Consider the following 72,089-nt stretch of genomic DNA (forward strand, 5'->3'; position numbering starts at 1 on the left):
CCTGTTGGCGTGACGGTGTAGGTTTTGGTATCGCCAGTTTACCACTGACCTTTGGTGTGGTGGACTTGTGCAGGTGTCTGTATTGTGGCAGATTACGAGATGTGGGTCGTAATACCTGTAACGGATTTCCGCCATGGCCACGGTATCTTGACGGCCGTCAGCACAATGGTAAGCGGGATTTACCGCCAGGGTTGTAATGAGGGCCTCAGTGTTTGCCTTACAGAGGTGCGCCAGCACCTGATTGAGAGTAAGCTGACTGATCATAGGAAGCTTGCTGTGGAGGTGGACCTCTGGGCTAGCACCACATTGTCCAAAAAGGTATCTAGAGGGAACACCCACAAATATGGTCAGTGTTCCCACAAGAATAAAAAGGGGGGAGAAAAACTTAAAAATAAGGAGTTCTCAAAAGGCCCCCAAAACAATTCCCAAGGGGATAGTGGTACCCAGTCCCAACCTGAATCTGCAAAGAAACCAGGATTCTTTGACCATAAGAAAGGGAGGTTTGTACCCTAGTGTACAGAGTGCGCTAGGTACGGGCACTCTAAGCGTGACTCCAAGTGTCCCAAGAGGGCACAGACCCCCACTGGAGGGCAGAATCCTGAGTTGGCTAGCTTAGAGCTCAGAGAGGAGGTAGTCCCAGTTAGCTTTGGGAAAAAGATAGAGGTGACCCTAGTGTCCATGGGAGAGGAGCAAATGGTGCCAAAAACCCACATGCCTGCAAGTATAGACAATGGGTCACCATTAATGGGCAAAGGGTGGAGGCTCTGCGTGACACAGGAGCCAGCATGGCTACTGTCATGGGGCTTCTGGTGTCAGCAGAGAAGGTCATCCTCAATACCTTCAACCAGGTTATAGTTGTTGACAATCGCGAGAGCCACCTACCGGTAGCTCTGGTTCCCTTTGAGTGTGGGGGGTCTTTGCTCTGGTACTCTGAAAGTAGCTGTGAGTCCTGCCATACCTGCAGATTGTCTGTTAGACAACGACCTTGAGCATACTACCTGTGAGAAGCTGGCCTGGTTTGTAGTGGGTACCAGAGGTACTTACACCTAATACCAGGTCCAGTGATCCACCTTAGTGAAATGTAGGCAGTGTCTAGCAGTTCAGGCTGTCTAGGGGCAGCAGTAGCAGAGCAGCCAAGGCTGAACTAGGAGACATGCAAAGCTCTTGCAATACCACTATAGTCACACAATACTTATACACAAGAAAGACAATACTCAGTGTTACCAAAAATAAAGTTACTTTATTTTAGTGACACAAGACCGAAAATATCTTAGAGGGAATACTCTGTCTAGAGGTAAGTATTATGCACAATATGTACACTAGTAACCAAAATCAGGTAAGTACACAGTCAGAAAATAGTGAAAAACACAATAGGTTGCAATGGGACTAGGGGCAACACAAACCATATACTAAAATAGTGGAATACAAATGTCAGTTTCCCCCCTAGGCAAGTGTAGTGCATAGAGGGGTGCTGGGAGTGTAGGAAAACACCAAAGGCAAGTAAATTACCCCACCCCAGAACCCAGGAAAACAAGAGTAAAGTATAGCAAGTTTCCTCAGAACACACTAGGAGTTGTGGTAAAGGGTTATGCAAAATCCAAGCAAGACTGCAAGAAACCAACAATGGATTCCTGGACCTGAAGCCCTGTAGAGAGAGGAGACCAAGTCCAGAAGTCAATGAAAAGTCCAGGAAGAACAGGAGCCCCTGCTAACCCGGATGAAGATACAAAAGTGGATTCTTCGGTTGGATGAAGAAGCCAGAAATACACCAAAGAAGACACCTGCGGGTTCCTGCTTGGTGCAAGAGATGTCCCACGTCGAGTCGCTGGATGCAGGCTGGTTTTCGTTGTTGAATTCTGCCAATAAGCCTTGGCTCATGCAAATGTCACGTTTGGCGGGAAAAGGTGCTACCTGGGCCCAGGTGGGACCTGGGTGCCTCAACTCAGACTGAGGAGGCAGAGGGGGCTCTCAGCACCTTAGAGAGCCCTCAGACGACCAGGCACCACCCACAGGAGTCCCTGAACATGGGTACAAAGGAGTTGCAGAATGCGGTTATCGCAGCACTACATTGAAGGATCCCACGCTGCTGGAAAACAACTCAGAGAGCTGAGCATCGCACAATAGAGTGCTGGGGACCTGGGCTACGCTGTGCACAAAGGACATTTGGAAGAAGTGCACAGAAGCCCAAGGAGCTGCAGAACACGCAGTGCACAGGGGTACTGTCTGGCTCAGAGAGGCAAGCCCTTACCTCCACCAAACTATGAGCAGTGGGGTTCTGGCTAGCAGGATCACAATGAGACAGTAAAAACACACTGACAAACACTGACAAACATGGGGGTACCCATACTAGAAGAAAGCCACCTTTCTACACTGACCTGGAGATGTTAGGTTTGCCTGAATGTGTCTGAATGACAACAAGGTCCATGGCTGCCCAGGAAGGGAGTCAGGGGCATCCGGACCCTGGAACAATGGCCCATACAGCTGCCAAGGAGAAGTGCAAAGGGTGAGGGAAACTGGTCCCATAAGTTCTCACAGTGGTTAACAGGGTCCCTGAGGAGGAAGCCTCTGAGCCACCTGGGGAGGACATTGCTGCCCTGCATAACCTACCTGAGCTTAATGGCTAGCAAGTTGAGGGTGGGCCAACCAGGGAGAAATTCTGCAAGGCCCAGAAGGAATGCCCTACTCTTGAGGGTCTGAGGCAACAGGCCTCAGCCCAAGCAGCCGGTGAAGCCTCCAGCGATCATCATATATATTGTGAGAATGATCTCCTCTACAGTGAGCCGAAGGTACCGGAGGTTGGGGCAGCACTGGTGCTGGTGGTCCCCCAGTGCTACTGGGCCTTCCTACTGGGTCTGGCTCACAACATCCCCTTGGCAGGACATTTAGGGCAAGACAAGACCTCCGCTAGGCTTGTCACCCTCTTTTATTGGCCCCGAATGCGGGTAGCCTCAGATGCATTCTGTAGGTCCTGCCCAACCTGCCAGGCTAGTGGGAAGACAGGTAAAAGGCTCAATGCTCCGCTGATCCCGCTCCCTGTCATTGGCACCCCCTTTGAAAGGTCGGGCATCAACGTCATTGGTCCCGTGGACCCCAAGACTGCCTTAGGCAAGAGGTTTATCCTGGTTTTGGTAAATCATGCCACCCGCTACCCAGAGGCAATCCCTCTGAGGACAGTGACTAGACCGGTGGTGACCAGGGATCTGATGGGGATATTTACCTCTGTGGGGTTCCCAAAGGAGATTGTGTCTAACAGAGGCACAAACTTCATGTCTGCATACATGAAGTCCATGTGGGTGAGTGTGGGGTGACCTACCAGTTTACCAGCCCTTATCATCCTCAATCCAATGGTCTTGTGGAGAGATTCAACAAAACCTTGAAAGGTTTAATCACAGGCCTCCCTGACGCCATGAGGCGTAAGTGTGATGTCTTCTTGCCATGCCTTCTCTTTGCTTATAGAGAGGGGACCAGAAGAGGGTGGAGTTCAGTCTCTTTGAACTTCTCTATGGGTACTTTGTCAGGGGCCCCCTAAGCATAGTAAAAGTGGGATGGGAGAAAGCTCCCAGGAAATACCCCTAGGATGTGGTCAGTTAAATGCTGGCCCTTCGCAACCAGATGCAGTGTTTCTGGAAAAAGGCCAAGAGCAACCTCAAGGCCAGTCAAGAGGTTATTTAACAATGGTATGACCAGAAGGCCACCCTGGTGGAGTTTCAACCTGGCAACAAAGTTTGGGTGATGGAGCCAGTAGAGCCTATGGTTGTCCAGGTCTGCTGGACTGGCCCATTTGAAATCAAGGAGTGCAAAGGAGAGGCCTCTTACTTAGTTGACCTCAAGTCCCCTAGAAAACCCATAAGGGTGCTCCATCAGCACCGACTGAAGCCTTATTTTGAGAAGTCTGAAGTCAGCATGCTTCTGGTGACAGATGAGGGTATCGAAGAGGAGAGTGAACCTCTCCCTGACCTCTTCTCTGCCAAGGAAGGTGATGGGTCAGTGGAGGGTGTCAATATCTCTGACTCCCTGATTCTAGATCACAGAGGAGACTGCTGCCATTATTAAAACGGTTCTCTTCCCTGTGTTCCCTCACCCTTGGAATTACACACTTTTGTGTCCATAATATTGACACAGGAGACAGTCTCCCGGTAAAGAACAAAATGTACAGGTTGTCAGACAATGTGAGGGCTAGCATCAAGGAAGAAGTTACTGAGATGCTGACTCTTGGAATGATTGAGAAGTCCAGCGGTCCCTGGTCCAGCCCCATGGTTCTGGTTACTGAGGCTGCCGCTCCTGGTGCCAAGACTGAACTTAGGTTCTGCATGGACTACCAGGGTCTGAGCTCTGTCACGAAGAGAGACAGTCACCCCATCCCCAAGCTTATGAGTTCATAGACAGGCTAGGTGCTGCCAAATTTCTCTACGTTTGATCTCACATCAGGTACTGGCAGATCACCTTGACTGAGGGGGCTGAAGAGAGATCTGAATTGTCCACCCCTGAGGGACACTACCAGTTCAGAGTGATGCGCTTGGGGTTAAAGAATGCCCGCGCTACCTTCCAGCAGTTGGTTAACGGGGTCCTCGCTGGAAGGATGCATTCTGTGCAGCCTACCTAGACGACATCGCCCTCTACAGTTCCAGCTGGGAGGAACACCTGCTCTAGGAGGTGTTTTAGGCTCTGCAACAGGCAGACCGGAACATCAAGACCAGTAAGTGGCAGATTGGGAAGGGTTCCGTGGTGTACTTGGGACACCTAGTAGGTGGTGGCAAGGTGCAGCCCCTCCAGGCCAAGATTGAGACAATCAGGGCCTGGCAATCACCTAGAACCCAAATTAAGGTGAGGGATTTCCTGGGTCGCACTGTGTACTACCGTAGATTTGTTAAGGGCTATAGCACTATAGTGGCCCCCTTAACAGAACTCACATCTAAGAAACAACGTAGGTTGGTGAATTGAACAGGGGCTTGTCAGAAAGCCTTTGACTATCTAAAGGAAGCCATGTGCACAGCACCTGTGCTCAAGGCCCCTGACTACTCCAAGGAATTCATTGTGCAGACAGACACATCAGAGCATGGCATACGGGTGGTTCTAGAACAGCTGAATGAGGAGGGCCTAGACCAACCAGTAGTCTTTATTAGCAGAAGACTATTACCACTGGAACAGAAGTAGAGTGCCATTGAAGGAGAAGCATTTTCTGTGGTCTGGGCACTGAAGACACTGAGACTCTACCTGTTTGGGGATCACTTCCAGGTTCAGACAGACCACAGGCCCCTGAGATGGCTCATGCAGATGAGGGATAAACATCCTAAACTCTTGAGGTGGCCCATTTCCTTACAGGGCTTGGACTTTACAGAGCATTGTCCAGGGACTGACCACTCCAATGCTGATGGTCTCTCCAGATACTTCCAACTTAGCAATGAGAGCTCCCAAGGAGTTGGGCAGCTCTCCCCACTTTCAGCAGGGGGAATATATGTTAGACCTGATCATCCCCCAACTTTCTGCCTCCCTCCACTTTTCTGACACTGTTTTTGCTGGTTTGCGGACACTGTGTACTTTACCACCCTGGAATAGATCCACTTCTTCCTCTTTGAAATGAGGCAGAGGGTCAGACTCCCACTCTACACTTCCAGACCCACAGGAGTCAACTGCGGAGTCCCCCAAGGATCCTCACTGAGCCCCACACTGTTCAACGTACACATGGCCCCTCTCGCTGCCATCATCAGAAGACACAGTATGAACATTGTGTCATATGCTGATGATACACAACTCATCATTTCCCTCACTGAAGACCCGGACACGGCCAAAACAAACTTCTACTCAGGAATGGAAACCATTGCCACCTGGATGAGAGAAAGCTGCCTCAAGCTCAACTGCGAGAAGACTGAGCTCATCATCTTCGGAAATGCCAGCTCAGCTTGGGACGACTCCTGGTGGCCCACATCCCTCAGCGCCCCCCGCTGCACTGACTTAGCATGCCCACAATCTAAGAATCATCGTCTTCCCTATATATGACCTGCCATTTAAACTCAATTGCCTCCTGCTGCTGGCACACACTCCACAAACTTCAACAAGTCTTCAGATGGATCCCAGCAGACTGTCGCAGGACAGTCACCCACGCCTTAGTCACTAGCAAGCCCTCTACGCTGGCACCTCAACTAGAAACATAAAAAAAACTACAACTGATCAAGAACGCAGCTGCCAGACTCATTCTGGACCTCCCTCGCCGAGAACACATCTCCCAACACCTGAGGACCCTCCACTGGCTACCGGTCGAGAAGCGAATCACCTTCAAGCTACTCACCCACACTTACAAGGCCATACACTATGTAGGACCAGTCTACTTGAACCACCGCATCTCCTTCCACACCCCCACCAAATCCCTCCGCTTCACCCAGATGGCCTTGGCCACCATCCCTCACATCTTCAAAACCACTGCCGGAGGATGATCCTTCACCTACATTGTAGCAAGGAGCAGGAACAACTTCCCCCTCACCTCAGACAAAGCCAGTTACTCACCATCTTCAGGAAGAACCTCAAGACGTCGCTCTTGAGGCCCCTCCCTTCCCCCCAGCACCTTGAGATCCTCACGGGTGAGTAGCCGTGCTCTACAAAAATTGATTGATTGATTGATACCACTGCTAAACAGTGCTAAAGTGCATATGCTCTCTCCCTACAAACATGGTAACATTGGTTCATATCCAGTTGGCACATTTGATTTACTTGTAAGTCCTTAGTAAAGTGCACTACATGTGCCCAGGGCCTGTAAATTGAATGCTATTAGTGGGTCTGCAGCACCGGTTGTGACACCCACGTAAGTAACCCCTTAACCATGTCTCAGGACTACCATTGCAAGGCCTGTGTGTGCAGTTTCACTGCATCTTCAACTTGGCACTTAAAATTCCCTGCCAAGCCCTAAACTGCCATTTTAGTCACCCCTAAGGTAGGCCCTAGGTAACCCATAGGGCAGGGTGCCATGTAGTTAAAGGGCAGGACATGTACATGTGTGATTTATATGTCCTGGTAGTGGAGAACTCCTAAATAGTTTTTCCACTACTGTGAGATCTGCTCCTTTCATAGGATAGCATTAGGGCTACCCTCATATACTGTTTAAGTGACAGATCCTGATCACAAAGGGATAACCAGGTCACATGTAGTATGGCCAGAATGGTAATACAAATCCTGCTTATTGGTGAGGTTGGAGTTTATATTACTATTTTAGAAATGCCACTTTTAGAAAGTGAGCATTTCTCTACACTCAAAATCAATCTGTGCCTTACAGCTTGTCTCCAATCCACATCTTGGCTGTGCTGTTTGACAGCTCCCTTGTACATTTCACCCAGACAACCACAAACACAGGATACTCAGTCACACCTGCACTCTTCTGCATACTGAATGGGTCTTCCTGGGCTGGGAGGGTGGAGGGCCTAACACTTACATTTCAAAGGCTAGTGACCTGCCCTCAATTAATGGACTGCCAAACTCCCTGCTGGGGCCCTAGCAGGAAGACCAGTACTGAAAGGGGACGTTGTACACTTCAAAACCACTCTTTGAAGTCTCCCCCACTTCAAAGGCATATTGGGTGTATAAACTGGATCCCGACCCCACCAAATCAGACTTCCAACCTGAACCTGCAACCTCTCAAGAGGAACTACCTGGCTGCCCAAAGGACTCATCTGTACTGCTTTGCTGAGAAGGACTGGTGCCCTGCTCTTGCCCTGCTGCCCTCTGACTTTGCAGAGAAGTACTCTTTAACGGCTTGGATTGAGCTTGCCTCCTGTTTTCTGAAGTCTCAGGGCCAAAAAGACTTAGGTCCTCATCATGACATTGGCAGTAAATGGACACCCATCACCAAACCATGCACAACATGGAGAACTAACAATCACACAATACATCACCATGCACAAACAAAGGTGGCAGAGCAACAGCAACAATAGAGGAGAAGGTAGAGACGTACAATATGTCACAGACATGAAGCTTAATACATCACTTAAGTTCCCACAGGTGCCCCAGCCAATCTCATCGGAGAGGAGGTGCCATGACTAACCCCCAACAGAAGATGTCCTCAGTGATGACAGTAACTCTGGACTTATGGATCTGGATGAACTATCTGGCCCATCAGGGACCACTGGTCAGTCAGTCACCCCAGTCCACTCACAGTCAACCACAGAGCCTTCCCAACCAGTATCCAACACCACAGTACCCACCTGTGTCCCCACACCTCTGTCCCCAGGACATGTCAATCAGCAGTGTGTCCACCTGTATAGGGATCACACTCCATACCTCACACTCAAGACAATCAGGGACCTGGGATCAGTGGCAGTGGGCACACCGTTCAGGGGACACAGGCACAGGGCAACAGGGACACTGGGAGGATCGCTGTGCACCAGGGGGAGGACAGGCCCAGGGAACCAACTCTCCAGGAATCACTCACAAATGTCCTCAGGGACTACCAACAATCCCAGGACATGATGGGCCAGATCCTCAACAACATGCAGGAGAATAAGTGGCTGCAGGAGGAACACCATCAGGAGATCAGGGAGGACTTGCAGGCTCTCAACACCACCATGATCTCCATAGCAGGGGTGCTGGCAGACATGGCAAACATCATGAGGGAATGGACAGCACATCAGCGGGCCCCTACTACTAGCCAGTCTTTTGACCAGTCTCCACTTCCAGTGCAGCTAGTGGGCAGGAGGCCCCGCCACAGGACCAACAGGCCACCAGCACCCCCCCTGCATATGGTGAACCATCCCGCAAATGTTATTTGCGACCCTGACAGAAGCCAGAGACACTTGCCAAGATTAAGACCACCACCAGGAAATGACTCTCCTGATTGTCCCCCCTTGTATCCTACTCAGTGACCTTGTCTACTTCGAACTGCCTTTGTTCCCCTTCCTATGGCCCCTTGGACACTGGAACTGTGCTACAAACAGACAGGAACAATACCCTGAACTTTCCCTATACCATCACCCCATTGCATTGCACTTTCCAGACAATTATTTGCACTGCAATAAGCACCCTTGAACACAATATGAGTAACACCGTTTTATGTGTTGAAAATGTGCATTTATGAGAACAATGTAAATTATCTGAACACTGTGATAGCATACAAATAATGACCTGTAGCTGTCTGCAGTAAACACATCAGGAAACTGTTGTCATCTCACCAACATCTGTAGAAGGACAAACCGTAGGTAACAGTAAGTTGAGATGCAAAGGATGTGAGTGCCATCATGCTACAGCCACACGGAAAACATCAATAGTCAGAGTAGTGGTCAGTTGCACTGTCTCACCTGTGCGTCATTGGAAGTATTGATGTAGAACTGATGTTCTGTTGTCCATATCCTCATCCTCTGCCTCCTCATCCTCATTGTCCTCAGGGTCCACTGTTGCCACAGGGGCATTGTCAGTCCCCTCCTCCTGCAGAAAAAGAACATGTCATCTGAGGGCTAGGTTGTGCAACATGCAGCATGCCACTACTATCTGGCAGACCTTCTCGGGTGAGTAGCACAGGGATCCACCTGTCAGATGCAGGCATCTGAACCTGGCCTTCAGGAGGCCGAAGTTCCTCTCGATTATTCTTCTGGTTCAGCCATGTGCATCGTTATAACGGTTCTCAGCCCCTGTCCTGGCATTCCTCACAGGGTTCAGGAGCCACAATAGGTTTGGGTAGCCAGAGTCACCTGCAAATAGTGAAGGACAAAATTTAGCATTATACAACCCTATGAGGATAACACTTGAAGTCATACACTGACATAAAGTGGGTGGGCACTCTGGCTCGCCTAGTAGCCACACACTGTGCCTCTGTAGTTGGGCCATCACATTGGAAGGCTGCTATTCCTCAGAACAAAGGCGTCATGCACCGACCCAGGATACTAGTCTAACAGGCACACCATTTGCACATTCAGTGAGTGGAAACTCTTGTGATTCCTGAACATCTGTTCATTCTGGAGGGAGGGAAAAACGCAATAAATGTACCGTCAACTGCCCCAATTATATTGGGTATTTGTCCCATTGCATAGAATCCAGCCTTCACAGTGGCCAAATCTTCCACCTAGGGGAAAGAAATGTAGCTGCACATGTGTTTCACCAATGCAGACACTACCATTGCCAGCACGATTGAGAACATTGGCTGTGACATACCTGCTGCCAAGCCTACTGTCACTTGGAAAGAACCAGTTGCCAGGAAATGGAGCACAGATCGAACCTGCACAGGAGGGGGGATCCCAGTGGGATGACGGATAGCTGACATCAGGTCAGGCTCTAATTGTGCACACAGCTCTGTGATTGTGGTCCTGTCCAGTCTATAGGAGAATATAACGTGCCTGTCCTCCAGTGTAGCCAAGTCCACAAGAGATCTACATGGGCGTTTGACTCCTCGTCCTTTTCATCCACAGTGGTAGGTTTCTAAGGTACAAAAGAGTGAGTAGGCTGTCAAGATTCGAACAATGGAACCACCAGCTCAGTGTGCAGACAGCATTAATGTGATGGGACAGTGGGAATGACAATGTATGTGCAAATTTCGGCAATGACACAGTTATGGAAGATCTGTATTTAGTCCACCACCATAAAATGGTGACCTCCTGTCCTGTACCTTGGGACAGGTGAAAGTGAGGTAACTCCGCCGATGTTGGGCGTAATGACAGAAGGTGGTCTTGCACTGCCATGCAATTCCTCATTGGCTAACATGGGTCTCTATGGAGTACAGTGGCCAATGGGGATCAGCGTCGGTGGTGACGGTGGTCACCTCTGTGGACGTGACTGCCATTTTATGTCGATCAACTCACTTGATTCCTGACTTTCCATAGGAGAATACCTACACTGCGTGTGCTGCTGTGACTTATGTCTGGAACCTACCTTGGTCTGTGTGACCAGGGAAAGGGCCCCTGCCTTCACTTCAGAGGAGTTGGAGCGCTTGGCGGATGGGATCCTATCCATGTATGGACAGCTGTATGGGCCTCCAGACCAACAGGTGAGTTACACCTTGGGCACGAAGCATGTTGGAAGGTTGCATTGAGATGTGTGTGCAGGCATCGTTTCATTTGGGGGGATGTCTATTCGTAGCGTACTTGGTGGGCGCCAGGCAATGTGTGTGCCAATGGATTTGGAAATAGGATTTATGGACCATATGTGTGACAGGCTGGATTGTATGGGTAATGGTGCCCTTCTGTCTGCATTCCCTCTGCAGGTCTGTGCCCATCAAAAGAAGGGATTGTGGCATGCCATCGCCAAGGACGCGCGGTCCCTGGGGGTCTACAGCAGGCAAGGACCCACTGCAGGAAACAGTAGGAGGACCTGAGACGCTGGGCACGGAAGACCGCAGAGGCCCAGCTGGGGATGGCCTCCCAATGTGGAAGGGGTGCCCCTTGGAACCTGATCCCCCTGATGGCCCGCACACTGGCGGTGGCCTACCCAGAGCTGGATGGGCGCTTGAGGGCATCACAGGGCCACAGGTGGGTGAGTACATTGGACATTACTACAATAATTGGTAGGTGGCATGGGATACAGATGGTGCATGTGAGTTAGTGGGTACCCCTTAATGCCAGGCCAGACATTGCAGCGTGATCCAGCTCAAGGGTAATGGGTGTATGGCAAATGCAGATAACCTAGCTCTTTTGCATTCCATGTCAGTCAGGGCTTTGTGGGTCCCAGGAGGTGTGCAGTTGGCAGTGTTTGGCCCTCATCTTGCTGTGGCATCTAGCCAAATCAATGACAGTGCAATGCATAGTGCTCAATCCTGATCCCTGTGTGTGACGGTGCTGTGTATGCCAACTGTGGAGTTGGTGCTGTATTTGACCCAGTGCTCCCTTTCTCTCCTTCCCCCCTTTTCTCCTTCTGTCATCCTGTCCATGTGTGGATTAGCATCATCTGATGGAGGAGCAGGGGCCCCTGCTACAAACGGAGCTGCATCTCACAGGACCAAGGAGGCAGAGTCCACCGACTCCGAGGGAACAAGTGGGACGGAGAGTGAGAGGAGCACCACAGCGGAGACAGGAGGTGACAACACTGACTTAGATACCTCCTCCGATGGAAGCTCCCTGGTGGCGGACAGATCTGTGACCACCCCAGCTGCAGGTACAGCTGCCACCCCTCATACCAGCACCTCTTTCCCAGTAGCCCCTCAGTGAGTTGCCTGTGCCCGCTCACCCAGGAGGGTGAGTATCTCCTTCGCCCTAGGCACCTCAGGCCCTGTCCCAGTGAGCCCTGCTTCCCTGAGTGAGGAGGCTATTGACCTCCTGAGATCCATCTCTGTAGAGCAGTCAGCCATTGTGAATGCCATCCAGGGTCTGGCATCCGAGATGGAGCAATGCAATGCATTCCTGGAGGGCATTCATATTGGATTGGTGGCCCAACAGAGATCAATTTAGACTCTGGCCTCCTCTCTGATGGCAGCCATTGTCCCTGTTCCTATTGTTCCCCCCTCCAACTACCTCTTCCCAGTCCCAGTCTCCTCAACCCCAACCCATCCCATGCACACATACAGAGGAGCATGCACACAAGACATCACACAAGAGTGGCACAGTCAAACACAGGCACCACACTTCAGTCCACAAGCACTCACACAAACAGCAGATAATTGAACACACATCCACTGCCTTCACTGTTTCCACTGTAACCCCCTCTTCCTCCTCTTCCACCTCACTCACAGTCACGTCCACACTCACACCTGCATGTACTGCTTCAACAGCCACCACCAGTATCAACACACCAAGTAGCACACACACCTCACTAGCAGACACCTCCACAAAATCCATCCATGTGTCCCCTATGTCCTCTCCCACCCTGTCCGTCCCCCTCCTAAACGACACAAACGCAGGCACTCAGACACCCAACTGACAACCACCTCACATCAGCACACTGCCCATGCACCTGCACCCAGGTCCTGCAGACGTACTCCTCCAACAACCACTCCCTCAACCTCCACTCCCATCCCTCCTTCCACATCCCACCCCAATGCCCCTAAGAAGCTTTTCCTTGCACATCTTGACCTCTTCCCTCCCCCTCCCCCCCATCCTGCCCGTAAGAGTAGGGTCTCAATGACCCAGCCCAGAACCTCAGCCAAACAGTCCATGGGGACAGTGGAGGAACCTCCTAGTTGTGGGGGCAAGACAGTGAAGGATCCCACTCCACCAGCCAGGAAAGGGAAGGGAAGGATCCCACTCCACCAGCCAGGAAACAGAAGGATCCCACTCCACCAGCCAGGAAAGGGGAGGATCCCACTCCACCAGCTAGGAGGAGTATGGTTCCCACTCGACAACAAAGGCAAGAAAAGGTTCCCACTCAACCACCAATGACAGGCAAGAAGCCCTCACCTCCAGCTGGGACACAGCAGCCCTCACCTCCAGCAGAGACTGCCCAGGTAATACCTCCCCCAGCAAAGCCAATGGTGCCCTCACCTGCAGCAGAGGCTCCCCAGGTGACACCTCCACAGCAGAGACAATGAAGCCCTCTCCTCCAGCAGAGGCTGCCTAGGTGACACTTCCCCCAACAGAGACAATGCAGCCCTCACCTCCAGCAGAGGCTGCCCAGGTGACACCTCCCCCAGCAGAGACCATGCAGCCCTCACCTCCAACTGAGACACAGCAGCCCTCACCTCCAGCAGAGGGCATGTAGGACACCCTCCAGGGACTGTTGTACAAGGAGTCCCCTCCAGGATCAATGGGCAAGTTCCCCACCTCTGTGAAGGTGACCTTGCACTCCCCTGCATTGGAACATGGGCATGGAGCCCCCTCTAGGATCAGTGGGCAAGTTCCCCACATCTGTGACTGTGACCTTCCACTCCCCAGCATTGGGAAATGGGCATGGAGCCCCCACCAGAAGCAGTGGGCAAGTCCTCCACCTCAATGACTGTGACCTTGCACTCCCCACCATTGGGAAATGGGCATGGAGCCCCCTCTAGAACCACAGGGCAAATTCCTGACTTCAGCTGAGGAATCCCCCACCATCTTTCCCACTGAAGTGTCTGTCCACTTCCATGATGATGCCCCTGCACAGTTTTGTGCGTAGTCAGGATCAAGTTGGGGCTTGGACTGTGCCCTGTGGACATGTGGGCCTTATGTACTTTGGACTGGGCATTGGCCCTTTCTGGACAATTGTTTATGTCTGTCTGTTCAAAATTGGTTCATATGGTGGCTTTTGCCTTGCAAATACATTTTCAGTACTTCCGAACTCTAGTCCTTGTATTATTATGCTGTGTGTCATGTGCCATTGGTTTTCGTCCGCAGCAGGTTGTGTGTAAGGTGTGTGTGTGGATGGTGTGTTGTGCGTGTCACTCTCCTTTTCCTCCCTCCCTCCCTTGTTTGCTAGGTGGCTGTACTCACTACCACTGTGTTCGTCAGCATTGGTGTTCCAGGTGAAGTATGGTGTAGAAGAGCATTGGGAAGTCTTGAAGTTCCGGTTCCATGGCGGCGTTGAGCTTCTCTGTGTCTCTGTTAGTGATTCTTTGGTCTTCTGTGATGTGTTTCCACCAGGCTTTTGATGGCATTGGTACCGTCCTGGAAATCGTGGCAGTGTGCTGTGTCATAATGTGGTGGGCGGTACCTTGTCTTTTGCCTGGCTGTTGATGGTTACCGCCTTGGTGCATGTTTACACCCTGGCAGATGGTATGGTACATTGGCTGTCTATGGGAGTTATCATCGCCAAGGACATAATGTGGCGGTAATTACCGTCAGCCTGTTGGCGGTATTACCACCACTTTAACAGTCACCGCCAATGTCATAATGACCACCTTAATCTCTTCAAGGAATTGCTTGTGTGGTGAAAATTGATGCACAGCTTGCCAGAAACGACACACAGACTGCCTTGCGACAAGAAGATTGCTACACAGCCGAACTGGAACGACGCAGCCTGGCTTCCCGAGTTAAGAATCGACACAGCTATTGCTGTGTGACAGAAAAGCGGCACATCGCCATACAAGATTGACGCAATGCCTCTGACTTTGTCCCGCATGCCCACAATTTTCACGATTCATCCCTTTGCGTCACAAAGATCCCCGCATCGCAGTGAAGAACCAAGACTGTGCGCCAGAAATTGACGCAAAGACCCTTGCAGTGTGGAAAGAAATGACACATCGTCTGTGTAGTGTCAAAAAAATCTGACGCACACCCAATTTTTAAATTCATCTCCTCCTCTGTGGTCTCCATGCGTGTTATTTTTGGTGCAAACCAAGTACTTTGTGAAACCAAGAGACAACTGTTGATTTCTAAGACTTAAGACTCTGGGGGTCATTCTGACCCCGGCGGTCTAAGACCGCCGGGGCCAGGGTCGGCGGGAGCACCGCCGACAGGCCGGCGGTGCCCCGCAGGGCATTCTGACCGCGGCGGTTCGGCCACGGTCAGAAGAGGCAAACCGGCAGTCTCCCGCCGGTTTACCGCTGCCCTTAGAATCCCCCATGGCGGCGCAGCTTGCTGCGCCGCCATGGGGGATTCTGACACCCCCTACCGCCATCCTGTTCCTGGCGGTTCGCCCGCCAGGAACAGGATGGCGGTAGGGGGTGCCGCGGGGCCCCTGGGGGCCCCTGCCGTGCCCATGCCAATGGCATGGGCATGGCAGGGGCCCCCGTAAGAGGGCCCCGAAAAGTATTTCAGTGTCTGCTAAGCAGACACTGAAATACGCGACGGGTGCAACTGCACCCGTCGCACCCCTGCAACTACGCCGGCTCAATTCTGAGCCGGCGTCCTCGTTGCAGGGGCATTTCCTCTGGGCCGGCGGGCGCTCTTTTGGAGAGCGCCCGCCGGCCCAGAGGAAATGTCTGAATGGCCGCCGCGGTCTTTTGACCGCGGTGCGGTCATTCAGCGGCGGTACCCTGGCGGACGGCCTCCGCCGTCCGCCAGGGTCAGAATGAGGCCCTCTATTATTTTGCAAAAGTGATATCTCAAATTGTGCTTATTGAATCTTTATCGTTTTTGACCTTAATTTAACCAGATAAATATCTTATCATTCTTCTAAACCAATGTGGTGTATTTTATTTTTGTAGTGTTTCCACTGTGTTACTGTGTGATGTATTGCACAAATACCTTACACATCGCCTTCTAAGTTAAGCCTGACTGTTCAGTGCCAAGCTACCAGAGGAAGGGCACGAGGATTGTGGTCCCTATTTGGACAAGGGTGAATACCTCTGCCAACTAGAGACCCCATTTCTATCAGCAACACTTTGCAGAAAGTGACCATCACATATGTAACCCTATGCACCCATTGGTCAGGGGTGCCCCCTGGTTGTCAACCCAGAAAGCTCCATAAATATGGAAGAGATACCCAGCAACTCATATCCTCACTGAAAGAAAATAAGAAGAAGATAGATTGCCATGCTGAACCCCTGGTCTACACCTGATGAATTGCACCCACAAGAACCACCCCAGCTGCACACTCTGGGCTTCCCACAAAAGGACGTTGCCTTGCTTCTAAGGATCCAAGAGTTGACTCTCTGTAAGCAAAAGATAACAAGATTCCTGTCACAGCAGACAGAGAACATTGCGAGGGTGCTGGGCAGGGGGAACCCTGCATTGCCTGTGTCAAGTGCATGAGCCCCCTGCAGCCCCCTGCACCTGAAACAACCATGAAAAGGCTGGTGGAGAACCAATTTGTAATTCGAAGCCTTGCATGCAGTGCCGACCTGGCTGATTCAGACCTCTGCCACTGTCAGCCCGTCGGGATCACTGATCCTGCTATACATGCAGTACCCTGGCAGTCAGACCACCAGAGTCTTAGGGCCAGATGTAGGTATATTCCAATTTGCGAGTCGCAATTTGCGAGTCGCAAATTGGAATGTAGGATGGTGTCCCTGACACCATCTGCTATTCGCAAGGGGGTCGCAAAGGCCCACCTCATTAATGTTAATGAGGTGGGTCGCAATTTGCGACCCCCTTGAGACTCGCGGCACTCACAGGGATGGTGGCCTGCTGGAGACATCAGACCACCATGTCTGTGACTGCTTTTAAATAAAGAATTTAAAAAAACTTTTTTTTAATGCTGCCCATTTTCCTTAAAGGAAAACAAGATGCATTACAAAATTAAAAAATGAAACGTTTTCATTTCATTTTTCAGAGCAGGCAGTGGTCCATAGGATGGACCACTACCTGCTCTGGAAAAATGTTTAATGCCATTCACAAAGGGGAAGGGGTCCCATGGGGACCCCTTCCCTTTTGCGAATGGGTTAGCACACATTTGAAATTGGTGCAAACTGCGATTGGTTTGCGACCGCGTACGCGGTCACAAAGCAATCTGGCATTGCACTGCGACTTCCTAATTGCGACTTGCAAACCGGTTTTGCGATTCGGTAACCAGGTTACCGAATTGCAAAAGGGGTTTTGTGCATTGCCAAGTGCAGTTTGCACGTCGCAAACAGCGAAATTCGATGTTTGCGTTGTGCAAACTGTTTGCTACATCTAGCCCTTAATGTGGTGGTTGGATCACCACAGCAGTGGCGGTCCTGACTGCCAAAGCGAGGCTGGCAATCTCAAGACAGCAAGCCTCATGCTGAAGGCCTAATGGCTTGATTTAGAGTTTGGCAGACTGGTTACTCCATCACAACTATGATTTCCTTAGGATATCACTGAATTATAGTATAGCGGACTGGATATCCGTCATGTTGGTGCCCCATCTGCTAAATTCTAAATCAGGCCCTAAGTCCTAAAAATATTTCCAAATATTATAAATTAGTGTTAGATGTTTATTGTTTGTTTTGTTTTACTTATTTACAGTTTTTTTTTTATATTAAATGCTTTACACACCTGTCTCCTAAGCTAAGCCTAACTGCTTGTGGGCCATGCTTCTAAGAGTTGAGCAAGAAATAATTTATTGCAACCTTGACTGGATCTTATTTGAGATTGTGTCTTATTACCAACTGTAGTTACCTACCTGCCGTTACTAATAAACCACTTTCAAACAACGTCCAAAGGTAGCAATACAAAAATAACAATTTCTAATTTCTAATAGGATGTAGGGCCCTTGCTCAGTAGATCAGAAATACCTGGTGTAGTGAATTGGATTTTTCACTGAGGCGAATGAGAACCCTTCTAAAGCTGAAACCACCATCCCTGTCAGGGTGAGTCACAAAGGGGGTTATTCTAACTTTGGAGGAGTGTTAATCCGTCCCAAAAGTGACGGTAAAGTGACGGATATACCACCAGCCGTATTACGAGTTCCATAGGATATAATGGACTCGTAATACGGCTGGTGGTAAATCCGTCACTTTTCCGTCACTTTTGGGACGGATTAACACCTCCTCCAAAGTTAGAATAACCCCCAATGTAATTAAATTATCTTGTGCTTAGCTGGTAGTGTGGCAGAAATGCACTCAGGCTAAACTCAGAGACAACGTGTTAAGTAGTTATGCAGCACTCAAACAGTAATGAAGTAAAAACACAACACAAGAAAAACCCGACACCTAATTAGAAAATATTGATGAATAATTTGGCAACAGAGCTACCAAAATCCAATCAATCGAACCATGGTTATAGACTTTAAAGTTTTTAGTAAAACATGAAACCTAAAAGATCAAAACACCAGCCACAATCGTCTAATCATGCAAGACTGGGGCAAAGTCAAAATGTATGGCAGACTGTGATGGTGCATGGTTTGGATATACAAGGTAGATTGGTTCCAGGCTTCTCTTACCTTTGGACTTAGATGAATTTTAGGAGAAAATTGTCTGAGAAGGCAAATTTGAGCGGTGCAAGGCAGCTTGCGGTGTCAGATGAGGATGACGTAACAGTTTTGATTCCTACATTTCACCTGAGGGCCCAGTTTATAAATGGGCAGATGGCCAATTGTTCTGCCAGGGGAATGGAATAATTGACCCCATTCCCTGAGTGGAGAGAGCCCTACCACTTATAAAGGACTGTCAAGCAAGTGGTCATTTATAATGCATTGACAGGAACTGCCATCATGGTGAATCCTGCCAATGCATTTCACTGTTTGGTGTAGGACTCCATCAACAAAAATGAATTTCAGCAAACATGAGGGGAGAAAGCTAAAAGTCTAACAGAAGACCAACCTAAGGCCTGTCAGGTCTAACATACAGTTAGTATTATCTGGTGCTGATCAAAACGTTTATGTAAGTGAACTGGAACCTGAAAACACAGCAGCAGCTCTCTGTGTCCTTGCTCCAAAATTCATAGGAAGCCCTGTATAACACAATGTGATTGATACAGGAGTGACACCAAGTAGGCCTTGCACCCTCAAAAAGCAGTGACAAGGAGCAAGGCAAACACGATCTTCAAAATGTGTCAGAATAGCCCGGTCTTGAATTCTAGAGTGCAATGTAAACAATCCTGTCATCACTTTTGTATTTGAGTGAGATGCCCTTACTGCAATGGCCATGCCCAGACATCTCTCCTGTGCTTAATGTGACATTGCACTCCCCCTCTATGACATACTATCAAGAAATAAAATACAGTTTGAAATACACATCTATCAGAAAAACTAAAATATCTAAAATCCAACAATATTGATAGCACAAATAAATATACACATAGAGGCAGATCTGTCATTCTTTCATGCAGTGCAATGCAGCAAGCCACCTTGCTGTGCTGCATTAAAGGGCAAGGATAAACTGTATATACCACTATGCATCACATTCCTGTCATTTCCTAATACTGGCACACTTTTGGTTGCCTAGCACCAATGTAATCACCCATGTCTCATTTTGCAAGGGTGCCTGCATTGTAGGCAGGATTGTTTTTGTGCAGGAAGGAACATCTTCATGCACAAAAACAATCCTTAGAGGATGTTCCTCTTTCTATGTGCACTGCGGAAAGCAGCATACACAGAAAGAGCAAAAAGCAAGGATAAATAAAGATATTTCTCCTTAATACGCGTCACCTGGGGGGTAGTCATAGCATTTGCTTGCATTATTAGGTCAACCACTAATTGTAAATATGGAAAAGGACCAAAACCCTTGGGTGGATTGTAGGAGGCTGTCCTGGTTTATAGTGGGTACCGTGGGTACTTACACCTTATACCAGGTCCAGTTATCCCTTATTAGTGAAGAAGTCGTGTTCTAGCAGCTTAGGCTGATAGAGGTAGCTATAGCAGAGCAGCTTAGGCTGAACTAGGAGACATGCAAAACTCATGCAATACCACTTAAAGTTACACTGTATGTATACACAAGTAAAGACAATACTCAGTGTTACCAAAAATAAGGTATTTATTTGGGTGACACAGTACCAAAAATATCTTAGAGACAATACTCCTTCTGGAGGTAAGTATTATACACAATACATATACTAGACACCAAAATTAGACAAGTAAATAGTCATAGAACAATGTAAACAATAGCAAATGCTATAGAATGCAATGGGAGGAAATAGGTCCGGGGGCAACACAAACCACATACTAAGAAAGTGAAATGCAAATCACAAATTCCCCCCCTAGACAAGTGTAAAGTGTGCAGAATTGCTGGGAGAGTAAGAATACAGTAAAGGTAAGTACGTTAACCCACCCCAGAGCCCAGAAAAGCAGGAGTAAAATAGGACACACTACACCCCGTGACTGGGATTTTGCAGCAACCAACCAAGTCTGAAAACAACAACTGCTGGATTCCTGGACCTGAAGACCTGCAAAGGAAGAGGACCAAGTCCAGAAGTCCAAAGAAGTTCCAGGAAGGACAGGAGCCCCTGCCAACCCAGAAGAGGGTGCAAAAGAACAATCCTTGGTTAGTCGAAGACTGCAGGAATGCACCCTATGAATATGCCAGCAGCTCCTAGGGTGGATGTCCCACAACGTGAAGATGGTTTCAGATGTGATTTTGTGTTGGAAGTCGCCAACAAGCCTTGGTTACAATAAAAGTGTGTTTTACGTCAAAATGGTGCTGGATTGTCCCAGGGGGGACCTAGGGGCCTCAACTCTATGTGAGAAGAAAGTGGGGGCTCTCAGCACATTAGAGAGCCCTCAGAATGCCAGCCAGCACCCCTAGGAGTCCCAGGACATGGAGACAAATGAGGTGCAAATCATGGATGATGCAGCACAACAAAGGAAGGTCCAACGCCGCCGGAGAACAAATGAGCGAGTTGAGCATCACAAGATGGAGTGCTGGGGACCTGGGCCAGGCTGTGCATAAATGGAATTGTGCAAATAGAGCATAGAGGCCTCAGGAGGCGAAGAAGATGCAGTATACAGGGGTACCGTCGCTCTCAGGGAAGGCAAGGTCTTACCTCCTCCAAATTGCTTCAGTAGGACCTCAGGACAGTCTGTGTCCATGATGTCCACCCTTTGTGTCCTTAGGAGCACGCTCATCATTGTGAGAGGAGTCCAAGGGTATGGGTTGACATCTTGGAAGGTGCCTGCATGAGCAGTGGAGTGACTCCGTCACCCCGAAGGAGATTTCTTCAGTCCTTCTGGTGCAGGATGAAGACAGGGAGTCCCCAGATCATAAACACCATGGAAACTGTTGCAGTTGCTGACTTGGGGCTGAGGTTGCAGAAGAAAAGTATCCCTTCTGGAAACTTTGTTGCAGTTACAGTGGTTCCTGGAGCAGGTTGTGGTTGATCCAAGGTCAGAGGATGATGAAGTAGTTGCAGAGGATTCCTGGAGGAAACTTGCAAGCAGAATCTGAAGAAAACCCACAGGAGAGACCCTAAATAGCCCTGAGAGGAGTACTGGCTACCTTATCAGGTATGCACCTATCATGAGGGGTCTCTGACATCACCTGCTGGCACTGACCACTCAGAGCCCTCCAAAGTGCCCCCACACCATGCTAAGCAAGATGGCTGAAGTCTGGGACACACTAGAGGAGCTCTGGTCACCACCCCTGGGGTGGTGATGGACAGGGGAGTGGTTACTCCCCTATCCTTTGTCCAGTTTCATGCCAGAGCAGGGGACAAGGGGTCCCTGAACTGGTATAGACTGGTTTATGCAGGGAGGGCACCATCTGTGCCCTTCAAACCACTTTCAGAGGCTGGGGGAGGCTACCCCTCCCCAGCCTGTAACTACTATTTCCACAGGGAGAGGGTGTAACACCCTGCTCTTAGAGGAAATGCTTTGTTCTGCCTTCCTGGGACTGGGCTGCCCAGACCCCAGGAGGGCAGAACCCTGTCTGTGAGGTGGCAGCAGCTGTAGCTACAGTGCAAGCCTCAGAGAGCTGGTTTGGCTGTACTGGGGGTCCCATAGTGGAGCCTCCAAGATGCATGGAATTGGCTCCCCAATACCCGATCGGAATGGAGGGACAGTTCAATGATCTTAGACATGTTACATGGCCATATTCGGAGTTACCATTGTGAAGCTACATATAGGTGCGTGTTATGGTGTCCCTGAACTCACAAAGTCCCGGGAAATGGCCTTGAACTATGTGGGGGTACCTTTGCTAGTGCAAGGGTGCCCTCACACTTAGTAACTTTGCACCTAACCTTGAGCAAGTGAAGGTTAGATAGATATTTGACTTATAAGTTATTTAAGTGTAGTGAAAATGGCTGTGAAATAGTGTGTGCACTATTTCACGCAGGCTGCAATGGCAGTCCTGTGTAAGGGTTTGTCTGAGCTCCTTACAGGTGGCAAACGAAATGCTGCAGCCCATATGGATCTCCTGGAACTCCAATGCTCTGGGAACCTAGGTACCATATACAAGGGACTTATAAGGGGGGTCCAGTATGCCAATTGAAATTGGTAAATGAAATCACTACCCTACAGTGACACATTTAAAAGCAGAGAGAGCATAAGCACTGAGGTTCTGATTAGCAGAGCCTCAGTGACACAGACAAGCACTATACAGACACACACATTAGGCCATAAACTATGAGCACTGGGGTCCTGATCAGCAGGATCCAAGTGAGACAGGCAAAAACATACTGACATGCAGGTAAAAATGGGGGTAAAATGCCAAGGAAGATGGTACTTTCCTACATGGATACATTGGAATTCCCACCTTGCAACTATGGAGTGGCTCCCTGCAGCAAAGTAATGATAGGCAGCAATTTGCACTGCCTTGTGTTACTCTAGATTTATCAAGACATGCAGGGCCAAGAAAAGTTGCACAAACGTACAAAATACACTTATATTTTTGTATGTTTGCAGCGCTTTTGCATAAAAATATGACACAAATGCGGTGCAAAAAAAGTATAAATATGGGCAATAGTATTATTCCGCACTCTTACTGCTCTGGCTCCCGTCTAGCTGCTGTGCACCAATGCAGACAATCCAGAGTCATACTGCAAGGGTGCCTGTAATGTGGTAGCTATAGCTTTTGTACATGAAGGTGTACCTGTACAAAAATGTATTTTAAGACATCTACCTTTTTGTGTGCATGCTGTAGAATGCACCACACATGCAATAGGGGAACCATGAGGTGCAAATTAAGGGAAATATAAATATTTCTCCTAGTTATGCATATCTTGCACAAATCCCTGTCTACAATTCTTTGTAGACAGCAATTTGTATAAAAAAACATAGATGGTTCCATTGGAACAAATGTGCTCACCCCTGGAATGCCCCTTTGACACAAAGCAAGCCAGTTCATTGTGCAGTGTTACGTTATTAGGGTTACAACCCAACACAATTCTTTTTTTATGTTGGATTGTAAATCCCACAAGTAGTCTTTCCATCAGGTTTGTGTTAAGAAAATAACATAACCCTGTTGCAAAGTCCTGGTAATTCTGGGTCATGGTCTTTACCACAAAACAGATACAAAAGTCAAATGCTTTTCTACTGAAAAACAGGATAAATAATGAGAATATCATGCAAAAGGTTGTTCCCTGAAAGCCAAACACTGCACCATAATAACACTCTGCAAGTTTGCTGATTCACTAAAGGGAAAATCAAAACCTTAAAATGATTTAAATGTGAAAATGAGTTAACTAAAATTAAAAGGAAAATGAATAACTATTTAAGATCTATGTATTTATGTCTCCAAACTACATGCACCATAATATGAAGCAAACTAAAGGAAAAGTAGAAAAGAAATTGAAGACATGGCCATCTCACAACTATAAGACAAATAAAGACCAAAAATGAAAGTGAGCGATAATAAAATCAGTATTGTAACATTTAAAATTTGAAAATGTAGAACTTTCAATTAAAAATAACATAAACCTAATCATAATGATACATCTGAAATATTATTCTAAATGTTCAGCAATAAGCAGAAATGCTTAAAGAAATGTATATTTTTTAATAATTAAATAATAACTTCATTCATACATTTAGGGCCTCATTACGGGTTTGACAGTCAGACGGTAAGACCGCCGCGGTGGTTGCTGCCAAAAGACCTTCATGTTGGCTGTAATGTGACTGCCACATTGCAACTCACACAGTGAAGTCCTCCAAAATCAAGCCAAAAATCTAATTCTGCCAGGACACTGGAGAGTGGGAAAGAGGCGGTCCCACCACCACCACTGCCAGGCTGCCAAAAAACCTCCAATACAATTACGACCCACAAATCACAATAGTGGTTCTTCCATGGTGGAAGACCAATGGCGGTGCGAACCATGGTGGTTGGCGGTCACATCAGTAAAACACCACACTACATTGGACAGTTTGAAAACCCCATACCTGACACGCATCCACACACCCAACACACCTACACACTGCACTATAAGACACACCCCTTCACAACCCACAATCATTTGCAACCTGAACACCGTACACTGCTAGATTGAGGTCGCACACAAAAAATAACTACCATAGAATAGGCACCTCCTACACACTTCACATAGCATAGATCCCACACCTGCACACCACACTCAACACATACATTAGTACCCCAACACACCCACACCTCAGCACCATTTATTAAATTATTTAATTCTTCCTCACTGTCTCGTCCACCACTACCATGTCCCCACAAAAAAATCCCTGTTTCACAATTGATGAATTGAGTAGAGCCACACCTATGTTCCCATATGGAGCACAAGTCTAGCAAACATCTATTGCCAGGAAAATGGAGATGTGGCAAAGAATAGTCAACATGGTAAATTCTATAGGCAGCAACCCACATACAAGGAAAGACATCAGGAAGAGGTGGAACAACCTCAGGATGAAGGTACGTTCCATCGCCACTAGGCACTAGCTGGCGGTCCGCAAGACTGGCGTCTGTACCTCCTCCCCCGACTTTCACATCATGGGAGGAGAAGGTCTTGGACATCTTGCATCCTGCAGGCTTAACAGGAATACTGGAGGGAGTGGCGTTGGGTAAGTCATAATACAACAACTGTCACCGAACTGCTATGTCCTGCATGCTCACTGATCACATTTAGCCACCTTAACAGCCAACCTGGAACTAATGATCTTGGGCCCGGAATCTTCACCAAGCAAACCGATTAAGATTCCTAGCACCTTGGAGGAACTTCCTCCTCCAAAGAAACATATCAAAAGTTTAGGGATATAGCTGGATCCCGTGTTAACACTGGAAAAGCATGCTAGGCACATATCATCTACCTGCTTCGGCCTACTGAGACTCCTGAGGAAGGTCTTTGTAATTCTGCCCTCCTTGGCCAGAAGGCTCATCATCCAGGCTACCGTTCTTTCCTGGTTAGATTATGGCAATGGACTATTTTTTGGCTCTCCGTCTTATATAAGAAACTGCAGCGGGTACAAAATGCGGCTGCCCGCTTGCTATTGGATATTCTTAGATGGACCTCGGCAAAAGCAGGTTTAGTCTCTTTACACTGGCTACCCATCGAACAGCGAATAAAATTCAAGGCTCTGTGCTGTATACACAGGTCCCTTCATAATAGAGGTCCTCCACTCTTAAAGAACCTTGCCTCTTCCTACAAACTGAAGAGAGACCTTAGATCGTCCTCAGCAGTATTGGCTACTCTAACCAGAGTAAACAAAGTTAGATGGGGCGGTGCCACAATGGCATACCTGGGTGCCAAGTTGTGGAACTCTCTGCCTCCAAGATTGTGACTGATAAGCCATGCATAAAATTTTCGGAAGGCTTTGAAAACTTGGCTGTTTTAGATCTGGCGTGTGTAATGCCGAGATCTGGTCACGGTCCGGTAGCGCTGGGAAGCCTTAGGGTAGCCATGCTCTCTACAAATTGGATAACTTAACATAACATAACCCATTCGCAACCTCTGTGTCCAAATGTCCAAATACCCCTCTCTTGAATACTGCTTGTCAACTAAACTCACCTGGGGGCAAACTATCTGTGTATGGTATGGGTAGTACAGGGACTGACAGCACTACAACTCCCAGATTGCACTGTTCTACCATTTAGGAACCTAGGACATTGTACTACAATTTAAATAGCCGTGCATGTGAAGCTAACAATCAATTCAACCCACCTGACCTCTCCACTGTTGTACAGTCCATGGCAATTACATCAATGCTATGCCCATCTGCCAGTACTACTAAAAGCATCACACAGCTACAGCTGTGTTCCCTACTAAACTGGCCTTTAAATCAGCATCCAAACAATGTCCTGTACTCACCTGGAGGGACACCAATATAGGACGTTGGATGTACTTGGAGTATACCTATAGAGAGTCCCAGATATGATAGTTATACCTAAACTGTTGGCCAGCACTGTTACCATAGCACTTGTCCAGCTCTAAATTGACTCAATGATGCTATATAGCTAACATGGATATCACTTTAAAATGTCAAGTCATCAATCAGACAAGATATGAGTCAATGAACAGTCACCTAACCACCAAGATACTCCATCATCTTGTAGCAAGGTGTATGCAATTGGAAATCTCTGTGTCTCATATAGCTCTAACCCAGATTTGGAAGCAGTTGTCACTGTCATATCAGGGTATCAAGTAAAGGCTTTGTGTGCATGTCACATAGCATGTCATGTGCTCAAACTTTGGTGTTTCTTGTTGCATTACTTTCAGCAACTGTGTGTTACACTTCTCCTACAGGTAACCTAGACAATGTCACCATGGAATGGACACAAGAGACTCCCACTACCCCTCTGGATGAAGCCCTCAGTGAGGAAGACACCCCTAGATGTGAGGACATGGAGAATGAAACTGGTCCATCAGAGACACCTGGTCAGTCAACAACTGTGAGACTCATCCTTCCCACATCAACTCCTCCCAGCCCTGTTGCATCAACATCACAGTCAACCATTTGCCCCCAAACCTGTGTTCCAAGGACAGTGTCTATCATCTTGTGCCCACCAGTCTCCTGTTGTAAACCCAGACAATGATGGATTTGGCACCAGTAGGAGTGGCCAAACTGTGCCAGGGACACAGACATGTGGGGGTAGGGTTCATGGGAGGGATGGTGTGGGCTAGAGATTAGAGACTTCTAGGGATAAAACTGGCCACAACACCATTTCTCAAGTCTTGGGAGTTTACCAACAATTCCAAGGTGTGATGGGGCAGGTACTTACCATGTTGGGGGTGATCAAGCAGCTGCAGAGGGATAACCACCAGGAAGTCATACAGCAGTGGCAGGTCCAAAATTCCCACTTGGCTCCCGTTGCAGGGGTGCTTAGAGACATGAATACCACACTGAGTTGGTTTTGTATACACTAACTGGCCTCTTCCACTAGCCATGAGACACCAGCCCCTTCTACATCTGTGGCTGCTAGTGGAATGGAGGGCCTGCCAGGGGAAGGATATGCCTCAGAAACCCCTTCCTCTGTAGCTGAAGAACCCCCTTGCAAACATGGACATCCCCCAAACATCCAGGAGGAGCAGATGCCAAGACCACAACCACTGCCAAGAAGTGACCCTCTACTGATTCGTTCCCCTTGTGTGGCTCAGACACACCCTGGTGACTTTTCTGAAACCTATCTCCATTTTCCTACAAGGACACTGGAATTGTGTCTCCAAATTTTGTAGAATCTACCCTGATGATTTCATCCACCATGACATAAACCTTCACTGTTTCCTTTGAGTGATAACTGTCATCTATAACATCTCTTACACAAAAACATTTCTCACAAATGTAAGACATGTGTGATGTTTCAATGTATCATCAGCTAAAGCCTTATCGCATACCCATACCACAGCTCCCAAATGCTCATACCTCATGATATAGACAGAGGTCAGTACTAGTGTCCCCAGTCATGAAACCTTCCACTTACCATGATCAGGTATCAGCAGGCATGCCACTTACCTATGTCAGTCTTGATACTCATGCACAGTGGCCTGCAGTGAGGAAACACAGTGGCAGCTACACACAATTTACTTATTACAAATACAAACCATTCTGATGGGTGAGGGTATGGATAGCATAGGATGACATATGGAAGAGACAAATGTACACACACATGACACCATTCAAAAAACCTCAAATGCCAAACATGTCTATTGAGTGGAAGTGGGCACTACCACCCCCCTGTCCTGACAGTCTGGGCATAGATCTGACACACCACAGATCTCATGCCTGAGAGTACCTGGTTCAATCCATGTTCACTTCACTTGTCAATCTGCAAATCCCACCTGCCTGTGACACTGTCTGATATTGTCAAATGAGGATGACCTTGTGAAGTAATCTGCAAATCATAAATGCCAAACATAAGGTAAAGGCCACATTGAAACAATTACATTATACAGCCAATTCCTATAGACAATGGTAATTCAGACTGTGCATTGTGAGAAAATCAGACTATGATGATAAAAAAGCTGCACACTACTCCATGTAATAATCTGCATGCACATCTGAGTCATGGGCTTTGAAGCTACTTATGACCTGTCTGACGGTCATACTAAGACCTTTATCAAGTACCCCTAACTCCACCAATACCCCAATGAGTTATTTAAATAACATAAAATCACAAAGCTAAAGTCAGGTGAAGTACTGGTTGATGAGATCTGTCCTTATGTCTCTAGCTTCTTCCTCATCATTATCATCCTCACTTGGCAAATCTGCATTCTCACCCACTGGAACTGTTGCCTCCCACTCATATGATATAAATGGGGTTTGATGGCTCAGGTTGAAGTTATGTATTTGACATACTTTGGTGGGTAAGTAGAGGAGGGCTACACCAGAATTATCGATGCTAAGGAATCTTGCCTCCAGGAGCCCAAAAGTCCTCTTCACAATATGCCTTGTCCTTCCATGGGCCTGTTGAAGGGGACTTCCCTTGGATTGGTTGGGTACCTCACTGGTGTCAACAACCAGGGATGGCTTGGGTAACCTGAGTCTGCTGTAAAGAAGAGTATAGCAAGGCAAATATAAGTAACGGACATCCACACTTTTGTCAGCAGATAAAAGTGACAGACACAAATGACATATGTGACTTACCAACCAGCCAGGCCCTCTCTGTGTATTGTTGTGTCATCAGCAGTGGGATATTGCTGATCCACATGACCGTTGATCCATGTCTATGTACAAAACAGAATCTGACAATTTAAATTCATTCCGACTTTTCAAAAGGTTGCTGATGAGTGACAGCATCATGTGAGGCTGTGATGTCCATCCAACATTTCACATGCAATACTAGCAAAACGTATTCAGACCAGATACAAGGTGAACCCTCTTGGAAAGTGGAGGATGTGCATAGACCTCTTTAATGTGCCATCTGAGTGAAAATCATACATGTTGGTAACCATGAAGGTATTGCTAGACTTCCATTGGATCACATACCTTGGTGTCAGGGTTATGAATTTTAGTATCTTGTTCATGTTCTGTAGGTAGGAAGTGGCTACACATCTAATTCCTTAGCCATAGTGTTGTAGGCATGATAAATAGGCCAAGGCATATTAATCACAGTTACAATCTAAACTGTTTTTTCCAACATCATGTGCACACTGAAAGGTTATGTCATGAATCCACATTGTGATGAGTTATGAATATACTTCCTGTTGCAATTTTTTGATATGTTTTGAGTCCATGTCATATGGAAACCTATTGTTTGCATTGACACCCATGTGGCGCAGGTGTGGTAGATCACATAAACATGTGAGTGGTATGGAATGTGTATTCAGCCATTTGGCTGGCATCAGGGTGGGTGTACCTGTCTTGGTAGCCTCATATGTAGTTTGTCTCTGAGAATACAGTATTTCCCCAAACATTTGTAAGGCTAGTCACGTCTGATCTTTGGATAGTAATGTTGCCACTAATTGGGCTATTGATGGAATAATTTAATGATACGTTAATTTATATGGCACCTTCATGCACATTACAGGTGTCCATTGACTTGAAAGAGTAGATATACTACCTGTGGTTATGTGTTAGTAACTGCTCTGAGCTTATTAGACACTTATATGAGTGCTATACTTTGTTTTCAGGAGGACAATGACTTAGATAATTTGGTCCACAAAGCATGCATAATCCTTTCCGACATCACTATTGGTAAATGTGTAGGTGACGTGTTTTGACTCTTTCATCTTCTTACATTTGGATATGCCAATTAGAGTTGGTGCATGTTTGCAAATTTACATTGGAAGGTTGTGAACTCAGTGGCATGAAGTGGGTATGGCTTGTATGCAACATGCTGTCTTGTGTTTACTATGCTATATGTTTCCTTGACTTGTACATGAAATCAGGCCAGTGTTTTCGAAGGCCAGAGAGACAGATTAGCTAACACAACACCAGCTTCCACAGACACACAACACGATCACTTATACAACATCCATGCACCTCAAACAACACACACCAACACATCCCCCCACACATCACAACAGACAGCACCTCACACATCACCCACACCACATCATGGCACCTCAAAAACACCCCAGGTTTTCAGAGGATGAGCTCAGGGTCATGGTGGAGGAAATCATTTGGGTAGAGCCCCAGCTATTCGGATCACAGGTGCAGCAGACATCCATTGCAAGGAAGATGAGGCTATGGCAGAGAATGGTCGACAGGGTCAACACAGTGGGACAGCATCCAAGAACACAGGATGACATCAGGAAGAGGTGGAACGACCTACGGGGGAAGGTACGTTCTCTGGTATCAAGACACCAGATTGCTGTACAGAGGACTGGTGGTGGACCCCCACCTCCTCCCCCACAACTAACAACATGGGAGGAACAAGTCTTGGCAATAATGCATCCTGAGGGCCTCACAGGAGTAGGAGGAGGACTGGACTCTGGTAAGTCATATCTTAACCACTTCGTCCCTCCCACCCCACCTGCATGCCATCACATACTCCCACTCTTACCCTCACCCCATCACACCCTCATCTCCATATGTCCCACTATCACAACACACACATCTCAATACCAAGGCCCTGTATGCAACACCTATGCATGGACTACCGTCACCAAAGCATGTCCAGTACAGATACCCACACAGACCCCAAACAACTATCACAAAAGGGCTAACACAATGACGCAAGCACAGGAGTAGAGGGTACCTCACCCAATGCACAAGATGACACACACAGATTATAAAACTATGCATTTATACCCCAACAGGACCCCTACCCAACGTCACCGGACAGGAGGTTCCAGCCATATCCAGTCCCTCCACAGAAGAGGCCCACAGTGATGACAGCAGCTCTGCACACCTGGGTCAAGATGACCAGCCCAGCCCATCAGGGACATCTGGACAGTCGGTTTCCTGACACAGTCCGAAACCACCACAGAGCCTCCCCCACAGGAAACACCACCACAGCACCCACCCAGCGGGCCCATCCCTCTGTCCTCAGGACACGTCAATCAACGTGGTGTCCACCAATACAGGGACCCCAGGCAAACCCATCAACCCAAGATAATCAGAGACCTGGGGTCAGTGGCAGTGGGCACACAGTTCAGGGGACAGAGGCACAGGATAACAGGGAAGCTGGGAGGACTGCTGTGCGACAGGGGGAGGACAGGCCCAGGGAACCGACACTCCACGAGGCCCTCTCCAACATCATGGGAGCTTACCACCATTCCCAGGAGACCGTGGGCACGGTACTGGCCAAGTTTCAGGAGACCTAGCGGCTGCAGGAGGAACACCACCTGGGGATCAGGGAGGACTTGAAGTCCATTGACACCACCCTGGTCACCATTGCAGGGGAGCTGGCAGACCTTGTCAACACCATGAGGGACACAGCGGGACACAAACGGGCCCCTGACACTAGCCTGGACGATGAACAGCCCTCCACCTCCGCCAGAACTGGTGGACAGGAGGCACCGCCACAGGAACAACAGGTCACCAGCACCCAACCCCCTGCAGAAGGAGAACCGGTCTGCAAATGGTCCCTGAGATCCAGGAACAAGACAGAGAACATTGCCAAGACCCCGCCAAGAAATAAGACCCTCCTGAATGTCACCCTTCTGTCCCACTTTGTCACCCTGTCCACCTTATACTGCCAGAGCTCCACTTCCTGTGCCCCATTGGACAATGCACCTGTGAGACCAAGAGACTGGACTCTGCCATGGCCATTTCTCCACCATCACCCCAGCCCATTTCACACCCCACTCCACTTATTTGCACAGAAATAAACACCCTTGAATCACAAATCAATCTGGAGTCAGTGTGTGCTTTCACAAATGTGTAATTGCAAAATCTCTGGAATATAGCAATGCCAGTGTACTTGGTCACATACCAATGCTACACAGCTGTAGGCCAGGAGTAAACATAGCAGAGAGCACAACGTGGGACCCAGATCTGTGAAATGAAAAGCCAAAGTGCCAGGTCAGGGTCCATACACAGAGGTAAAAAGGCAGACTTATGCTAGGTCCTACAATAGTATGAGATGTGGGAAGCAGTTCCATCTTCTTACCTGTGTCTCACTAGAAGTATTGCATGATGATGTTGTTTTGGTTGTCTACATCTTCTTCTTCTGCCGCCTCTTCTTCACTGTCAACAGGCTCCACAGCTGCCACAAGACCACCATCAGGCCCATCCTCCTGCAGAAAAGGCACCTGGTGTCGCAAAGCCAGGTTGTGGAACATTCAGCAGGCCACGATGATCTGGCACACCTTCTTCGGTGAGTAGTATAGGGATCCTCCTGCCAGACGGAGGCACCGGAATCTGGCCTTCAGGATGCCGAAGGTGCGCTCTATTATCCTCCTAGTTCGCCCATGTGCCTCATTGTAGCTTTCCTCTGCCCATGTCCTGGGATTCCTGACTGGGGTCAGTTGACATGACAGGTTGGGGTAACCAGAGTCACCTGAAAATATCGAGGGACAACTGTTAGACATCCTCCATACATTAGGGAATCTCCCATACCCAGAAAGCAAATGAAACTGTGTGGGGACTTTAGGCTCACCTATTAGCCACACACGGTGCCTCTGGAGTTGCCCCATCACATAAGGGATGCTGCTATTCCTCAAAATGTAAGCGTCATGCACAGAGCCAGGATACTTGGCATTCACATGGGAGATGTACTGGTCTGCCAAACACACCATCTGCACATTCATAGAATGGTAGCTTTTCCAGTTTCTGTATTCCTGTTCTTTCCTGCGGGGGTTGTGGGGGAACAAATGCCACATGTGTACCAAAAATGGCACCAATGATGTTAGGGTTTTGCCCCAGGGCATAGAAGTCACCTTTCACTGTGGGCAAATCCTCCACTTGAGGGAAAACAATGTAGCTGTGCAAGTGTTTTAGCAGGGCAGATAACACTCTGGACAACATGTTAGAGAACATTGGCTGGGACATCCCTAATGCCATGGCCACTGTTGTTTGCAAAGACCCACTGGCCAGGAAATGGAGTACAGACAGGACCTGCTCTAGAGGGGGTATTCCTGTGGGATGGCGGATAGCTGAAATCAGGTCTGGCTCCAACTGGGCACACAGTTCCTGGATTGTTGCATGATCAAATCTGTAAGTGATAATTATGTGTCTCTCTTCCATTGTTGACAGCCACCAGGGGTCTGTACACCAGAGGATGCCGCCATCTCATCACCTGCCCCAGGGGACGTGCCCTATGGAGGAGAACGGTGAGCAGAAGGTCATACAACACTTAGGTATCACAATGCTGTTTTAAAAAAATGTGACAATTTCTCTATGTGCCTTTGTCTGTCCGTATTCCTGGCCTAAATAGGTGTGATGCAGTTATTTGGCCTGCCATGGGGCCCCCTAAAATGGCGGCTGCCAGACCTGTAAGGTGGGACAAGGGGAAATGAGGTAACTGCGCTGGCGTTGTACACCGTCGCAGTAGGCGGTCGAAGACCGCGGCACAATTCAGAATTGCATAACATTGGGCCCTATGGGTTCCAGGAGCATATGACGATGTACGCCGGTGGTGACGGTACGCACCGCCGCGGACGTGGCCACCATTTTCTAACTGTTCACTCACTTGATACCTGACCTTCAACAGGAGAGGACCAACACTGCAAGTGCTGCTATGACCTGTGTCTGGAAGCAACAATGGCTACAGTGTCTGAGGAAAGGGCCCCTGCCTTCAATTCAGAGGACCAATTGGCAAGGAAGTGCGGACCCTGGGGGTCTACCATAGACTGTGCACCCACTGCCGGAAAAGATGGGAGGACCTGCGGCGCTGGAGCAAGAACATGGCGGAGGCCCAGCTGGGGATGGCCTCCCAACGTGGAAGGGGTGCCCGTCGTACCATGACATTCCTGATGTACCGGATCCTGGCGGTGGCATATCCGGAGTTGGATGGGCACTTGAGGGCATCACAGCAGCCACAATTGTTTGAGTACACTCACATTCAGCTGACTCTGCGCGCTTGACAAGGTGTCTGGGTGGGGGTGGTGGCAGGTAGGTTCCCCTAGGCAAGGGCAGGTGCGCAAAGGTAGATCCATTGTTTTGCAGCCTCATTCCCAGTCCAACCCCAATGGTGGTATTTGTCCTCTACACCTAGTTAGGCTCTCATGGGTGCCAACTGTGCACTAAAAGGGTCTAGACAGAGTCCCCCTTGGGCATGTGCTTTTCCCCTGCACTGTCATTGCATGGCTTAGTGCATAGGGCTGCTCCCTGTATGTTGTGTCCGCCAACGGTAGTGGTGTCGCATGCACTGACCATGTGTATCTTCTGTCCCCCCCTTTTAGTTTTGTCACCCTGTTCTTGCATGGATTAGCATCATCTGTCAGAGGAGCAGTGGCACCGGAGCAGGAGGGAGCTGCATCCCACATGGCCCTGGAGAGTAAAGTAACAGAGTCAACAGGGCGAGGGGAGCTCCAGGACGGGGACAGGAGGAGACACTAGTGACAGCGACTCCTCCTCTGATGGGAGCTCCCTTGCTGGGGCGGGCACCTCTGTGCCCACCGCATCAAAAGGTACAGCCACCACCCCTCCTTCCAGCACCGCACTCCCAGCAGCCCGTCAGCGTGTGTCCCGTGCCCGCTCACCCAGGAGGGTGGGCATCTCCTTCGCCCCAGGCACCTCAGGCCCTGCCCCAGTCAGCCCTGCTGCCGTCAGTGAGGAGGCTATTGACCTCCTGGGATCCCTCACTGTTGGGCAATCTACCATTTTGAATGCCATCCAGGGTGTTGAGAGGCATTTGCAGCAAACAAATGCATACCTGGAGGGTATTCATTCTGGGCAGGCGGCCCAACAGAGAGCATTTCAGGCTCTGGCCTCAGTACTGATGGCAGCCATTGTCCCTGTATCCAGCGTCCCCCCTACAACTTCCACTTCCCTAACCCAATCTCCTGTACCTCAGCCTATCCCAAGCACACCATCAGACCAGCATGCACACTCATCAACACACAAGAGTGGACATGGCAAACATAAGCACCACACATCCCACAGGCACTCACACAAGCACCATCCCCATGCAGACATACCAACATCTACTGCCTCCACTTGTCCTCCTCCTCCATGTCCTCTTCCTCCCTCCATGCCTCGTCTACACTCACACCAACATGCACTACATCCTCAGCCACTACCTCAAGCACGCCCATCACCACACACCACTCACGTGAACTCACAACTCCCACTACCGTTCACACGTCCCCTGTGTCCTCTCCCAGTGTGTCTGTGAGCCCTCCTCCCAATGTAAACAAACTCAGGCACAACAGCCATCCACCTCACAACAGTCTCCGGCCCATGCACCTTCACCCAAATTCAGCAAACGTACCCGCTCCTACAACCACTACCTCTTCCTCCACTCCCAAACCCCCTCCATCTTCCCATCCCAGTGTGTCTAAGAAACTTTTCCTGGCTAACATTGACCTCTTCACTACACCTACCCCCCGTCCTTCCCCTACGGCCAGGCTGTCCAGGTACCAGTCCAGCACCTCAGCCACCAAATTCCCAAGCAAAGTGGTCCCAGCAACTCAGGTCTCATCGCGTGTGCCACCCATCAGGGCTGCCAGTGTGCCACCTAACGAGGCCAGGGAGCAGGCCATTCCGCCACCTGCGAGGTGAAGAAGGTGCTCAAATGTAGGAGGGAGAAGCCGCACCTACCAGCAAGCAAGGGCTCCTCCAAGCCAAAGGGGGACAGTGGCAAGACACCAGCAGCAACATCAAAGGTGATGAAGGGACACAAGCCGAAGAGCAGGTCAGGACAGGGCACAGTGGCTCGGGCTGAGGGACCAAAGTCACCCCTTCTGTCAACCAGTACACCAACCTGTACGGCAGTGGACACGGCCACCTGCACCACCACCTGCCCTGCCACCAGCCCCGCCACCAGCACCGCCACTAGCACCACCACCTGCACATCTGTTGCCTCAGAAACAGTCCCCAGCATCATCCCCAGTGGGCAGCCATCCCAGGCTGCATGAGACGTCCTGCTGTGTCCCTCAACAGTGGCAGACACATCCACCACCGCCAGCACCTCCGCCATTGACACCGCCGCAACCACCACCACCAGCCTGCAACATGCTCAGACAGTGCCACCACAGCTGACATGGCTATCATCCCCAGTGGGCAGCCGTCCGAGGCTGCAGGAGACGTCCTGGACCCTACCCAGCATCCATTAGGCATAACTCTCAGCACTGTTTGTACCTGCAGGTGGCAGGTGAAGTCACAGCAGGGTGGAGTGTGTCTCTGCCTCCATGGCATATCATGCTACCTGTTCCCAGGCAATCTTGTGGCACACACACCCAGGTGAGGGAATGGGACCTGCCACACTGCATGTGAAGCACACTGGGCACAAATCCCCCTCCAAGACCAGTAGAGCGATACATCCACTACCCCAGTCCTTGGCAGGATGAAGCACTCTGGGCACAAAACCCCTCCAGAACCAGTGGAGAGATACATCCACTACCCCAGTCCCTGGCAGGATGAAGCATACTGGGCAAAAAGGCCCCTCCAGAACCAGTGGAGAGATACGCCCACTACCCCAGTCCTTGGCAAGATGAAGCACTCTGGGCACAAAGCCCCCTCCAGAACCAGTGGAGAGATACATCCACTACCCCAGTCCTTGGCAGAAAGAAGCACTCTGGGCACAAAGCCCCCTCCAGAACCAGTGGAGACTGACATCCACTTGTGAGACTGTGGCACTACCCAGGATAGAGCAGTGGGCAAACCACCCACTGGAAAGACTTGTGAGGCTGTGGCTTTGCACTCCCCAGGATAGAGCAGTGGGCAAACTACCCACTGGAAAGACTAAAGCAGTGGGCATGGAGCCCCCTTGTGGAGAAGTGACGTCATGCGTTCATCCGGCTGAGGTGCCCCACCTTCCACTCCCCCTGAGCTGCCTTTTTCATGTCGATCTGATGCTCCTGCAGTGTTCTCTCCGTTTTGAGTCAGGTATCTTGTGTGGGCTTCGCCCATGCATTTTGGGACACTGATCCACGGACGATGTTTGATTAATATCCGGACTTGTGTAGTTGGTGTACATATTTGTATATACTGATTTTTCTTGATTACAATTGTTACAATCATTTCCTTTTGTCCTTGCTTTCTTCCAGGGGGTGAGAGGGTGTATATGTAATGTTGCTGCATGTATTTGTGTGTATGGTGTTGTGGGTGAGGGTGGAGGTGGGGGTATTGTGTGTTGCGTGTGTGTGTCACTCTCTTTTCCCTCCCCCCCTGTGTTGTAGGTGCAGTACTCACCGTAGTCGTCAATGGCATCTTTCCTGCTCCTGATACAAGAGGAGGAAGACCAGCATGGGCAGGACCTGTAGTTCAGGCTCCATGGCATCCTGGTTCCTCGTTGGGTGTCTTTAGCTTCGTACACGTGGCCCTTAGTTACCTAGAGGTACGAAGGATTCACAGATAATAATGAGCTTGTGCAGAGAATTGCACAGCTCTGATTGGCTATCAACACTTCAATCCAAAAGTGTTGGCTGCCATCTTGGGACTCGGCTTCAGCTGAGTCCCACAACAAAAGTTAAAATAAGACAAGGGGCCAAGGTAGGGGCACCTTTTCCCCTTAGCTCTGATGTGAGGTCCCAGAGGCACCCACCAGGTCAAAGAAACAATTGAAAAAAATAGCCACAAATTTGTGATAAATTCACCAATATGTGGCCCAAAAAATAAAAAATTGTGGCCTCCTGCGCTTGCTAATTCTAAAGCCCACAGGAGGACCAGGTCCCGGGGGCATTGCCATTTTATTGCAGGAGGCCGCCCGGCCCCTCGAGCAGGCCCAGGGACTTTAAACAAATGTAATGCGAGGGTGCCCGGCCCCCGCAGCCCTGGGACGACCACCTCCTCGACGCTTTAAACAAATGAAATGCGGGGGGCTGCCTGGCCCTACTGCAGCCCCAGGGACTATCACCCCACTGGGGCTTTAAGAAATGTCACATGGGGCCATAGGGTCCCCTCTGCAGCCCCGGGGACCATGATGTCCCCAGGGCTTTATACAAATGAAATGTGGGGGCAGTAGACCCCCCACAGTCCCAGGAACTGCTATCTCCCTGAGGAAAGTTTTTTAAATTGAAGGTAGGGGCCACCTGGCCCCCATAGCCTCAGGGAACACAACCTCCCCAGTGCTAACTTGAAAAGAGATAGGGGGTCCATTGCTGATTCCTGCGCCTTATGGACCACCAACTCTCCAGGGCTATTTAGATGTTGGAGGGGGCCATGCAGCTCCGCTCAAGGAGCCATTAATGGCCCTGGGGACCACCAACCCCCCATGAACAGCTCCTGATGTCTAGGGTTGCCCACGCCTGGGACATAGTTGTTTGCTTTGAATTGGTGAGCGTCAAAAGCTCTCACCAAGTCACAGCAGGTAGTTGGATGAACTGAGAGCTGTCAAAGAGCTCTCACTTCATGTGAGCAGAGGTTTCCTCTGTTTCCCTGCGATGCAAGCAGGGAAACTACTTTCACAGAAAGGGAGGGGCTTTACTAGCTCCAAATCTATGACAGCAATGCCGGCTTCCACATGAGGAGGAGAGCCAGCTGTGACCATGGGAGCCTTCAGGCTCCCCTCATGGTCCCCAACAGTGTGACTGGGTGCCCTTGGGAGCACCCTGGTCATGCGGCCCAGCTCTGGGGATGGTGTCCCTGAAGCCAAGATGAGCCTGAGGAAGAGGGGCCACTCTGCACCATCCCCCCAAAAATAAATATTTAGGCTGGTTCCTGGGGGGTGAGGCCCTGGGCTCAAGACCGGCTATGGGGGGAGTGCACTGCCAACCCCCCACAGAAAAATAAATGTTTACACTTGCCTCTGGGGTGTGGGGGCCCTGGGGCCAAGATAGCCCTGGGGAGAAGGCTGGCCTGGAGTAGAGGCCGCAAAGCCTCCCTCACCAAAAAATTATTAAATATTTAGGCTGTGCCCCAGGGGATGGACTCCCTGAGGATGCGATCAGGCTGGGGAGGAGGGGCACACAGAACTTTGGCTTACCGCAGTTGCGCATGGCCCTCTGGCTATAGTGGTTGGATGGTTATAGGGGTTAGCCGCCAGAGGCCAGGACCTGCAGCCAATGCTCTCTGTGCACTACCGAATGACATGAATGGTGTTGGTTGGATTAACGTATAGTAATGAAAATTACTTAACATTAAAAAAAATAGAAATTCACTGTAGAAACCAAAGGTTACAGACACATTATAGTTAGAAAATAGAATTTAAATAAACCTTAGAAATTCACTTAAAAAAACAAAGGATACAGGGACGTTATAGTTAGGTTCTGAATTTACTCACCCAAAACCAGAGAAATTCAGCAATTATAGTTGGAGTTATTTGAAATAACTATAACTCATGCTGTAAGGTAACTATAACTTGCACCCTCGGCATGCACTGCTAATTACCCCACAAATCGCATTGCGGGATGCAAATTATAGTTACCTTAGGGTGTGAGTTATAGTTACTTGAGCCAACTTCATCCAAGTCTCAGAAAAAAAAGATAAAAAAAGAAAAGAAGCAATGATAGGTATGCCCTGTCCCCTTAGCTCTGGTGCGGAGGTCACAGAGTCCCAACAGATCCATAGAATTTTCTTTTTTTTAAAGCGTGGACATCCATGCTTGTTCTAATGATGCCCCCAGGCGGGCCATGTCTGGGGGGCTTTGAAAAAGGAAGAAGGTACCCGAGGCCCCCCTCCTAGGGCTTCTATTGGCCACAGGGACCACCATCTCCCCAGGGAGATCATAAAGAAAAATGTGTGGTGCTGTGTGTCCCCTGCAACCCAGGGACTGCCACCTCCCTGGGGCAAAACAATTATTTAATGTGAGGGAGGCACTATAACCTCCCCCAGAGCCCCGTTGACTGCCACCTTCCCAGGCAAATATTCAATTGCGTGCAAGGGGAGTACGCTGGATAACCAACTCCCAGGGCCAAAGTTTCAACTATATGCATAAAGCAGCCCTAGGGACTGCCACCTCTCTGGGGTAAAGATTGAATTGTATGTAGGGGGGCCATATGCCCCCCCACAGCCCTGGGGACTGCCACTTCCCCAGGGCAATGATTCAATTGTGTGTGAGGGCTACCTGCCCCCTGCATCGTAGGGAACACTATCTGCACAGGGGAAAGATTCAATTGAAAGCACAGGGGCTATGCACAGCCCCACCACAGCCATGAGTACTGCTATCTCCTTCGGGCAAAGTTTCAATTGCTTACAGAGGGGCACGCGCCCCTGGGGCTACAATCATAGAATGAAGGAGGTCCATTGTGGACACCCAGACCTCCTTCTCCCCAGTGCAAATGCAACATTGGAGTGGGGCCACGTGCTCCCTCTCATAGAGATATATATGGGCTTGGGACCGCCACCCCGAGGGCCGATTCCTGCTACGTCCAGAGGTACCCACTCCGACACATAGCTGTTTGCTTTTGCTTGGTAGGAGCTGTCAGCTCTCACCAAGCAAAAGTAAACTCTGTTTTCTGCAAATACGAATTGTCAAATAACTCCTGCTTGTAGAAAACAGAGTTTTCAACTGTTTCCCCGCACACAAATATATGTGCAGGAAACAGAGAAAAAACACTGCTCCCTCAAGAAGGGAGCTGCTGTTTCAAGCCGCTCCCTGCTTTCGGGAGCAATGCCAGCTCTCGCAGGGCGTGGGGAGTCAGCAAGGACCACAGGGGCCTTGAGACTCCCCCCAGGGTCCTCCTCTCTCTCTCTCTCTCTCTCTCTCTCTCTCTCTCTCTCTCTCTCTCTCTCTCTCTCTCTCAATCTCTCTCTCTCTCTCTTCCATACCATACATGGATGGTATGGAAGAGAGAGATGTTTAATTCCAATGTTATAGTTGTTGTAATACACAGCATCTCAGAGTCACTTCTGGCCTACCAGCAAAGCTCTTGGACTGTCACTCAGTAGGTTGAAGATTAAAATCCTGGTGTCTCATGTGTCAGGAATCCCCAAGGTGCCTCCTGCGTTATCTGTCAGCATCCCCTAGGAATAGGGTTAAATCATATCTCTGTTCTTGGTTAAACCTTCATGTTTCTAAGTAAACATAATGTGCTGTGTTACACAATTGGTTTTTATCGATGCTTGTTTTACCAATGCATTTTTGCTAATGTGAGCAGGTGTAGACATGTGCTTCTAATTGGGTGTGGTGACTCATCCACATGTGGAAACTCAACTGATTTCCTGATTGGCTATAAATAGCAGAGTGAAGCATGCCTCCCTGGTTGGCTTTGTTTTGCTTCCTGATCTCAGCATCTAACTTAGCAGTCCAGCCCCTGCTGTCATCCTTGTACTCAGGACTTTTGAGGCAATTCTTTTCTTCATTCCTGTACCAGCTGACACCAGGCATTCCTCCAGCACATCGGAAAAGACTGCAGCTAAGTGACTAGTATTGTTCTTTGAGCGCCACACTTTCCTAGAACAGCTGGTGTATTTCGGACCTCGTGTTTTGGCAGAGTGCTTATATTGAAGAGATAAATGAATTTCTGAACATTCTACATTATTCTTGTAGTTACTTGCCTTACGTGCTTCAGGAAATCTGTTTGAGCTCAAGTACTACAAAAAGTGACAGTGCAATTTTAAAAGAGCATCTACGTGACTTTTCTTTCTCTAATTGCATAACTCTTGGATTTAAATTGTGTCATTCATGCCTGTGTTTCAGTTTTGAGGAATGTGCTTTTTGAAGGGTTTTTCACACACAGAATGAAACCAAACTGTGCCACCCTAACCGTTTGAACATTTGTATTTCTTGGATTGTTTTTGTTCCTTTTGATTCAACCCTATGTATGCAGAAAAGTTATTTGTGATATAATTAATGCACTTGTTTATTTTTTTTTAGCATGATAAGTGCAACCACAGTTCTAATTGTAGTGTGCAACACTGAATCTCTCTGAAGCCAGCCCTAGTGTTGCAGTACTTATTGTTATGGTACTCAGTTTGGGTTTTTGGCGATGCAGTGTTGGTAATTGTGCCAACAGTTATTATTATCCAAGAAAAGTAATGGAGCATCCTGGTGTTCTTCTACCGCTCCCGTGCCCATATCAGAAAGAGAGATTCAGTTTCAAGGAAGTTGAGTTCACTAACTCTACTATCACTCTGTCAACAACGACCTGCCCCCGAAGATACAGGGTGCTTGGCTGGACATGCAAGACGTGGCAGTGTTTTGTCTCTTTCTCTTCCACTCCCCCTTTCCTTTTGGAACACCTGCTGGGGTTTCTGTGTCCACCAGGAAGTGCCGAGAGGTGTTCCAGGAGGTCGGGGCATACCATGGCCCCTGCAGACATCCTGCCTTTTAGGTGAGTGGCCCCGTCCCAACATCATGCATCATGTCTGTTTATTTTCAACTATTTTGACTGTTAATCATTTCTAGCAATGGACCATTGAAGTAGTTTTCCCATCAAAATCTGTGGGTTGAATATCATAGATAAGTCTGGAGAAAATAGAGTAAGCAGTCACTTTGAGCCTAGTGGTTAAGTTCTAAGACATTCACAATGAATATTGAGGGTTCTAGTCTAAGTGAGTCTGTGGTCATTTCCCTGCCCTAGTTTCTTTTTTTTCAATTTGACATTTTTAAGATATATACTGAAAGGTGATCTCACTCTTTTTAATTGCACATACATTTTTCTTTTCAATTTGTCCACAAATATCTCATTGTAAGTATATAATTAATCAAAGCCTAAAAAAATGGTCTCTCTCTCTCCCTCTCACTCTCTTTCTGTCTCTCTCTCTAAATGTCTCTCTTTCAATCTCTTTCTCCCACTCACACACCCACTCAGACCCTTAAGCACTCACTCACAGACCCACTCAAACACTGACACTCCCACTCACAGACCAACTCAAACTCTGACACACCCACTGGCAGACTCACTGTGACACTGACACAGTCACTCACGCAGCCACGCACATATCCATTCAGCCCCTCAGGTCTCCTCTCATGGACCCACTCAAACACTGATGCACCCAATCAAACCCATTTAGACTCTGGCACACCCACTCACAGACCCACTCTGACAGTCACAGCCAGCCAGACACTGTAACATCCACATCCGGAGACACATTTTCACATCCAGAGAGACAGACCTTTCAGCCATGCATGCCACGGGTGTGGGTGGTTATAGGAGGTTATTATTGCAAATGTTACAATAATATTATCAATCATATCTTGGAAAATGTCTGGAGTGATGTATTTATCTGGGGTAATTACCAATGCATGGCGAGGGCGTGAGTTATAGTTACCTTAGGGCACAAGTTAGAGTTACTTGAAATAACTCTAACTATAGCAGCTGAATTGTCAATGGTTTTGTACTATTAAAATGTGACCCTAAATATAATGCCCCTGTAACCTTGGGTTTTTCAGTGAATTTCTGTTTTCTTTAACACAAAGCATTTTTAATTATAATACCCTAATCCAACCCTTTGGCCATGTGTGGCACAGGTTGGCCGTAAACGTACGGCGAACCCCCTATGACCACCCAACTCAGTGGCACACATGGCATTTGGCCATACACAGAGGAGATAGGCTTCAGGTCCTGGCCACAGTCAAGACCCTGCTGCCAACCCCCTATAACCATCCAACCACGCATGGCCTTTGACCATGCATGGAAAGGGATTGACCATAGGTCATGGCTTGCAGTCAGGCCCTGCAATCCATCCCCATAAACACCCAACCCCCCCATCAAGGTTTACACATTTTCAAGGTGAAAATGCAGAGAAAAAAACACTTGCTGTGTCTTGATCATGCACATGAAATTTGGCTGATTAGCATTTTACAGAAGTGGAGCTTAAACTTGGGTACCTGCTATGTTTATATCTGCAGATGCTTCCTGTTGAGGTTTAATTTCTGTGAAATTAGCATCATGTCAGAATGAATCTTGCCCTGCGTATTTATCCAAAAGAGGCTAGTATTTTGTGCAAAATGTCTACCTAACAAGAGTACTTTCTACTGGCTAATTAGTAAGTGCTACCTCGTTGGGTAAATGTATAGTGAATCTCCTACACTACAGATGGGTAATGTGTCTGCCAATGTGATTGTTCCTCTAATGTCTTCATCTGATAACTTTATAGGGTAGAACTGCAGAGAAATCACAAAAATGTGTCTGCCTTTACAGCGAGAAAGGCACACAGACTCCTTTTGGTGTAACCCACCTGGGCCAGATTTACAAGAAAGTGACACATCATTCGCAATGAGCCACTTTTCTTGTGTCGCCCCTCTCCCACCTAACAACACCATGGCTATACCATATTTAGGAGCTGTTGGGCATCACGGACAGTCACTACTAGAGCTTCGTGATGGCGTTCACTGTGGAGTGTTGATGCTGTAGACCGAAATACAGATCTCACAGTGAAGTGATTGCTGGCAGTCGCTGTAGCATGAAGAGTTGGGCTCACTGAAGATTTGTATTTGCAGTCAGCAGGGTGGCTATATCTTGGTGTAAAGGGGCCTGTACAACATCATGAAGACGTGGAAGCATCTCTTGGGTATCAGAAGCACACTCCAGCAGAGACCTACAGGTGTGAGGAGATCCAGATGCAGGTCCAGTGCAGTAGGTCAGCTCTGAAGTACAGAGAAGCCTCTAGAGCATCTTGTGTTCCTGTAGCTCAGAACAGGAGGCCAACCAACTAGCCCTTGGAATCATACAAGTAGCCTGGCAAGAAGGAAGCAGGTCAAGTCTTCCTTCTCAGATTGCAGGGCAGTCCTTTGGCAAAAGGGACATTTTTTGGCAGTAAGACAGTCCTTCTTCTGTAGTGCCCACATGTCCAAGAGTGTACTGAAGTGTAGGTCTAAGGTACCTATTTGTATAACTGGTGCCAGCTTTGAAGTGGAAGAATCTTCAGGAGCCCTCCCTCCCCACTCACTGTGCCACTGGACTCAAGCTAGCCTGGCTGATGAGAGGTCATACCACGAAAGTGGTCCCAGGATGCTCGTCTCCAGTCCAGGGAGGGCCTGGCCCGGCATTTTGGGATGGACTGTTCCTGGAGATGGTCTTGTGGCAGCTCTGGAGCAGGGTCAAGACTGATTTGCATATGGCTGGGTCAAAACTGTGATGACATGGTGAGAAAAAGAACAATGGATTTTACCCAGATCTGTGACTGGTGGTGAGTGTTTTAAAAGTTTCACCAATCTGTCCATCATCCTTTTGTGTTGCTAGTATACACAATGGCCAACTGCCAACTACACCTAGCCATACGATCCAGGAAACAGGCTGCAGGCATTAAGGCCCTCATTACAACATTAGCAGTAAATGCCGCCTACCACTGTGCTGACAGCCGCCAACATACCGTGACCTCAGCGGTATACCGCTACGGGTATTATGACCTACACAGAGAAATCTGCACTATACAGACACACACAGAAGCCTGCCAGCCCAAAGGTCAGTGATAAACTGGCGGTACTAAAACCCACACTGTTAACACCAACAGAAATACGCCCACAGCATCATGACCGACGAATCACCGCAGCGGTCATTCAACTGGGGTAAACCATTGGTGGTACATACGCTGCGCTCATAATACAGACACACTAACAAAACAGCACCACACTGGACAATTCAAACTACACACACCAGACACACATACACACACCACACCCACAACACTATAAAAACACACACACATTACCCACAACCCCTTACAATGAAATAAAAAATTGCCAACTGAGAGAGAGACAAGCCAGGATAACCCACTGAATCTGAGCCACAGAACACTGTCACCCATACACCATCCACGCACCTCACAGCACACACCCCAACACAGCACCCCACACACCCTAACACAAACCACTCACACTATACTCAGGGCACCCCAAAGACACCCCAGGTTCTCTGAGGAGGAGCTAAGGGTCACGGTGGAGGAAATCATGCGGGTAGAGCCACAGCTATTTGGATCACAGGTTTTGTGTTGCTAGTATACACAATGGCCAACTGCCAACTACACCTAGCCATATGACCCAGGAAACATGCTGCAGGCATTAAGGCCCTCATTACAACATTGGCGGTAAATGCCACCTACCTCTGTGCTGACTGCCGCCAACATACTGTGACCGCGGCGGTATACCGCTACAGGTATTATGACCTACACAGAGAAAACAGCACTATTCAGACACACACAGAAGTCTGCCAGCACAAGGGTCAGTGATAAACTGGCAGTACTAAAACCCACACTGTTATGCCAACAGAAATACGCCCACAGCATCATGACCCACGGATCACCGCGGCGGTCATTCAACCACGGTAAACCATTGGCGGTACATATGTTGCGCTCATAATACACACTCACTAACAAAACAACACCACATTGGACAATTCAAACTACACACACCTGACACACATACACACACCACATCCACAACACTATAAAAGCACACACACATTACCCACAACCCCTTACAATGAAAAAAAATATTGCCAACTGAGAGAGAGAGAGAGAGAGACAAGCCAGAAGAACCCACTGAATCCGAGCCACAGAACACCATCACCCATACACCATCCACGCACCTCACAGCACACCACACACCCTCACACATACCACTCACACTACACCCATGGCTCCCCAAAAACACCCCAGGTTCTCTAAGGAGGCGCTAAGGGTCATGGTGGAGGAAATTATCCGGGTAGAGCCACAGCTATTGGGATCAAAGGTGCAGCCGACATCCATTGCTAGGAAGATGGAGCTATGGCAGAGGATCGTGGACAGAGTCAACGCGGTGGGACAGCACCCAAGAACAAGGGATGACATCAGGAAGAGGTGGAACGACCTACGGGGGAAGGTGCGTTCCGAGGTAGCAAGACACCAGGTAGCTGTACAGAGGATTGGCGGTGACCCCCACCTCCTACCCCATATCTAACAACATGGGAGGAGCACGTCTTGGCGATCATGCATCCTGAGGGCCTCACAGGAGTAGCAGGAGGACTGGACTCTGGTAAGTCAAATCTTTACTACTTTCACCCCCACTACATGCATGCCATCACAAACACCTACCCTCACCCCATCACCCCACCACCTCACATATAACCCACCATCACAACCCACCCAGTCCAATGCCAAGCCCTGCATGCAACACCAATGCATGGACACCCATCACAGACCTGCATGGACACCCATAACCACAGCATGCAGACTAGTGACAATCACTTAGCCAACAAAATCACAACTCACAAAAGCCAAAGCTGCCTTGCTAATAACAACCATAGAGGGAAACATATCCATGCACAAGATGGCACACACAGATACAATAACACTGCATTTACATTCCCACAGGACCCAACTCAACATCACCGTAGAGGAGGTGCCACCAACATCCAGTCCCCCCCAGAAGAGGCCCACAGTGATGACAGCAGCTCTGCACGCCTGGATTACGATGACCAACCTGGCCCATCAGGGACCTCTGGACAGTTGGTTGCCCTGCCACAGTCCCAACCCACCACAGAGCCTCCCCCTCAGGAAACACCAGCACAGCACCCACACAGCGGGCCCATACCTCTGTTCCCAGGACACGTCAATCAGCAGTGTGTCCACCACTACAGGGATCCCAGGTAACCCCACAAACCCAAGACAATCAGAGACCTGGGGTCAGTGGGCACACGGTTCAGGGGACAGAGGCACAGGACAACTGGGAAGCTGGGAGGACTGCTGTGCGACAGGGGGAGGACAGGCCTAGGGAACCGACTTTCTACGAGGCACTTGCAAGGATCTTGGGAGCATACCACCATTCCCAGGAGACCTTGAGCCAGATACTGGCCAAGTTGCAGGAGACCCAGCGGCTGCAGGAGGGACTGTACCTGGGGATCAGGGAGGACCTGAAACATATCCACACCATCCTGGTCACCATTGCAGGGGTGCTGGCTGACATGGCCAACACCATGAGGGAGGCAGTGGCACACCAACGGACCCCTAACACTAGCCACACCGAGGAACAGCCCTCCACCACCGCCGGCACTAATGGACAGGAGGCCCCACCACAAGACCAACAAGCCACAAGCACACCACCACTTGCAGAAGGAGAACCACCTCGCAAACAGTACCTGTGATCCAGGCAGAAGCCAGAGAACACTGCCAAGACCCCCGCCAGGAAATAAGACTCTCCTGATTGTCACCCTTATGTTCCACTCTGTCACCCAGTCCACCTTGAACTGCCACTGCTCCAATTCCTATGCCCCCGTGGACCATGCACCTGTGATACAAATAGACTGGACTCTACCCTCGACTTTCCTCCATCAGCAACCCAGCCGATTGCAATACCCCCTCCACTTATTAGCACCAAAATAAATTCACTTGGAACAAATACAAATATGGAGTCTGTCAATTGATTGAAATATGTATTTGTTTAACAAGCTGTAAACATTACATTTCTAATCTACTGTAATAGTAAGATAGATCTAACCTGTAGAGGGCAGCAGTAAACACACAGGAGCCAGAGTGGGGCACAGAGATCTGAAAATAGAGATGCCAAAGGGTACAGTAAGTGGCCATAGACATAGGAAAATTAGGCTGCCATGTTCAATGTCAAACACATTAATGCAACGGAAGGTGAAGTTACAGTGTCTAACCTGTGTGTCACTAGAAGTACTGTTGAATGAGTGTACGTCTGTTGTCCACATCTTCTTCCTCGGCCTCCTCTTCATCACTGTCCACAGGCTCCAGAGCTGCCAAAAGACCATCTCCAGGCTCATCCTCCTGCAGAAAAGTCACCTGGTGTCTCAAGGCCAGGTTGTGCAACATGCAACGATGATCTGGCACACCATCTTGGGTGAGTAGTACAGGGATCCACCTGACAGATGGAGGCACCGGAATCTGGCCTTCAGGAGGCCAAAGGTTCTTTCAATTATCCTCCTTGTTCGTCCATGTGCCTCATTGTAACGTTCCTCTGCCCTTGTCCTGGCATTCAGCACTGGGGTCAGTAGCCATGAGAGGTTGGGGTAACCAGAATCACCTGCAAATATCGAGGGATACCTGCTAGCCAGACACTCACCCTTAGGGCCAAACCGACACCCATATACCTACATCAACTGGGTGGGGACCAAGGGCTCACCTATTACCCACACGGGGAATGCCCCTGTAGTTGCAACATCACATAATGAATGCTGCTATTCCTCAAGATAAAGGCATCATGCACAGATGTTGGACATATGTCCCAGGGCATAAAAGTCAGCCTTCACTGTGGCCAAATCATCAAATACGATGTAGCTGCGCATGTGTTTCAGTAGGGCAGACAACACCCTGGTCACCACGTTGGAGAACATTCGCTGAGACATCCCTGATGCCATGGCCACTGTCGCTTGGAAGGAACCACTTGTCAGGAAATGAGGCTCTGACAGGACCTGCACTAGAGGGGGATACCTGTGGGCTGGAGGACAGCTGAAATCAGGTCTGGCTCCAATTGGGCACACAGTTCTTGGATTGTGTCACTATCAAGTATGTAGGTCAGGATAATGTTCCTGTCCTCCATTGTCACCCTGTCCACCAGGGGTCTGTACACGGGGGAATGTCTCCATCTCCTATTCTTCCTCAGCGGTTGAAGTCTAGGGAGAAAAACAGTGAGCAGAGGGTCATTTTCACACATATGTTACAATAAAATGCATTTCTTCCTTTACAGAAATGGTATTTGAGAGTCAGTTGATGTGCCAAAGTCTGCTGTGATGCAGTTAAGTGCCATGGCCTGTGCCCCCCTGAAATGGCGGCTGCCTGACCTGTTAAGAGAGGCAAGTGGAAATGAGGTAATTCCACTGGCGTTGTGCGCCGTTGCGGTCAGCCGTCGATGACCGCTGCGCAACTTCGCATTGGTTATCATTGGGCCCTATGGGTTTCAGGAGCCAATGGCGATGTACGCCAGTTGTGACAGTAGGCACCGCCGCAGACGTCACCGCCATTTTCTATTTGTTCACTCACTTGCTACCTGACCTTCAACAGGAGACGGCCTACACTTGAAGTGCTGCTGTGACCTGTGTCTGGAAGCAACAATGGCTCGAGTGTCTGTGGAAAGGGCCTGCGCCTTCACTTCGTAGGAGTTGGAGAGACTGGTGGATGGGGTCCTACCATAGTACACTTTACTCTATGGTCCTTCAGTCAACAGGTGAGTACACTGTGAGCATGATGCGTGGGCCATGAATGTAGGGATTGGTGTGTGCGTAAGTCTCGTGTAGGGGGGCTGAGAGGTCCTGGGCAGAGTGCTGCATGTCTGGTGGTCAATGTCTGTGCGTGAGGGGATGGGAGGTTGTTGGAAAATGGGTTATTGGTAAGGGCAGGTAGGTACCTACAATTAGCAATAGGCCACTAACCTCCACTAAGGTCCAGTTAGGTCTCAGTAAATTAAACCCAGCTCATCCCTTGGTAGCTTGGCAACAAGCGTCAAGGCTTAACTTAGGAGACAGAGGTGGTCATTATGACCCTGGCGGTATTACAACCGCAGGGCCAAAACGACGGGAGCACCGCCAACAGGCTGGCAGTGCCTCCCGGCGTATTTTGACCGCGGCGGTAGCGCCGCGGTTGCACTGCCGATGCCGGTGGTTTACCGCCACAACGGCCCTGGCGGATGTAATCCGCTAGGGCAACGCTGCTTGCAGCGCTGCCCAGGGGATTAAGAGTCCCCAACCGCCAGCCTTTTTCTGGCGGTCTGAACCGCCAGGAAAAGGCTGGCGGTACGGGGAGTCATGGGGCCTCTGGGGGCCCCTGCACTGCCCATGCCACTGGCATGGGCAGTGCAGGGGCCCCCTGACAGGGCCCCATGCAGCTTTTCACTGTCTGCTGTGCAGACTGTGAAAAGCGCGACGGGTGCAACTGCACCCGTCGCACAACCGCAACACCGCCACCTCCATTTGGAGCCGGCTCCCATGTTCCGCCCCACATCCCGGCTGGGCCTGCCCCCATCCCCGCTGGGCCGGTGGGCGGAAACTTGGTTTCCGCCCGACGGCCCAGCAGGGATGTCCAAATGGGCACCGCGGGAGTGCGGCCGCATCAGCGGCCGCACGGCGGTTACAGCTTGGCGGGCGGCAGTAGCCACCCGCCAATGTTGTAATGAGGCCCAGAGTGTAAAGCATTCAACTATCAAAAAACAGTAATTAAATAAAACACAGGAAACAGTTTAAAATTCCAAAACCAATTTATAAAAAATAGTTTATATCTTTATCTTTAAAATGACACAAAAACGAATAAAATCGGATACGGGGAACCGGAGATATGATTTTTTTTTTTTTAAATTTTTTTTTTGCGCCTAGAAACAAAAAGCGCCAATCGGGTCATCTGGTTGCACCTCGACCGGGGCAAAGTCTAAGTTCAAGGCCGACCGCGATGGAGCCCTGCTCGGCTACAGGCCGCGGGAGGCTTTGGTTAAAAGTTTACCTTCACACTTAGGGCCTGATCACAACTTTGGAGGAGGTGTTAATCCGTCCCAAATGTGACGGATATACCACCAGCCGTATTACGAGTTCCCTAGGATATAATGGACTCGTAATACGGCTGGTGGTATATCCGTCACTTTACCGTCACTTTTGGGACGGATTAACACCTTCTCCAAAGTTGTAATCAGGCCCTTAGTCTCTTTTTCGAAGATTTTCTTCAGCGGGACGATCCTGCCAGTCCAATCCGACCTCCTGGAGCCCTTCTCCGGATACGCGTCGTGGGAATCCTCGGTGGAGATTTTTACCTTTGGACTTAATCGTTTTTTCGAGGTGAAAATCCTTACACCGGGTTAAACCTGGATCTTGATCCGACGTCCCTGAATCCCTCCTCGGATATGCTGACTGGGAGGTTCCGGTCAACTTTTTACCTTCAAACTTAGGGGGTCATTCTGACCTTGGCGGTCCATGACCGCCATGGCGGAGGGCAGCGGAAGCACCGCCAACAGGCTGGCGGTGCTTCCTGGGCGATTCTGACGCTGCGGTCAGAAAAGGGGAGCCGGCGGTTTCCCACCGGTTTCCCGCTGGCCCAGGGAATCCGCCATGGCGGCGCTGCTTGCAGCACCTCCATGGGGATTCCGACCGCCTTCCCGCCAGCCTGTTTCTGGATGGCGGGAACGGGTGCCGTGGGGCCCCCTAACAGGGCCCCATAAAGATTTTCATTGTTGAAGGGGCTGTCCCGCTGGGCCGGCCGGCGGTCTTCTGGCGGTCGCCCGCCGGCCCAGCAGGAAAGCCGGAATGGCCGCCGCGGTCTTTTGACCGCGGAGTGGTCTTTCGGCGGGAACCGCTTGGCGGGCGGCGACCGCCGACCGCCGCGGTCAGAATGACCGCCTTAGTCTCTTTTTTTGAGATTTTCTTTACCGGGACGAACCAGCAAATTAGTCCGAGTCGCAGTTGAGGCAAGCCAGCTAGAGTTGCTGCGGCGGGTCGGTCCCTCTAAGGAGCTTTTTTTCAAAAGTTCTCCAAACTTCTGGGGCTTCTCCCAGATGTCCTTTTAAGGTTCTCTTGAGGTCCACAGCTCACCCCAAGGGTCCAGAAGTTCTGAGATGGTCCTTGGGGGTGCGGACTACAACTCCCAGAATGCACCTGGAGCAAACTCCTTTTTGGCCACTGGACAGTGGTCAGCTGATCGCTTTCTTCAGGAGTTGGTGCAGGGGACTCTGGTTAGCAATTGTTCACCTGTAGCAAACAGGGAGTCCCTCCTTGAACCAGTTGAAGCCAGGCAAAGTCCTTCTTGTGGTGAAGCCCAAGTGTGAACCTGGTGCAGTCCTTCTGAGTGCAGGTTCCAGGTGCAGGCCAGGGGTCCAGCAGGGCAGTACTTCTTCTCCTTTGGTTCTTCCTTGTTGGAATCTGATGGGGATCTGAGGTGTGGGTGCAGGTCTGCCAGTTTAATCCTTGCTCCTGGGTGAAAAGCAGGGGGATCCTGGTTCTCCAAACAGGTGCAGTGTCCTTCCCACTGTGATGACCACTTTCTGGGAAGTGTGGCAAAAATCAATCGCAGGAGGCAACATTCTCCAAAAATCCATCATGGCTGAATCTGATTTTTGGAGGTTGCATCTGGCTGAGCTCACTCACTGGTGTGGCTAAAATTCATAAACATACCCCTCTCCTGCCTCTCCTAATCTAATCAAGGGGGCACCTAGTTGTCTGGGGTTTCAGGATGTGGGGGTGTTGCTGGTTGCTCCAAATGTCCTTCTCTGCCTTTGAAGACCAGTTTGGCAGCCCTCCCCCTTCCTGCCTCACCATCTGCTGAGGGGAGATTCCCTCCCACAGGCACATTCCTTTGTGTGAAGCCAGGCCACTTCACACCTCATCAAACCAGCCTGGCCAGGCTGCTAGAGGCTGGCCAATCAGAGCACAGCAGCACAAACAATGCAGGGCTGAAATTGGCAACTTTTCAGATAAAGTTTAAAACTCTTTACCTGAACAAGTTATATTAAATCCCACAACTGGAAGTTGTGGGATTTCTTATAACAATTAATTTGATACCAAACTTGTGGTATCCATCATTTAAGGGGACTTTAAAAATTAAAATAAAGTCTCCCCATTCTAGCCTATTTAAGGCAATTTACTACAATGAGGGAAAAACAAATGTGGCTGTGTTTACCTCACCAGGGCTTATAAAACTATTTTTATAAGGTCCCTGCTTATAGTTACATGGCACCCAGCCCTAGGGGCACATAGGGCACACCTTAGGGGTTACTTATATGTAAAAATAAGGTAGTTTAAGACTTTGGAACTACTTTTAATTCCAAAGTCGAATTTGCATATAACTTAAATTTAAAAGCAGCCAGCAAGGCAGGCCTGCCTTTAAAATGACACTGGTCACCTCAGCAGTGCACCTATGGGTGCACTACGTATGCTGTGGTCCCTAAACCTACATGCCCTACCATATACTAGGGACTTATAGGTAGGTTAACTTAGCCAATTATAATTAGCCTAATTTGCATATCCATTTTACACAGAGCACCGGCCCTGGGACTGGTAAGCAGTACCCAGGGCACCCTCAGAGTCAGGAAAACACCAGCAAAAAGTGGAAAATGGGGGCCAAAAGTTAGGGGGCCTCTGCAATCAGCCCTGTTTTCTCACAGAGGTATATTGTGGGCCATGAGTGTAACAGTCCGGACAATATGAATAATCCCTTTTCTGCTGTATTTTTTCTGCAGGTCAGCGCCCATCAGAAAAAGGGTATGTGGCGTGCCTGGGGGCCTTTGACAGGCAGAGCACCCAATGCCCCAAACGGTGGAAGGACCTCCGTCGCTAGGCAAGGAAGACGGCAGAGGCCCAAGTGAGGCTGGCCTCCCAACGAGGAAGGGATGCCTGTCGTACCCTGACCCCCCTGATGTTCCGCATCTTAGCGGTGGCCAATCCAGAGTTAGATGGGTGCTTGAAGGCATCACAGCAGCCACAAAGGGATGAGAACAGATTCAGAACCATGATTTTGCGTGTGTTAAGGTGTTACCTGGGTGGGGACTGTGGGCCGTGGGTGCCTCTAGGCCAGGGCGAACTGGCAGGGTAGGTCCCTTGTTGGGCAGGCTCTGTAGCACTCCAACCCCAATAGTGCTAGTGGGCATCTAATACTGGGTAGGGTCCTGTTGGTTTCAGGTGTGCAGCTAGTGGCGTTAGGCAATGTACCCCATGGGCTGGTGTGACCTGTGCCTGGAAGCGACAATGGCTCGAGTGTCTGGGGAAAGGGCCCCCGCCTTCACTTCAGAGGAGTTGGAGAAACTAGTTGATGGGGACCTACCCCAGTACACTTTACTCTATGGTCCTTCAGACAAACAGGTGAGTACACTGTGAGCATGATGCTTGGGCCATGAATGTAGGGATTGGTGTGTGTGTAAGCCTCGTGTGGGGGGGGGGTGAGGGGTCCTGGGCAGAGTGCTGCATGTCTGGTGGTCAATGTCTGTGCATGAGGGGATGTAAGGTATATTGTGAGCCCTGAGTGTAACAGTCCGGACAATATGAATAATCCCTTTTCTGCTGTATTTGTTCTGCAGGTCAGCGCCCATCAGAAAAAGGGTATTTGGCATGCCTGGGGGACTTTGACAGGCAGAGCACCCACTGCCGCAAACGGTGGGAGGACCTTCGCCACTGGGCAAGGAAGATGGCATAGGCCCAAGTGAGGCTGGCCTCCCAACAAGGAAGGGGTGCCTGTCGTACCCTGACCCCCCTGATGTTCCACATCCTGGTGGTGGCCTATCCGGAGTAGGATGGGTGCTTGAAGGCATCACAGCAGCCACAATGGGGTGAGTACAGATTCAGAATCATGACTTTGTGCGCGTTAAAGTGTTACCTGGATGGGGGCTGTGGGTGGCCCTAGGCCAGGGCGAACTGGCAGGGTAGGTCCCTTGTTGGGCAGGCTCTGTAGCACTCCAACCCCAAAAGTGTTAGGGACCATCTACTACTGGGCAGGGTCCTGTTGGTTTCAGGTGTGCAGCTAGTGGCGTTAGGCAATGTACCCTATGGGCTGGTGACTGGTATTGTAACTGGTAGTGCATGGCCTAGTGCATAGGGCTGATCTCTGTGTGTTGTGTACGCCAACGGTAGTGTTGTTGCTGATATTGACAAAGTGTATCCTCTGTCTCTTCCCCCCCTTTTTGTTTTGTCACCCTGTCCTTGTGTGCATTAGCATAATCTGGTGAGGGAGCAGAGGCACCAGCAATGGAGGGAGCGCATCCCACATGGGCCTGGAGGCTGAATTCACTGACGGTGAGGGCACCAGTGGGATGGAGGGCGAGGGGAGCACCACGATGGAGACAGGAGGGGACACTACCAACAGCGACTCCTCCTCTGATGGAAGCTCCCTGGCTGTGGCAGACACCTCTGTGCCCACCGCAACAACAGATACAGCCGCCACCCCCATACCAGCATCACCCTCCCAGCAGCCCCTCAGCGTGTTTCCCGTGCCCGCTCACCCAGGAGGGTGGGCATCTCCTTCGCCCCAGCCACCTCAAGCCCTGCCCCAGTCAGCCCTGCTGCGCTCAGTGAGGAGGCTATTGACCTTCTGAGATCCCTCACTGTTGGGCAGGCAACCATACTGAATGCCATCCAGGGTGTCGAAAGGCATTTGCAACAAATAAATGCATACCTTTAGGGCATTCACTGTGGCGTGGCGGCCCAACAGAGAGCATTCCATGCTCTGGCCTCCTCACTGATGGCAGCCATTGTCCCTGTCTCCAGCCTCCCCCCTCCAACTTCCTCTACTCAGTCCCAAGCCATTTAACCCCAACCTATCCCAAGCACACCTTCAGACCAGCAATCACCCAAATCACACACAAAAATGGCTCAGGCAAACACAGGCACCACACTTCATCTCACAGGCACTCACACAAGCACTATCCCCATGCAGACACACCAACGTCCACTGCCTCCACTGTGTCCCCCTCCTCCTCCACCTCCCTCCCAGTAGCGTCTCCACTCACATCTGCATGCACTACATCCACAATCACTTCCTCCATCCCCAGCATGCCTATCACTACATGCCCCTCACTGGCAGTCACTACCCCCACATCCATGCACACGTCCCCTGTGTCCTCTCTGACTGTGTCTGTGACCCCTCCTCCCAAAGTACACAAACGCAAGCACACACCCACTCAACAGCCATCCACCTCACAACAGCATCCAGCCCATGCACCCGCACCCAAACACAGTAGAATGACATCTCCTAAAACCACTGCCTCTTCCTTCACTCCCAAACCTTCACCCACTTCCTGCCCTAGTGTCCCTAAGAAGCTTTTCCTCACCACATTGACCTCTTCCCTGCCCTTCCCCCCCGTCCTTCAACTCAGGCCAGGGTGTCCAGAACCCAGCCCAGCATCTCAGCCACCCAGTCCACGTCCGCTGTGGTTTCAGCTGCTGTAAGAGGCTCCAAGGAGGCACCCGTCAGCCCAGCCAGTGTGCCACCAATACCTGCCAAGACCAAGAAGGTTCTGCCACCTGGCAAGGGCAAGAAGGGGACAGCAGCCAGCAAGGGGAAGGAGGCAGAACCAGCCAGCAAGGCCAAGTCAAAGACTCCACCTGACAGAAGCAAGGAAGCACCACCATCTGCCAAGGGCAGGAAGGGGCACAGAACACCAGCCATGGTACTTCAGCCTTCCGGGGCTGCAGGTGAAGGCCTGGAGGCAACCACCACAACCGCCAGCACCGCCACCTGCACCGCGGCCAGCACCGCCACCAGCACCACCGCAAGCAGCACCACCGCGCAGCAGCATCCCCAGTGGGAACTGTCCGAGGCTGCAGGTGAGGGCCTGGAGGCTACCACTATCACTGAGAGCACCGCCACCTGCAGCGCAACTGCCATCCACTGAGCAGCCATCACCACTGGAGAGCAGTGTGTAGTAGTGACTACATGGGCGGCAGTGCGTCCTGGCCCCTGCAAAGGCTGTCGTTGCGACACCCAGGTGAGAGACTGTGACCTTGCACTCCAAAACATCTGCATCACAGGGCGCAAAGCCCCCTCCAGAACCAGTGGAAGAAGGCATCTACTCAGCCCCTCCTTGCCAGGATGAAGCACACTGGACACAAGGCCCCCTCCAGAACCAGTGAAAGAAGGCATCCATTCAGCCCCTCCTTGCCAGGATGAAGCACACTGGGCACAAAGCCCCCTTCAGAACCAGTGGAAGAAGGCATCCACTCATCCCCTCCTTGCCAGGATGAGGCACACTGGGGACAAGGCCCCCTCCAGAACCAGTGGAAGAAGGCATCCACTCAGCCCCTCCTTGCCAGGATGAAGCACACTGGGTACATAGCCCCCTCTAGAACCAGTGGAAGAAGGCATCCACTAGAGTGACTGTGGCTTTGCACTCCCCAGGACCAAGCAGTGGGCAAACCACCCACTATAGAGACTGTGGCTTTGCACTCCCCAGGACCAAGCAGTGGACAAACCACCCACTAGAGAGACTGTGGCTTTGCACTCCCCAGGACCAAGCTTGACCAAGCAGTGGGCAAACCACCCACTAGAGATACTGTCGCTTTGCACTCCTCAGGACCAAGCAGTGGGCAAAGCACAAACTTCAGAGCCGGTGGCCTTGCACTCCCCAGGACCAAGCAGTGGGCAACGCACCCACTAGAGAGACTGTGGCTTTGCACTCCCCAGGACCAAGCAGTGGGCAAACAACCCACTTGAGTCTGTGGCCTTGCACTCCCCAGGACCAAGCAGTGGGCAAACCACCCACTTTGGAGACTGTGGCCTTGCACTTCCCAGGACCAAGCAGTGGGCTAACCACCCACTTGGGAGACTGTGGCCTTGCACTCCCCAGGAGCAAGCAGTGGGCATACCACCCACTAGAGAGACTGTGGCTTTGCACTCCTCAGGACCAAGCAGTGGGCAAACCACCCAGTTGAGAGACTGTGGCCTTGCACTCCCCAGGACCAAGCAGTGTGCAAAGCACCCACTAGAGAGACTGTGGCTTGGCACTTCCCAGGACCAAGCAGTGGGCAAACCACCCACTTGAGAGACTGTGGCCTTGCACTCCCCAGGACCAGGCAGTGGGCAAACCACCCACTATAGAGACTGTGGCCTTGCAAACCCCATGACCAAGCAGTGGATAAACCACCCACTAGAGAGACTGTGGCTTTGCACTCCCCAGGACCAAGCTTGACCAAGCAGTGGGCAAACCACCCACTTGAGAGACTGTGGCATTGCTCTCCCCAGGACCAAGCAGTGGACAAACCACCCACTAGAGAGACTGTGGCTTTGCACTCCCCAGGACCAAGCTTGACCAAGCAGTGGGCAAACCAGCCACTTGAGAGACTGTGGCCTTGCTCTCCCCAGGACCAAGCAGTGGGCAAACCACCCACTATAGAGACTGTGGCTTTGCACTCCCCAGGACCAAGCTTGACCAAGCAGTGGGCAAACCACCCACTTGAGAGACTGTGGCCTTGCTCTCCCCAGGACCAAGCTGTGGGCAAAGAACCCACTAGAGAGACTGTGGCTTTGCACTCCCCAGGACCAAGCAGCGGGCAAACCACCCACTTGAGAGACTGTCGCTTTGCACTCCTCAGGACCAAGCAGTGGGCAAACCACAAACTTGAGAGACTGTGGCCTTGCACTCCCCAGGACCAAGCAGTGGGCAAAGCACCCACTAGAGAGACTGTGGCCTTGCACTCCCCAGGACCAAGAAGTGGGCAAACCACCCAATTGGGAGACTGTGGCCTTGTACTCCCCAGGACCAAGCAGTGGGCATACCACCCACTAGAGAGACTGTGGCTTTGCACTCCCCAGGACCAAGCAGTGGGCAAACCACCCAATTGAGAGACTGTGGCCTTGCACTCCCCAGGACCAAGCAGTGGGCAAAGCACCCACTAGAGAGACTGTGGCTTTGCACTTCCCAGGACCAAGCAGTGGGCAGACCACCCACTTGAGAGACTGTGGCCTTGCACTCCCCAGGACCAGGCAGTGGGCAAACCACCCACTAGAGAGACTGTCGCTTTGCACTCCTCAGGACCAAGCAGTGGGCAAACCACAAACTTGAGAGACTGTGACCTTGCACTCCCCAGGACCAAGCAGTGGGCAAAGCACTCACTAGAGAGACTGTGGCTTTGCACTCCCCAGGACCAAGCAGTGGGCAAACAACTCACTTGAGAGTCTGTGGCCTTGCACTCCCCAGGACCAAGCAGTGGACAAACCACCCACTTTGGAGACTGTGGCCTTGCACTTCCCAGGACCAAGCAGTGGGCAAACCACCCAATTGAGAGACTGTGGCCTGGTACTCCCCAGGACCAAGCAGTGGGAAAAGCACCCACTAGAGAGACTGTGGCTTTGCACTTCCCAGGACCAAGCAGTGGGCAAACCACCCACTAGAGAGACTGTCGCTTTGCACTCCCCAGGACCAAGCAGTGGCTAAAGCACCCACTTGAGATACTGTGGCCTTGCACTTCCCTGGAGCAAGTAGTGGGCAGAATAACCACTTGAAAGACTGTGGCCTTGCACTCCCCAGGATCGAGCAGTGGGCATGAAGCCCCCTCCGGGAGCAGTGGTGGTGTACCACCTTTCGGCTGAGGTGCCCCCCCATTCCCTGTCCCCCTGAGGTGCCAGTGTGTTCACGACCTAATGCCCTTGCAGTGTTCTCTCCGTGTTGAGGCAGGAGTCAAGTGTGGGCTTGGCCTATATGTTTTGGGCCTGTGGGCCACGGACAATTTTTGGGTGGGCATTGTCCCGCATTTTTTATATATTTTATATATTGTACATACTGTTTTTGCTTTCTGAACGTATTTCTATGGATTACTAATATTACACTCATTTGACTCCATTCCTTTTGTCCTTGCTTTATTCCTGAGGGTTACGGGGTGTATATGTAAGGTTGTAGCATGTGTTTGTGTGTATGGTGTTGAGGTTGGGGCGGGGTTGTGGCATGTGTGTCACTCTCTTTTTCTCCCCCCCCCTTGTGTGCTAGGTGCAGTACTGACCGTGATCATCGTCGCCGGCGTTCATGCTCCTGGTATATGAGTAGATACACCAGCATGGGTGAAACCTGCAACTCGGACTCCATGGCATCATGGTTCTTCCTTGAGTGTCAAGAGGTGAGTGGTTTCCCTTCAGATTACTGCTTCCACTGTGCTTTTGATGGCGTTGGTACCGCCCCGGAAAACCTGGCAGATGAGCGGGTTGTAATTCTGTGGGCGGTACATTGTCTTCCGCCTGTCTGTTGGAGGTTACCGCTGCGGTGTTTGTTGCTACCGCCTTGGCAGTCGGAGTGTTAAAGTGGCTGTATGTGTTGGCTGTTTCCGCCGTGGTCATGATTCCATTTTTTTCACCGCCAGCCTGTTGGCGGTGTTACCGCCGCTTTAACAGCGACCACCAGGGTTGTAATGAGGGCCTAAATGTTTATGACAAGAAAATGCCAACTTTCTAAAAGCGGCCTTTTCAGAAGTGTGACTTAAAATCTGACTTTACCATTAAAGAGGATTTACAGATACAATTCCTTAAACACCACATATGACAGGAGGGGAGAAGGCAAAAGGTTTGTGAGTAACCCCATAGACAGGGCCAAGTCCCTCTGCTAATGTTTCAGAAAATGTAAGAGCAGGGTCTCTAGGATAATATGCCAACTGACCAAATAATACAAAGCGCACAAAACTTTATTATTGCGACTTATGCATACATTTGTTAACCTGTTTAAAACAGCCATTATTTTGTCCTGACTTGCAATGCACTTTATTATGAACTTTACAATGTTACATTCAGGGCCTGATTCACAAAGGTAAACTTAACCCAAGCTTCTGTCTTGCGGTATTCAGGTAGGTCAAGGCAGAGGTTTTGCACTCAGGAAGGAATCTCCGCACTTGGGAGAGAGGCGGTCATTATGAACACGGTGGTAAACGCCGCTGACCTCCGTGGTGACGCTGAACAGAAGACCGCCATTGGCGGTGAACAGAAACCCACCATATAATCAACCCAAAAACTGATTCCGACAAAAATCCACCAGTCTCCACCAGGACCTTGTCGGCCGAAATGCTGGACCTCCCACCCCGCCACAGCTGAGCACACCCACAGCCCACCCTCAAAAATGATGATGCACAAACATCTTGGCGGTCAATGGAAGCCGATGACCGTTGGCGGTGCAGACTGCCACGGGCAGTAAGTGGACCCAACCATAAGCAGTGCACACATTGAATAAGATAGAAACCCACACACCTGACACACATCTACAACACCATAAAACACTCACAGATACACCCCACAATCTTTTGCAACAAAAGTAGGCCAACGAAGACAGAGATCACAGGAGCAGACACCGAACACCACAATTGACGATACTCACACGAAACCACAGAAGAGCACCCTCACCAAGATCCACACCAGACACCATACACAACACTCAACATGTCACCCTCCAAACACCCACGCTTCACAGAAAGGGAGCTAAGGACCATTGTTGACGAGATCCTGAAGGCCGAGCCACAACTATTCGGGGCTCAGGTGCAGCACACACCCATCGCCAGGAAGATGGAGCTATGGCAGACGAATGTTAACAGGGTCAATTCAGTAGGACACCATCCATGCACCAGGGATGACATCCGCAAGAGATGGAACAACCTGCGGGGGAAGGTCAGGGCTAAGGCATCCAAGCACCACATTGCAGTCCGGAAGACTGGGGGAGGACCTCCACCAACACCACCCGACTACATTGACTGGGAGGGAAAGGTACTGGCCATCCTACACCCTGAAGGCCTCACTGGACTCGCTGGAGGAATGGACTTGGGTAAGTCATCTACATTTACCCCATATGCATCACACCTGTCATGCATGCACTACCCCACCCCTCCAACACCCATCAGGACCACTAACGCACCCAGGCCACAGGCACTGAATCCACTCCCCCTGCATGCCCACAAAGCCACTAACAGGCCCACAACCCTCCCCCTGTGCACAGACGCCCACTCCTGCAAGTAAACACAATGGCCTATAACACCCACAATGCACCTCCACATCCTAAGCTAAAAGCAATGCTAACCCCACCAAAGCATCCTCCATGGCCCCAAAGTGTATAAGCTGCACAAACCTGCACAGGCCCCTGCCCCCCATGCAAATGTAACAGACATGTCCATTTTCTCAAACAGGCACCACCACCCATGCCACCCTGAAAGATAGGACAAGGAGTGGCAGTGCCCCCCAGGGAGACAGAGGCACCTCACAGGACACTGGGGATGGAACCATAGACACTGATGAGCAAGCTGGCAACTCGCACAGTCCTGGACTGTCCTCATCCAGCAGCCCCACCCAGGATACCACTGACACTTCTACCACACAGCCAATAACATCAGGCCCGGGCAACCGTCCCCACACCTGTGTATCCAGGCCACAGACTGGTGGAACACAGGTACAGAGGCCACAGTCACCCCTACCAACAGGCAGGAAGACGATGGCCCCAGTACAATGGTACTGCCAGACCTGTGCAGGGGACACAGGCACAGGGGGCTAGGCCCAGTGGGAGGGCATCGCTGGCCCAAACATAGGTCCCTTGCTCGCTGCGCCACTGGATTGGCTGGGTCTAAACTGGGGTGACGTGGCGAGCAAAATAATGATGGATTAAACCCAGATCTGTGACTGGGGGTGAGTGTTTGAAAAGTTTCAACACTCTGTCCATCATTTTATTTTCTTTTGTGATGTTGCTTTGTGCGCCCTATGTGGCAGGGGTATGCCCAGACATGGGTCCCTTGCTCGCTGTGCCATTGGGTTCAAGCTAGCCTGGCTGATGAAGGGTGATACCCTGAAACCAGTCTCAGGATGCTTGTTTCCTGTCAAGGGAGGATCTGGCCTAGCAGTTCGGGCTAGACTGTTCTCATGGGGAACAAGTTCAAGACTGATTTGCATATGGCTGGGTCTAAACTGGGGTGACATGGTGAGCAAAATAACAATGGATTAAACCCAGATCTGTGACTGGGCATAAGTGTTTGAAAAGTTTCAACACTCCGTCCATCATTTTATTTTGTTTTGTGATGTTGCTTTGTGTGCCCTATGTGGTAGGGGTATGCCCAGATGTAGGTCCCTTGCTCGCTGCACCACTGGATTCAAGCTAGCCTGGCTGATGAAGGGTGATACCCTGAAACCGGTACCAGGATGCTTGTTTCCTGTCCAGGGAGGACCTGGCTCAGCAGTTCGAGCTGGATTGTTCCCATGGGGAACAGGGTCAAGACTGATTTGCATATGGCTGGGTCTAAACTGGAGTGATGTGGTGAGTAAAATAACAATGGACTAAACCCAAATCTGTGACTGGGGGTGAGTGTTTGAACAGTTCCAACACTCCGTCCATCGTTTTATTTTGTTGTGCGATGTTGCTGGATATACCGCATCCTCCTCCTCCAAGAGGGGGATAGAATTTCTCACAGCCACGTTGTGCAGCATGCCACCACCATTCTACACACCTTTTCAGGCCTATAAGCCAGGGAACCGCCAGAGATATGTAGACAATAAAATCTAGCCTTCAGGAGACCTATTGTACGTTCTATCACCCTCCTAGTATGTTCATGGGTCTTATTGCAATTCCTCTCAACATCTGTTCCAGGATTCCTCACTGGTGTCAGGAGCCAACACAAGTTGGGATATCCAGAATCTCCTAGGAAAAGGTGAACAACTCAACTTTAAATGACAAGCCTCAGAGGCAGACAGGCTGGCTGTCTGCAAGGTGGCAATAAGTGACAGAAACTGCTACCCATGATCCACTCACTGTCCTCTTGTAGTTGTTCCATCTTCTGTTGAACACTACTGTTCCTCAGCACAAATGAACCATGGACTGAACCAGGGAACATGGCATTCACATGTGTGATGTACTGGTCTGCAGTACACACCAATTGAATTTTCATGGAGTGAAAGTTCTTCTGGTTTCTGTACACCTGGAGCCAGATGTAGGAAGGCATTATTGCCTCGCAAACGGCGAAAAATGCCATTTGCGAGGCGCAAATGCCCTCACGCGATGCACAAACACATATTGCGAGTCGGTACCGACTCGCAAAATGTGTTTCAGACTCACAAATAGGAAGGGGTGTTCCCTTCCTATTTGCAAGTCGCACCGCGTTGTAGAGTTGATTTGTGACCGCGAAAGCGGTCGCAAATCAATTCGCAGTTACCATCCACTTGAAGTGGATGGTAACTCATTCGCAAACGGGAAGGGGTCCCCATGGGACCCCTTCCCCTTTGTGAATGCTCACAATAATATTTTTTCAGAGCAGGCAGTGGTCCTATGGACCACTGCCTACTCTGAAAAAAAACGAAACTAAAAGGTTTTGGTATTTTTTCTATTTGCAGCTCGTTTTCCTTTAAGGAAAACGGGCTGCAAAGAGAAAAAAAAAACTGCTTTATTGCAAAGCAGTCACGGACATGGAGGTCTGCTGTCTCCAGCAGGCCACCATCCCCGTGAGTGCCTAGACTCGCTATGGGGTCGCAAACTGTGACCCACCTCATAAATATTTATGAGGTGGGTCTTTGCGACCCCATAGCGAGTCGCAAAAGGTGTCTGAGACACCTTTCTGCATAACATTTTGCGAGGTACAAATTGCGAGTCGCTGGGACTCGCAATTTGCATCTCGCAAAATGTGTTCTACCTACATCTGGCCCCTGGTCACTTACTCTTGGGGGTATTATAGGTATGTGGGTGCCATCGATGGCACCTATCACATGGGGTATGTTGGCATAGGCATAGAAGTCCGACATGATTGCAGGGAGGTCAGTACTGTGGGGAAACCTCACATAGGACTGCAGGTGTCGTACAAATGCATTCAGGAATCTTGTCAATATGATGCTGAACATTTGCTGTGAAAAACCAGCATCCATGCCCACTGTCACTTGAAATGAGCCCGTGTCCAGAAAATGGAGTGCAGAAAGCACATGCACGTCAGTAGGGATGGCATGCTGATTACAATTTGCAGTGCAGGATCCAATAATGCACAAAGTTCAAGAATAGTTGCACTGGTGAGTCTGTAATTGATAATTATGTTACGCTCCACCATGGTCCGCAAATCCACAAGTGGTCTGTACACCAATGGGGCCCTTCCTCGCCACAAGGGTCTGTACCTGGGAGGAGTTGGAAACACGTGTGAAGAACACACATACATCGGCACACATTGTCAGTCATTGAGCACTGCTGGCTTGATTGTCGCAACACAAATGCATTATGAGTTTGACATAACATCAAGTTGACCACAATGATAGATCAGTGCTTGTCAGGTGAGGTAATATTAATTGTCACATGCCTATGGGTGTTTGGGGAACAGTAGGGCCTGCATTGGCAAATGGGAGTTTTATAAATGCGTAGTTTTTGCCAAAATGTCTGCCCCATGTAATCCAGAACTGTCATGTGGAAGTGACCTCATACCGCTAGCAGTTCCCATAACAGCATAAGGCGGTGGTTACCACCATGCACAAATTCATTAGTTAACATGGATGTCAATGGAGAATCCTAACATATCATGATTGCCGCCGGCGGTGACGGTGCACACCACTGCGGTGCGTACGCCAACTTGTCACCCCACATTCACTTGATTCTCTGATCTCGTGCAAGCAGGTACTCCACTGAGTGTACTGCTGTATCCTGCCTTGGGTCATGGAAGTGGCATGTGTTGCAGGGGAAAGGACCTCAACATCATGCCCCAGTCCGCCCTTCACATTCCTGTGCCCCTTCCCCAGAGAGGAAGAAGCTCTATGCTGGGTCTATTCCATCTGGCTCCACCCGGTCAAAGCACACTCCCCCACATTCCAAGGCCAAACCCCCTCCACCTTCCGAACGCAAATCTAAGCCCCGCCCATGTCGAAAATGCCCACCACCTGCACCTGTTCCCTGAGGTGTCTGGATGCCCCATTGTTGCCCCTATGAAGTGGAGTACCATAGTGCTTGTGGGAGTCAGATTGGGGACATTGTGGCCCATGGGACTTCTACCATTATGGACTGGCCATTGGCCTTATTTACAATTTGTTTGCTCGGAGAGCTAAAATAAAAGTTAATGTGTGGCCTGTGTTTTTGGAGGCACACTCAGGATCCGTTGTCTCTCGTTTCAGTGTTTGCCGGTGTTGGGCACATGTATGAACTTTGGGCAGGTTGGATTTGCCTTGTGTCGGGTAAGTACCTCTTGCTGTGGGGTGTATGGCTTGTGCTGCTGTGAAGGGTTGTGGGAGTGTTGCAGGGTGGGTGGAGTGGGTGGGTATGTAACTGTGCCCTTTCTTCCCCTGTTTCGTAGGTTGCGGTACTTACGCTTGTCGTCTTCGTCGGCGGTCTCGGTCGTGGAGGTATATGGCAAGGAGAACGGCTGGCATGATCTGTAGCTCTCTATCCATGTCTGATTCGGTGTGTTGTGTGAGCCTCCGGTGAGTGTTTCCTTATATTTGGTTTGTTACACCTGTGTATCCAGGCCACAGACTGTTGGAACACAGGTACAGAGGCCACAATCACCCCCTACCAACAGGCAGGAAGACGATGGCCCCAGTACAATGGTACTTCCAGACCTGTGCAGGGGACAGGTGACCCCTGGGGTGTTCCCTTCCTATTTGCGAGTCACACCGCGATGTAGAGTTGATTTGTGACCGCGAAAGCGGTCGCAAATCAACTCGCAGTTACCATCCACTTGAAGTGGATGGTAACTCATTCGCAAACGGGAAGGGGTCCCCATGGGACCCCTTCCCCTTTGTGAATGCTCACAATAATATTTTTTCAGAGCAGGCAGTGGTCCTATGGACCACTGCCTACTCTGAAAAAAAACGAAACTTAAAGGTTTCGGTATTTTTTCTATTTGCAGCTCGTTTTCCTTTAAGGAAAACGGGCTGCAAAGAGAAAAAAAAAAACTGCTTTATTGCAAAGCAGTCACGGACATGGAGGTCTGCTGTCTCCAGCAGGCCACCATCCCCGTGAGTGCCTAGACTGGCTATGGGGTCGCAAACTGCGACCCACCTCATAAATATTTATGAGGTGGGACTTTGCGACCCCATAGCGGTCGCAGAAGGTGTCTGAGACACCTTTCTGCATAATATTTTGCGAGGTGCAAATTGCGAATCACTGGGACTCGCAATTTGCACCTCGCAAAATGTGTTCTACCTACATCTGGCCCCTGGTCACTTACTCTTGGGGGTATTATAGGTATGTTGGTGCCATCAATGGCACCTATCACATGGGGTATGTTGGCATAGGCATAGAAGTCTGACATGATGGCAGGGAGGTCAGTACTGTGGGGAAACCTCACATAGGACTGCAGGTGTCGTACAAATGCATTCAGGAATCTTGTCAGTATGATGCTGAACATTGGCTGTGAAAAACTAGCATCCATTCCCACTGTCACTTGAAATGAGCCCGTGTCCAGGAAATGGAGTGCAGAAAGCACCTGCACATCAGTAGGGATGGCATGCTGATTACAATTTGCCGGAGTCAGTGCTGGATCCAATAATGCACAAAGTTCAAGAATAGTTGCACGGGTGAGTCTGTAATTGATAATTATGTTACGCTCCACCATGGTCCGCAAATCCACAAGTGGTCTGTACACCAATGGGGCCCTTCCTCGCCACAAGGGTCTGTACCTGGGAGGAGTTGGAAACACATGTGAAGAACACACATACATCGGCACACATTGTCAGTCATTGAGCACTGCTGGCTTGATTGTCGCAACACAAATGCATTATGAGTTTGACATAACATCAAGTTGACCACAATGATAGATCAGTGCTTGTCAGGTGAGGTAATGTTAATTGTCACATGCCTATGGGTGTTTGGGGAACAGTAGGGCCTGCATTGGCAAATGGGAGTTTTATAAATGCGTAGTTTTTGCCAAAATGTCTGCCCCATGTAATCCAGAACTGTCATGTGGAAGTGACCTCATACCGCTAGCAGTTCCCATAACAGCGTAAGGCGTGGTTACCACCATGTGCAAATTCATTAGTTAACATGGATGTCAATGGAGAATCCTAACATATCATGATCGCCGCCGGCGGTGACGGTGCACACCACTGCGGTGCGTACGCCAACTCGTCACCCCAAATTCACTTGATTCTCTGATCTCGTGCAAGCAGGTACTCCACTGAGTGTACTGCTGTATCCTGCCTCGGGTCATGGAAGTGGCATGTGTTGCAGGGGAAAGGACCTCAGCCTTCACCCAAGAGGAACTGGAGAGGCTCGTGGACAGGGTCCTGCCCCTGTACGCCAAGCTCTACGGATGGCCTGAGGCACAAGTGAGTTGGAGAATTGTGGGCCATGGATGTGTGTAATGGTTGGTGTTGGCAGCAGGCATGTGTGCACCTCTGACCCTGTATGGGCCAGGATTCCTGACATGCTGCGTGTGTATGTGCTGTTAGTCCATTTGTACTGTCCATCCCATAGAGGGCGTATAGCCAGCTGTATATTTTTTGCCAGGGCCTGACCTCTGTGTTACATTTCCATGTGTCCCTTATAGGTAAGCATCCACCAGAAGAGGGCTCTTTGGCATGCCATTGCCAAGGAGGTGCGGACCCTGGGGGTCTACAACCGGTGGAGCACCGACTGCAGGAAGAGGTGGGAGGACCTGCGGCACTGGGGGTGAAAAATCTGCAAAGCCCAGCTGGGGAAGTCCTCCCAACAGGGAAGGGGTGACCATCGGGCACTGGCCCACCTTATGCTACACATCCTGGCAGTGGCGTACCCAGACCTGGATGGGTGCTTGAAGGCTGCACAGCAGTCACAATGGGGTGAGTACACATACCATATTTTTGACCCTAGATGGATGTCTGTGTGTGCATTCGGGTTTATGTTGCTTAGTTGCAGGGACCCTGACTGATGTCCATCTACATTATGGCCCCCGTGGGGAGTAGGGGTGTTTTGGTCAGGTCTCCTATACGTCTGGTCCTTACGTTATTTGAGGAATGGCTGTAGAGCAGGGTTCTGGGCACTAGTCAGGGGCATTGCCATGGGTATAGCGGTAGGTGCTGCCTGTTGGAGGGTCTTCTGGGTGGGTGTATGTATGAACCACTATGTTCACTGCATTCAGCTATTTTCAAATGTCTCTGCTTTTTTGTCTCCCCATCCTCTTGTGTTGTCTGTGTACATCAGCATCATCTGGCGAGGGAGCTGAGGCACCGGCGAATGGGAATGCAGCGGCCCACGGATCCTCGGAGGCAGAGTCATCTGACGCCAAGGGGACCAGTGGGTTGGAGGGTGAGGGGAGTACCACGGGGGAGGCAACTACCACTGGAGGTAGTGACTCTGATACCTCCTCCGATGGGGGCTCCCTTGCGGTGGCGGACCCTAGTGGGCCTTCCCCTACTGTGTCATCTTCCGCCACCCATTCCATCACTGCCCTCCCATTTGCTCCCCACCCAGTTGCCCGTGCCCGCTCACCCAGAAGGGTGGGCATCGCCTTCGCCCCTGACACCTCTTCCCCTGCCCCAGTTAACCCTTCTGCCCTCACGGAGGAGGCTATGACCTCCTGAGAACCATCTCTGTAGAGCAGACAACCATCGTTAATGCTATCCAGGGGCTAGCATCAGAGATGCAGCAGACCAATGCCTATCTGGATGGCATTCACGATGACGTGTCTGGCCTACAGAGATCTTTTCAGCCTCTGTCCTCCTCTTTGACGGAAGCCAGTGTCCCTGGTCATTCTGTCCTCCCTCCAACCTCCTTTACCCCTTCCAGAACCCCGCTCCCTTCACCCGTCCAAAGCACACAATCTGACACTCAAGCACACACCTCAACACACAAGAAACACAATTCCAAACACAAGCACCACACCTCCCACCACAAGCATTCACACAGCAAACAAACGCATGCACACACATCAACATCCACTTCCCCAAGTGTGCCCAACTCTTCCACCACCCTGTCGCTCCCCTCTACATACACACCCCCAGGCACTGCACCTTCATTCACATTTGCTGACCCTATTCCTGCAGTCACCACAATAGCACACATCCATATATGCACCCCAGACACCACACCTGCACTCACCATATCTACTTTAGTTGACACATGCAGCACACTCACCAGACTTGCAGACAACCAGACAACATACATTCACACTGGCAGCCTGTCTTGTCCCACTGTATCCACCCCCCTCCTCCAAAAACACTCAAATGCACCAAAACCCATCACACATCCACCACACCTCAGCATACTGTCCAGTCACCTGCACCCACAACACGCACACCTACACCACTTACGACCACACCCTCTACCTCCACTCCCACACCTTCCTCCAGGTTCAACCCAATTGCACCAAAGAAACTTTTCCTCTCCCATGCTGACCTATTCCAACCCACTGGCCCACCTCGTTTTGTCCCTAAACGTGTACACCTCCTTGCGCTGTCCACTCCTTCAACATCATAGCCTGCCCCAGTCTGCCCTTCACATTCCTGTGCCCCTTCCCCAGAGAGGAAGAAGCTGTATGCTGGGTCTATTCCATCTGGCTCCACCCAGTCAAAGTACACTCCCCCACCTTCCAAGGCCAAACCCCCTCCACCTTCCGAACGCAAATCTAAGCCCCCCCGTCGAAAATGCCCACCCCTTCCACCACCTGCACCTGTTCCCTGAGGTGCCTGGATGCCCCATTGTTGCCCCTATGAAGTGGAGTACCATAGTGCTTGTGGGAGTCAGGTTGGGGACATTGTGGCCCATGGGACTTCTACCATTATGTACTGGCCATTGGCCTTATTTACAATTTGTTTGCTCGGAGAGCTAAAATAAAAGTTAATGTGTGGCCTGTGTTTTTGGAGGCACACTCAGGATCCGTTGTCTCCCGTTTCAGTGTTTGCGGGTGTTGGGCACATGTATGTACTTTGGGCAGGTTGGATTTGCCTTGTGTCGGGTAAGTACCTCTTGCTGTGGGGTGTATGGCTTGTGCTGCTGTGAAGGGTTGTGGGAGTGTTGCAGGGTGGGTGGAGTGGGTGGGTATGTAACTGTGCCCTTTCTTCCCGTGTTTCGTAGGTTGCGGTACTTACCCTTGTCGTCTTCGTCGGCGGTCTCGGTCGTGGAGGTATATGGCAAGGAGAACAGCTGGCATGATCTGCAGCTCTCTATCCATGTCTGATTCGGCGTGTTGTGTGAGCCTCTGGTGAGTGTTTCCTTATATTTGGTTTGTTTCCGCCTGGCTTTTCGTGGCAGTGGTTCCCGCCCCGGAACTGATGGCGGTCTAGTGGTTCATTATTTGATGGGTGGGTTGGGCCTTTTCGTCAGCCTGTGGGTGGGCTCTGCTGTCGTTGTCGGCGCTCCTCTGCTGCCGGTGGGTGGTTTTCAGGATGCCTGTGTTTCAGTTGGTTCACTATTTGGGGGCTGGACCGCACCTCTGATGGCGGTTTTTACCACTGCG

The sequence above is a fragment of the Pleurodeles waltl genome, chromosome 1_2 (genome assembly GCF_031143425.1).
Source record: "Pleurodeles waltl isolate 20211129_DDA chromosome 1_2, aPleWal1.hap1.20221129, whole genome shotgun sequence".
In the NCBI taxonomy this organism is placed as follows: Eukaryota; Metazoa; Chordata; class Amphibia; order Caudata; family Salamandridae; genus Pleurodeles; species Pleurodeles waltl.